Raw genomic sequence first — 71,312 nt, forward strand, 5'->3', positions numbered from 1 at the left:
CGTCCCTGACGACGCCGTCACTGAGGAAGCAGCGTCACGCTGCTCCTTCATGATGAACCCCAGAGCAACACCATGTTGCTCCGTCGGCGATAGCGTACGCAGCATTGTAGCTATCGCCGCCTCCCCAATGACTGTTGACAGTCGTTGGAGGGCCTCCCACTCTGGGTCAGACAGGTGGGGGCAGTCAGCGCGTGCAACATGCGTTGCAGGCGTGTTGGAGCTCTCCATGGGCACCTCCGTGCTCATGTGGTTCTCGGCTCCGCGTTCGTACACCGCGTACGAACGTCAAGCAGTCGGTCGTTGGACGGACTACTAAGTGCTACCAGGTGTAGTGGGTCTAACTTGACTCACTACTTTAGCTTACACGTTGCGCAACGTGTATGAGGAAGCGTAAGTACTTAGTAATTACTTAGGTTAATTATATTTGAATACACAAATATAAATTAACTTAGACAAGACTCCAAGTAGCTAGTTTAAGGTAAAATGAGAACCGTATTGCTTGTAAATTGATCTTCCTCTAAAATCTGCTAAAAACTGTTTATCATCTATGAAAGGGTTGACAGCGGCTGGCTGTCAGAGCCCCGCTAATATGCATGTCTCTGATTGGTAGAAAGATGCTGCTTTCTACCAATAGGATCTTTGGGTATGTGTGGACCACTCACTGTGGTGGTCCACTTCAATGTATCCATCGGTGTGTCTTACACCAATGTGAGGAAGTATCCAAAACGTTTAACAGATAACCTATCTGTTAAATTCACAAGTGGCTTGCAGCCACTTGTACGTGTAACCCCGTTACATGCCCCAAGGGTTGTCGAACGCGCCGGCGACATTCAACCGTCTAGTGACGCAGTTGTTCAGGCCCCATCGGGCGTACGCACAAACGTACTATGACGATATCTTCGTCCACAGTCGTACAGAACACGGGAAAACTGACGTGGAGAACCGCGTGGAGTACCTGCGAGTGGTGCTCGAGTGCATGTGCACGAATAATTGTACGCCAACAGTGACAAGTGCATATTTGGCGCGGAAGAGATACCCTTCTTGGGGTGCTTCATTGGGAAGCGAGGCCTGCGGGCCGACCCGGTCAAGGTCAAGGCCGTGACTGGCCGGTTCCCATTAACCAGAAGGACCTTCACAAGTGGCTTGGTCTCGCCAATTACTTGCACAAGTATAGCAAGAACTACGCTGAGATGGCTCGGCCATTGTCTAATCTCCCGAAGAAGGATACAGACTGGCGTTGGGACGCCGAGCATCAAGATGCGTTTGCGGCGATTAAGCTAGTTTGCTTCTTGCGCCTTTTCTGGCTTTGCCAGACCCCTCTCGTCCCTTTAGTGTCGTCTGTGATGTTTCGGACATCGCCATCGGCTGTGCCCTGCTACAAGCATACGCCAAGGGGCGCGAGCGCGTGGTCGCGCTTGAGTCTCGCCAGCTCAAGGCTGCTGAGAAGAACTACCCAATTCATGACAAAGAGCTACTTGCGAGGAAGTATGCGCTCGTCAAGTTCAGGGTCCACCTGTTGGGCTCTAAGTCGTTCGTGGTCTACACCGATCACGCATCGTTACGCACTGCGACTCAGTCGCCTCACCTCTCGCAGAGAATGACCAAGAGGCTTTCCTTCTTCACAGAATATAACTTCGAGGTGAAGTACAAGCCTAACAGGCAGAATGTCCTCATGGACGCGTTGTCGCGCAGGCCGGACTATGAGCTCACTCACGTCACGACACTGACTTCGTCACTTCCGGATCTAATCCGAGCGGCTTACACCAGGGATGACACTTGTGTCGCGCTATTGAAGACTCTAGGGAGCAAGAGTTTGACGACTCGGACATTGGGTTGTCAGCGCGGCCGCTGCGCGCGGTTACATCGTTACACACCCTGTTGATTTACAACACAGGCCGTGACGACACGCCCCGCGTGGACATCCCTCATGATGAGGATTTAAAGTATTGTATCCTCTATGAGGCGCATGGCACCCCGCTGAGTGGCCATCTTGGTCGGGAGAAGACCTGTAGCTCGGTGAGCACCCACTATTGGTGGCTGAAGCTGTACAAGTGGACAAACACTTACGTGTGCACGTGTGAGACGTGTCAACGGGTGAAATCATCACCTCATGCGGCAGCGCCGCTGGCAAGGTTGCCGGTACCTCTTGAGTGCTGACGTTCCGTGAGCATGGCCTTCGTGTTTGGCCTACCTGCCGACAAGGCGGGCAACACGGGCGTCGTGGTCTTCGTAGACCGGCTGAGTAAGATGGCTCATATCGCGGCTGTGCCGGATCCCATTGATGGTAAATGTACAGCAACACTGTTCTTGGATCGCGTGTTTCGGCTACACGGACTCCCGGAGTCGATTGTCTCGGACCGAGACCTCCGGTTTACGCGACACTTCTGGAGCGCGGTCTTTGCAGTACCTGGTACCAAGCTAGACTTGTCCACGGCGGACCATCCGCAGACTGATGGTCAAACGGACCGCGTGAATCGCGTCGTGGAGGACATTCTCCGCAGCATTTGTGCCGGAACGCCGAAGTGTTGGAGCGCTATGCTTCCGCTCGTCGAGTTTGCGTTGAACAACGCTGCACATGCCTCCACTGGCTACACACCGTTTTACGTTAACTGTCTGGCCCACCCCTGTATCCCTTTGACGCCGCCACGCTGTGGCTCCGGGCTTGGTGGGGAGAGATGGCCGACCTAGCCGATCGGCTTGCTGATGTCAGCCCGGCTACTGTTCGTAAACAGGTAGATGAGTTCCTGTCCACGCGTCTAAGTGTCTTACGACACGTGCGTGACCCAATGACTGGGAGCCAAGACAAACAAAAGGAAAATGCGGATGCTGGAGGCAGAGGCAATGTGGAAGAGTGCCCCGGGGAAAATGAATAAGTTGCCGCCGGCGAGGAAAGTGGGCGGCATGAACGATGGAGAGTGACGCGGGCGACTCCGACGAGAAGCTTAACGTAGCGGGAGTGCGACATGACGCCTGAGTCTGATCCCTCCGCGGGATCAGGGCTGATCCGACGCTAGACTCGGCGTCCGGCGATGCATAAAAAAACGTCATCTAGACCCCGTCACACGGGGACCGTAATTACGGGCCCCAAATCAAGTTGAAGGCCGACTGCGGGAAGCACGTCAGAGGTAGGGGTAGGTACGGAACCGGTGCCTTAGTAGCCAGTCACCAGTAGCCAGGACATAGGATAGGGTAACGCTCAGTCCCGAAATTGTCTGAACCACAAAGGCCTCCCACGGATCTTCCACGTTCAGGGGAACCACCAAGCGCCGGCAAGTTGAGCAACCAGGAACACGTGCCCCCCCCCAACCCCGTGCCTAACAGGAGGGCACGTTAAACTATACCGTCTACAGGCGCGCCCGATAACGCCACGCAAGCCTGAGGAAATGCCGGCCCGATAACGCCGCACGCCCAAGGGGTTCGACACGCCCGCGTCCGAACAGGGTTTCATCCAGACGCCTCCCCCCCCAACTCAGGTGGTTGCCGACACGATCTACGAGTGCCTCTCCGAAGATACGCTACCGGAAATACCCAGATTGAACGTGTAGGGATTGTGCGAGGACGAACTTACAGTTTTCTGTGAGGGCGCTACTCCACAATGGTACCGCGACCCGGGGGTATTACTTCGAATGACGGGGTAACGATCAAGCAGGCATCTGAAGCAGGTGCATCGGTTGGAAGGGCGCCGACAGCAAGTGAGCACGGAGAGAGATTTGACGCGTCGTGGAGCTCGGAGGGAACCGTCACGGCAGGCCAAGGGGCTAGTGACAACCGAGAGGGCTACGAAGAACAGTTTGCCGTTCCCGATGTGGCTCCCCATGCGGGAACCAGGAAGGGCCACGATGCAAGTCGTGGTCCTACCGGTCAGTACCCTGAAAAGGCGGACGACCAAAACCCACCCCCAACCAATGCCGCTGCCAAACGCAAGTCGCCCAAGAAGAAGATGAAAAAATTGCGCGCACCGGACTCGGAAGATGAATCGGTGTCCAAGCCGCGAGGCAAGGACATGGGACACCATTACACCGCTGCGGAGATGCGCCACATGCTAGCTCACACGGGACTGTTCCAGCCGCTGGAGAGTGACCCGATCCTGGGCTTTATCAAGCCCAAGCTGATGAGCGAGTTCACGGGCTCTTTCCTGGCGCCGTACTTCGACAGCCTTACGAGCGTCATACGTGCGGCGCCGACGCTCTTCGAGATGCTACGCGAATCCGGCTTCGTATTGGGCGCATTTGAGATGGAGAAGGTGTACGACTGGAATCTCGAGGCATGGACGCGCACGATCCGAGGGGTGCTGGAACCCCGGACGATCATAGCGCGAAGGCGCCCCGTCCGTGACGGACCCGGCTCCAACGTCGGCGACGACGCCGTCACCTCCGCCTCGATACCAGTCGAGCGTGGACTCTGACAGCAGCCTCGAATCGCCTAAACGTATGCTCATGAACCGACCGCCACGGGTCATGCAACTCGCGGCCGCGCCAGCACGTGCAGAAACTTCAACAACCTCGGGAGAGGCGATCCCCAAGACCCTGGAATGTGCTATCATCCGACTCGTGCGGTCGACGGCGATGCGCGCGTCAAGCCCCCAGACGCCCGTGGCTTCCTCGGAGCCACCGCCGCTAACGCGTTCCACACCAGCGGCGACGCAACAACCAGAGCCGGCAAACGTCGCCATGGAATCCGTCAGTTCACATTCCACGTCGGGATCGGAACCCCGACGAGATGTGGACGAAGACCCTGACAACTTGTTTGATTTAAATATCAGGGTGCCCGGACATACCGCCGCGGTCTCAACCGCGGCGGCTGGCGCAGGCCTCATCTCTCATCATCTTCAGATCTGAAGGGGTTTCTGGGACGAGATGCCCGCGAGGAGAAGGCCCGGGCATGGCTCAACCGCTTGAAATCTGCAGCTCGCTGCGACGGAACGGGAGAAGAAGTTTGCGGGCTATCCAGCGATCTGATGAACGATCCAGCACGCCAATGGCACCTCCAGCTTCAATAGAAGGTCAACAAATCATGCACGGAACTGATGGAAAAATTTCGTATCCAGTAGGGGCGTCGATGGCGAGTCGTTACTACCACGCGATGCAACGTCCCGACGCGACCCCGCTGGATTACTTGTACCGGCTCACGTCGCCGGTCTGCGAGCCAATATCCCAACGCTGATGGCACAGCGGAAGAAAAGCGAGAACACATCGATCATTACGTCAAGACGTTGAGCACTCAGGAACAGGAGCTCGCCTCACGGCTCACTATGATGGAGGTCCCGGATTCTGTCGCACTGGAGAAGTAGCTGCGCGCACGACAACGTGGGCTGGCCCACCATAAGAAGACGCTCTTCGGCTCGAGCAAGTTCCGTCAGAAGGCACCTGCGTCGTCACCCCAGCCGGCTCGAGCGGTCCATGCGATTCAAGTCACGCCGGACGAATACGACTCAGAACATGATAGTCACAACGGCGACGACCGCATGTACGACCAGGACGAAGAAGAAAAGGAGCGAGCCAAACTGTCACTGGGCAAGCGCCAACCGCCGAGGCAACGCGTCGCAACTTCAATTCGGAAGACTCGGGACGCGACCGTCCGCGATACCGTCACGTCGCCACGACGATGGAGACTGCTGACGCCTGTTGATGTGCCAGAAATGGGGAGGCCACCATCCGACGGACCGATGCTTGAAATTGTGCAATGCTTGTGGTGATGTGCATGACGCCGGACAATGCCCGTCCGAGGAATTCATCAACCAGCTCCCTCAGAGGTTTGACCCGCACAAACGCGCGGGGACGTTGCCCCTGACAGCCGAGAAGATGTTAAACTGGGTCGCTCGCTGGCCTGGAAACCAGTACGAGACGAGCGACCTGTTTCCGTCTATGCATATGTGGCCAAAACGTCGCAAGAGGTGGTTAGTGAGAGCCCGACTTCCCTGAATGATAATACATGTGAATCCAATCCGGAACGTACCACGCGAGAACGCGCACCCCAAGTTTCAGCTATCAGACTTACGACGGACGGCGAGTTCGCGCGGGACATCCCCCCCCCCCCCCCCCCTGGACGAGATAGACATGCAACTAGGAGGGCGACGCGGATACTGGAAACACTATGCGCCGCACAAGTGGTGCAAACATGCCAAGATTCACGGGAAGTTGGACAATCGCTGCGCGGTGTTGTTGCTTGATACAAGAGCCGAGGTGACCATTCTGGACACCACCTTTGCTCGTGCGGGAGGCTGCCGGATCGACACGGACATCACGCAAGAGTGTGTGGGAATGCGCGATGAGACATATTACACAGTGGGGAGAGCGAGGGTCAAGATTACCTTGGCCGGGAATCTGGTGTACTACATGCACCTTTGGGTTGGAGCCTTGGCTGGTCAGCACGCAATCTTGGGGGTGAACTTCATGGTGCCGTCTGGAGTGCGCATTGACACTGCGGACGATACGGCGTGCCTCCCCGACGAGGTGCACATTCAGATGATCGGAAGGAGACCGCTATACGGCGCACGAATGCACCCGGTGAACGTTAAGACGCCTGTGAGGCTGAATCCGGGAAGGTCCTGCTTCGACCAGATCGGAACACACCGCTCCTGTGGGTAACGCGAAGAGAGTCATGGGTCACCACGTTTATGAAGGGCACGGTTGGGCGAAGAACATACCTGTGCGTGATGAACGTCGGAGACTCTGGGATAACTGGATGCCCACAAGACCCTGGCGTGGTGGCGCCGACTGGCGTCCTTCCGCGAGCGCGAGGTTTTGTTCAATTGGAGTCCCGCCGTTACCAAGATTGGCAGAATCTGGCTTATGGCGCGAAGTGCAACGCAGACGAGAAGTGGGTTCCTGTCAAGATCGACGGGCCGATGGGCAAATGCCCTATTATCCCCGATTCTGCGTTCGAAATCGAAGCCGGAAGGCGAACAGCCCGATGGGCGACAACTACCGGCCTCACTGCTGACTGCCGTCGCCATAGCCCCGAATAACCAGCGCCAAGACCGCTGCTCGAGAGAGGCTTCAAGGAATCGGCCCGAGGGGAACCAGAAACGCAACCCGACACCTTGCTAGTCGTGACGGGATAAGCTGGGACAAGAAATGTCGAGAAGGAAGTAATGTCGGAGCCAGAACAGGCAACCGCGTCGGACACCGGTATTGATCCAGGAAGGATCCGACCACTTCTCTGAACATCTCGGAAATGGCCGTGCTGCCGGACCTCTCGTAGACTGCCGAGGTGAAGATCGAAGACCTGAAAGTCGGAACGCCCGACGGAGAGGCGTCCGGAGAAGCCGCACAGCAAGAAAATCGACTGCGTCAGACCATCTGGAAGAGACGGAAGTGGCTGATCGGAAAGGAAATGCCCTGCCGCCCGCGGCCGTAGGCATCGTTTGCGATATCGACGTGGGTGAAAACCACAGCTACACGCGTTCGGAAAATCCCGCCGCAATTCAGAGAGAATGTGTCGGAGTTGGTCAAGGGACTCCTCAACGCGGGCATGACCCAAACGAAGTCACCACCAATCCTCGTGAGTGTGAAGCAAAACGGCGTCGTCATCTGGCTCTGCATCGACTATGGACTAGTCAACGGACTCACGCAGCTGATGATCTATTTCATACCACTCGTCAATGACGTGTTGAAAACTCGGACAAGTACCTGTGGTACTGCTCCCTCGACATGGCCAGCAGGTTCTGGGTCGTCCCTATGACTGACCGAGCCCGGCTCATCTCGGCCTTCATCACACCGATGGGTTTGTACGAATGGCTGCGGGTGCCCTTCGGCCTCTGCAACGTGCCGCAAATATACCAGACTTCTGGACAATGCTCTCCGTGAGCTCTTGAAGCTGCCTTCGGACGGTATTACCCCGGACGTCTTCGAAGAGAAACCAGAAGCCCCAGGGATCCACTCCGTCTTGGGGTGGAGATCCTACATCGACGACATTCTGATTGGCGGTACGTCGTGGGACGACCTGTGCGAAAACGTCGAGCGACTGCTTGATGTCTGTGAGCGGTGGCACTTGTCCATCAGCGTTGAAAGAGTGAGTGGGGCATGTCCCCGGGCCGACTACCTGGGCCTCAAAGTGTCGGAGCATGGCCTCCGGGCGAAGCCCAAGAACCTCGAATCACTGACGACGTTGGAGTTTCCACGCACGTTCACGGGCCTGCAGTCGTTCCTTGGTAGTCTTAATTGTACCACCGGTTCATCGCCAACTTCGCGCGACCAACAGAAGTGGATCCATGCGATGCGTGCCTTTGACGCAATCAAAACAAAATTTGCCGAGACCCCGATGTTGAAGCACTTCGACGCGAGTCGAGGGCCCGTCGCCATCGTATATTCCAGCGCCTGGGCCATCTCAGGTGTACTCGTGTATGCCGGTGAAGTTCGTCAGCCCCACACCGAAGCCTAACGAGTTGAATAACAGCGTCATCGAGAAGAAAGCTTGGCCCTGTTGCGCGCCCTGAGTGAATGCTATACGATTTTGGCCGCCGGGTCTTGACCCGCCATACGACGCGCGCTTGGTTGATTCGATCCAAGGGACTCCAAGGCCGACTCTCACAGTGGGCCGCCGTCCTCTCGCCGTGGAGGCTCTAGATCAGTCGTTCCACGAAGGGATAAGATGAGATCTTGGTACTATGGCCGCAAGTATCACACCCCGAGCGTTCATCGATACCGCTCTGGAGGAAATCCAACCGCGAAGATGCGCGCCGAAGGTAGTCGTCATCCCGGTCCCAGTTGTGACACGCGACGAAGAGCTCCACGTCATGAGCATCGACGGCTCAGCCAAGGCTAAACGGGAAGGCGGTGCATTCAGCGCAGTTGTCAGGAAGTTGCCTGGGTGGGAGGTTGTGCAAGCGGCATCCGGCTACGCGACGGACCTCACCGTCAACGAGGCCGAGTATCGGGGATTGCTCCTCGGATGATCACTTCTGGAAGGAATGGATGAGATTGCCTGGCTGGTGGTATGCGGTGACTCCAACTTGGTTATCCGACAGATGCGGGATGAGATGGAGTGCAAGTCATCGGGGTTGAAACTTCTACGCCCCCGCACCTTGTTAAACAAAGTAACGAGACATCGCTTACATTTTGAACACTTTGCACAGTAGTACGTTAACCCCCCCCCTTCTCTTCTTTCCTTCGGGCCTGTAGATCGAGCATACCTTGTATTTTCTTTGTCTAAGGCGCTGGACGGCATTTATCAAGCGCGCGTCGGTTGTTTGCGTAAGTGTGTTCGATTCGCGTCGCAATAGGCCGTTCCGTCGCGCCGTGGTCGGTAGATGGTGCTCGTGCTTGGGTGAAGCTGTCTTCCATCTCCCCCAGCTCCTTGCGATGTTGTGCAAGACAATCGAAGTGACTTTTTCTCTCACGCATGGCGGTGAACAATGTCGGCATCGACCAAAGCCACGTCGAGAAGGCCGAGGAAGAGCCCTTTTAGTACTTGTTGAATCTATTGCACAAACAGCATAAAATTTAGATAGTATACACAGCATGTCAGTTTAGAGGTATCACCTGATAAACATTGGCATCGAGAATGCCTAAACGTGGCAACAGGAAGATCATCAAGTTCTCTCGTACCCCAGTGCTGATCCATCTACTTGCGCGGGCTCAACTCAAGTGCGAGCATCACACCAATCCGTTGTACAACGTCGTGTAGGAAAACCTCCTGAAATTTCTTTAGAATTCTTGGCAACTGTGCACTACTACGCTGACACCAATTCGCCACCAAGCGCTCCTTCTCTTCAGCCTTCGACGGTCGCGCCTCGAAATTATGTCTCCAGTACAGGTTCATGTGTGCTTCCACCTTTCTCTAAAACGTTTTGGGCAGGAAGTAGTAAAAGAGCTTGAGCGGCGACTTAGATGTTTCCATGATGGCTCTGGATGGTCCGCAGTAGCCGTCGTGCATCTTGTCGACGATTCTGTAATCGTAGTAACAATGTTGGCTCCCAACACCTCCCAGACCATGCGTTTCATTTCACCGAGTTGAGTGTCGTTGTAAATCGCGGATGGCTCTGTCAGGATTACACAGAAATCAGTTGGTGATCGTGTCAGCGTAAACGATAACAGCGATATATCATCACTTTGAAAGCTCATGTGCAAACCCTCCATCTCTTCATAGCTCAGCATCATCGTCACACCACTTACTTCTCGTTGTAAGCATTCGGTTTTGCAAGGATCGCTTGTGCTAACAAGCACCACGTCACTAACACCGCTCGAAGCCTCTGCGGTCCTGTCAGCTTATTACACAAAAACTAGTCATTATTAGGTCATTCGCGAGTAAAATCATAACTTCAAAACGCTATACCTTCCGGAGCGCCACCACAAGTGGAAGATGAAATCGGGGGTGCTGGAGTAATCGATGATGACTCTTCCGCTTTTCCATCGGATCGGTGTCTCTACAGCATTTATTAAAGACTACGTTGGAGGAGAAACCAAAAATCAAAAGAACAAGCGACAAACCGGTGCTGTTATGGCGATCCCAGATTTTATCAAAAGCGGTCAGCTCTCGGCGTCGCTGCATGGCTTTCTCTCTCAGTGGCTTCTTCGTCTTCTTATTCGGTGCCTTGGCAGCTGGGCTCTTAGGTCACCGCCGACTTCTTTGGTCGGTTAGCAGGGCGGGGATTGTTGGCGTTTTGCGCACAGGAGACTTAGGACGAGCAGGCGCTTCTACAGTTGCCGTACCACGAACTATGTCAGGACAAACAACACATAAATAAATAGTATGTGGTGCAATTCAATGAGGTATGAGTGCACGAACTTGCATAGTGATCCGAGCGCACCATGACGTTGGCGATGTTGAGCCTTGCACACAGCTCTTTGTCGGAGCGCCCATAGACCAACAACTCACCCTCGCAGTTGACGTAGTCCTCGCCTTGCTTACCCCCTCTCAGATTGCGCCCTGGTTTGTGTAGTTGCGGCTAATTGTGGGCACACACAAAGCAAATTCAATACACGCTAGTGCACTCCACAAACCACGAAGACCGTATTGGGTTTGGATCTCGGTCGCTGCCTTCCACGTCCACTTCTCCTTGCGAAATAGCAGCCAAATGGCCTTGAAATCCATTGCGTAGTCCATGTCTTGTCTCCAGACCGATGGAATCAAGGAATGATTGGTGTGGCAACAGAGCGGTTGAGGGGAACCGATATTTCTCAAAATTTCCAAAATAACCAGCCCGCTGCTGTTCCGTGGTACTTATCCCACCTGTTTTCTTATCCAATAGGAATGGCTGATTCGAAAACGTGGCCTAATCAAATTCGCTTGGTATGTGGGAAGGGACGATGATCCACTTTTGCGATTTTTGGCCTATAGAGAATCCAAGGTGTTGTTATGTTGTTCCGAACAGCATATCCTCTTTTTGAACCCATCCGCGTTCAAGGGGCTAAGCTGCTTGCTTGTGATCCGTGATGATTGATGCGAAAAAGAAACGTCAGATTGATACCTCGAGAGTGCGGGTGCCCATGCCGATATGTTCGCCACGGGGTTTGCAAGAAGGGCATTTATTTTTTTTGGGTGTGTGTGTGTGGGGGGGGGGAGGAAGTATCACAATGTTCTCGGTGCCCTCAGTTCCAAAGAAGAAGAATGTTGTTCTTACACCGCACTAGAGTTTTAGCTGACCGATGACAGCACGCTGATGCTTAAGTAATAGTGTCAAGTCTATGGAAGTTAAAGTTGAAAAGAGTGATAGCCACTTCAGTGCGAGTGATATGTCAACACAACTCGGCACCAGCAAAACTTGTTGGTTCAGCCTTTAGGGCTGAAAGCTAACGCTCTCTGGGCTATATTTTTCCAAAATTTGCGTGTTTAAAACATATTTCATAAAAGATGGCAACAGCGGCTTTTTTACGTGTTGGTGCATTTGCTAACTTGCTCTTTGTAAGGACGTCACATACGTAATCTTGCACGGGACGTGCGTCGTGTTTGTGGATGTGGTCGAAAAAACGTTTCGGTTACTCAGTTAATGCCCAGGCTGAACCCACTAGTTTTTTTTCAGCAAACCACGGCATTCCTCTCGGATAAGTTTATAGTAGTTTCGCGTTTGTAATGCGATCGTTTTAGAAATGTAGTTACACGCTAACAAACGGCGCCACGTTTTCAAGGATGTGCGCCAGGTTTGTGGGAAGGGTCGCGAAGTATCCACCGTGGGTCTACGTATGTTGCCAAACGACCTACTTTTGGACCAATGCGAAGGGACGCCTAAATACGGGTTCTTGCACCTTGAGGTTGCTAAGGAGCCACTTTGGCCTATCACTTCGGTTTAGTATGAGTGATTTTTTCAACTTATGTTGAGCGCCCAAGTGCAACCGAAACGCGTCTAAGCCATTTCTGTGGAAGTAAATGTTTTTATGGGCTGGAACACAGTTTATGTAGTTCACATGAGTATAGCGAGGTATTCTATTGGCTATTAATACAAATCGTGTCTTTCAGCTGCTGTGAAACCGGTGCTATAAGCATTTCGCCATGAAAGCATCTCGCTTTGAGCCCGTTGGTGATGCATGAGCCTCGTGTATTCACGCATATTTGCTTCGTAGCAACGTCCACATTGCGCGCGGTGCTCAGGTGCTCGAGGCCGCTTTCAATGACGGCCAGGCAGTCAGCGTGCCGTCACAGTACGCCAAAGTCATAGACCCCGTGGGCAGTGTATACTAGGCAGTATAGAAGAGAGCGTTTGTGTGATTGAAGCTGGATGCCGAGCGTGATGTTGGCATGTTCAGGGTGTTTAGAGTAATGTGCGGGCTCCCACTTCCTCTTCGCGATCACCATCTTCACGTGCAAGTATGTTCAAACAACCCGATGTATTCGTTGATAAATAGATCTCCCCAACTGATCAACTCGAGTCTTCCTAAACCAACACAGTCGCTAAGCGATGAAACCAGTTCACCATATCGACCAAGAATTGCTCCTACAACACGAAGCCTTGCAATCAACAGAATAAACCACGCCATTAGTGCAATGCCTAGAAGACGATGGAAGGAGGTAGGTTCGACAGTCCGCTGGGTGGTATGTAGACATACGTTTTCTCATCTCAAAACGAGTTTTGACCAATAGAGGACGCTTGTCATTCTATCTGCCGAATATCTACATCGCGTGAATTACTGTACACGGCGTATGTGATGTGACTACACTATTAACGTAATCGTACATGAGAAACCGTAGCTTTTCAAGCTCGGCATATTCCAGAGTGGGGCTCAGTGAGCGTAGTTCCACTCACGACAGCGATAATGCGTGATAACAACGTCTTCGACCACCGTTCACTCCAGAACAGGGGAACGTAAGAAAACGCGCGGCTATGGGTTCTCGTATGTATTTTCTCCGTACGAAAGACACGAATAATGGGGGGGGTCATAGTTGAGCTGAGCCTATAGACGTAAATCATATACCGATTTCAGCAAATCAGATCGCTTTCCCGTTTGCCGTCATGTCAGGATTTTTTTACGCCCAAATCGAGTCCAAATGACCTAAGCGTCTATTGACCTGGTATCTGACGGGCCATTTCAACACGTTTCCTTTGTTTTCTTCCGCCGGAAGTGCGCGTGCGAACGCGTTCGAGCAGCGAAGCATGACCTATTCAGTATGTTGAAACGATTTGGTCCTCTTCAGGTATTTTTCACAGTCTCCACTGACACCGCAGGGACGTGTAATATTGCCAAAAAAATGGGGCAGCCGCGGAGTGTACGCTACATGAAGCTAACCTGTTGCTGGTACCCAATCGAACAGAACTAAAGGCTATTGCAGCTGGCCGCCCTGTCGAATGCGCGAAGTATTTTTTTGAGAGTCATGGATACGGTTATAGAGGTGTCGTTAGCGCGGGATGTACAGGACCGCGCGTCAAAGCGTGGTGGTGGCATTTTTGGTGTTGCGCGGGAATTGGCGCCGCCGCCGAAACACAAGTTGCTGGGGACCTGCACGCACACTTCGCGGTGTGGCTACACAGTTTTCCATCTACAGCCACTGAATCAACACTACAGAATGATGCCACTTTTCAAAAGCGGATAATACACCTCGCTATCAGCGTATTAACTACGAAGCCTACGTGTATTTGCGATGACCGCCAGTGCCCGCCTTGCTCAGTACAGAATTTGCTAGAGCCAATAGTCCCGGGGATTGACGCATTCCGCCGACCTGCTTCGGGTTCAACCCCGCCGTTAACCGCTCGCTGTAATTCTTGTGGTGCAATGTTCCGAGACAGACATTATCGATCTTTCTTTACAAAATCTTGTCGACAAAGTCCATCTTCGCGTCGATTCGCAGTTGGGAGATTTTGGAAAATGTCGCCTTCCCTCGCCGACTAGAGGAGGTGATTTGGTGACGCCGTTGCTGGTCCGCGACGTCCAACTACATTATTGGAATCACTGCAAATCGTGTTTTAATGTATGTGTTAGTTTTTAAATACGTGTTTGCTTCGTATCACAGTTAATACGATGTCGATATGGTAGTGCGCACCCCGCAAGCAAGGGTTTGCAGATTTTTTAAGCTTGATGCGATCGAACGAATTTATGGCTCGGAGACTTCTGCTCCACCGTTCTTTCTGACGGAACCTGACGGATCCCTTCGTTGGTTAGTCGATTTCCGCCGACTGAACAAGTTCACGCGCAGGTCTCCCTACTATGTGCCCAAAATCCGCGAAATACTGCTCAGACTGGGGAACGCCAAGTGCATAAACACTTTGGATGCCGACATGGGTTACTTACTTTGTTAGACGCCTGGCGAGACAGAGCGGGCCCAGCGACGGCATTTTGTCTGACATTTGGAAAAATTAAAGTTCAAATGGGCATTTCAACGACCCCGGACGAATATCAAGCGTGCATGGAACGCATACTACCGAATTCCTCGAAGTGCTCTCCCCCCCAAAATCACCTCGAAACGCTGACCCCCCCCCTGTCGGGTTCGCCATATAAAGTGATGTGCAAGATTTGAAGGGTCTTCCTCGAAAAACTGTTCCCCCGTGCAGTATTTTTAGCCAATTATCTCCCATTTCATTTTGAGCTGAAAGGCGCCCATGGTACGTCCTGCTGTCTCGCTCACCGCTTTCTCTGCTGCGGCTCGAACTCTTACTTCAAAGCAGGACGACGGACCAGCCGTTGATTCGTGGTGTAGATGTTGTCGGCTGTAATGAGGGGGAGCTAGGGGGAGCTGTACGGCACATGAAGCCTGTGACAATCATATAAAATCGACGACACCATCGTATGCAGAGGGGAGGCGGTTGTCGCTGAAGACGAAGGGCTCGAGTACGTAGTCAAGGCGTACGTTATCCGCTTGGGATCTCAAACGTGTCATGTGGGCTTTTTGCCTCGCCTTAAAACAACGGGCAACGTACGATTAATGGCGCCCTCCCAGCAGCTCCTCAAAATATTTTCGATTTTATCTAATGAGCGGGTGGTAGGCTCTGGATGATTTCCTCGATGAGTTGTCCCCCTTCGGCAATGTACCACGGGGGAACCGCTCTTCGAGGAATTCGGTAGGTGACCTTCCTTTCGTTATCGTTTATCTGGACGTTTTTCTCATCTTTTTCGAGAATACAAAAGTTCACTTGGAGCATTTACGTGTCGTGTTTGACCGTCTTCGGCAGTACCATGTGACACTGGACGCAAGGAAGTGCCACATCCGTCGCGACCAAGTCGAGTATCTGGGCTTCACCCTGACCGCCAATGGCATTCAACCTCAAGTGAAGAAAGTGAACGCCACCCAGCAGATCGCAGAGCCCCGCAACAAAAAGGAGCTCCACCGCTCCATGGGAATGATCTCTTATTACCGAGAGATAGCCCTAATAAATCCGCGATGACAGCCAGACTCAACCGACTAACGTCGAAAAATGTTTTTTTTTCACGTGGACACCCGCGGATGCTGCGGCGCTCGGCGAGATAAAGTTTGCACGCGCTCGCACGGTTTGGTTAGCATTTCCTGATTACAACCGGCCCTTTCACGTATTCGCGGACGCGAGCAGTCGAGAGATCGGAGGTGTCATCCTCCAGGGCAAAAGAATTATCACCTGGTTCTCGCGATCAACTACGATCGCCCAACGGACGTACTCTACGATGGAGTGGGAGTTGCTATCAGTTGTTGAAATTTTGAAGGAATACCGGACCATGCTGCTTGGGTTTCCTGTGATCATGCACACAGATCACAATCATCTACTTTTCCCTCGCGGGAATTCGCAGCGCACCACGCATTGGAACCTACTACTTGAAGAATATCGTTTGCAAATGGAGTATGCTCATGGCCATCAAAATGTTGGAGCTGATGCATTTTTTCGCCTTCGCTATGATTTTGTCAAGCAGATCGCTGAAGAGGAACTTTTCGCAGTAGTAGAAGAAATTGCAATTGATGGTTCTGTCATGAAGAAGCACGAACTACAAGATACTACTTGCATGAACATTATTTCCAGGCTGGAGAAAATCAAGTGGATCCTGTTTCCGCTCAGCACTCGGAGTTGTATTGTTGCACTATCGGATACGTGTTGTGGTACCAGAGTCACTGCGCCACAGTCTCGTGGAGTTGTACCACGATTATTTGCTACACCCAGGTGCTGACAGGCAGTACCAGTCGATGAATACATTCTGGTGGCAGGGAATGCAAGCAGAGGTGGCAAAGTACGCTAATGCATGAGTGGAGGGCAAGAAAGTGACACTTCATCGTGGAAAACAGCAGTACAGTCATCTTCCCCAAACTCCTGCCTCAAACACAGTTCGCCCAGTGCTGTTGGTCACGCGGATTTGTTAGGGCCGTTTTGTAGTGGGCCTACTTTGGCTCACTAGTTTAGCTTACACGTCGCGCTACTTGTATGAAGAAGCGTAGCAGTTTATAAATAATTTGAATTAATTATACTTGAGTCCACAAGTATAATATAAATCAAATAAAAAAACCAAGTAGCTAGTTTAAGGGTAAATGAGAACTGTATTGTTTGTAAATGATCTTCCTCCTAAATATGCTAAAACTCTTTATCATCTATGAAAGGGGTTGACAGCGGCTGGCTGTCGGAGCCCCGCCAATATGCACATCTCTAATTGGTAGAAAGATGCTGCTTTCTACCAATAGGATCTTTTGGGTAGGTGTGGACCACTCATTGTGGTGGCCCACTTCAATGTATCCATTGGTGTGCCTTACACCAATGTGAGGAAGTATCTAAAACCTTTAACAGATATTTATCTGTTAAACCATAAGTGACAAATGTCATGCACCGGTGACTGTTGTCACTTGTGTGTGTAACCCCGTTACACCATCCCCCCGTTAAGCTTAGACGTGTCGGTCTCGACACGTCAATTAATATTGACTGCTTGTCAATTGTTTGTGTTGGGGATTTCCGTACTCATCCGCAATGAGTACGACCAAGCTGAAGACTGCCATTGCAACAGAGGGTAAGCTCTCTGTTGCTGAGTACCATGCGCGGTAGGGCGAGGTGCGCCGCTACCACGGGAACAGACTACAGTACGATTCTTCGATGTCGACCGCGTCTGTGCGTCGACATCTCTAAGCGAATTTCTGTTGCTTACCGTGATTGGGTAAGCAAGCGCCAAAGCACTTCGAGTCCTTCTCGAAGTGACGCAAGGATTAGCAACTCCACGCTGTTGCGGTGGAGGCTGGTGTCCGTGCGCCGTGCGCACTGTTCGTCCAGGTGTCGGTGCGTATTAGCAACCGCGACCACAACAGGTATACTATATGTATACCTGAAAGTATCATGGTCTCCGTGCTAATTATCTAGTACGCGAGTCGTCAGGCGTTGTAGATTACTACAGCGCTCGCACTACCTTCTTGCTGGTAGTGCGTGTTGGGTTTTGTACTCCTTCACCATGTCCGGAACGTCTTCCATAAGGACGTTCAGTGGTTCCCACGTGTCGGGTTGGGGAGGGAAACCACTCCAACGAATGCGAAAACAACCCGGACCTCGGATTGTTTTCCTATGATTAACAATTCGCTGGACGATCCAGCGAATTTCTCCGCGTGCGCCTCACAGCGGTGGAGGAGGTGGTGGAAACACGCCCCGATGGTCAACGCCGTGTTGACCTTCATCTCGTGTCGCTCCACGACCAGGTGACGGTCGTGGAGTACCTTCAGAGAGCGGAGGTTGCCGCTCTGTATTATCGTGTCCCGGCTGTGACGGTCTCCCAGACCGCCTTGAACGTGCCGGTCGGGCTGTAGGCCCGATTGTATTAACTGCTCCAGCGCGACTACGCGCTGGAGAGGAGGGTTTCCCCAGCCGAGTCTGTCTCTTCGGGTCAGACGAGCCATGTGGCTCGTGCTGGAGGTATGGCTTTAACCACCCGACATTTATGTCGGGTGGAGCCGCATGATGGACGGTATGTGTATGCGTTACCGTGGCGTGCCATCACCGGGAATGGCCCGATGAAGCGCGGAGCAAGCTTACTTGCTCCGAAATCCGAAACGGCCTATTTCGGCAGGTTTTGAGTAGATAACAAAACCAATGAATCCACTGTGAATTTATTTGTGTTCCCCCTGCCAATATTATCGGCGTTCAGCTTCTGTTGGTCAACAGAAGCTGCTATTGCGTCTTGGACAAACCGAAGTACGGCTTGTCTTTTATTGATGAAGTCAATCGCATCCGAGCTGAAGTTATTCAACTCGCTCTCCGCTAGAGGCCCGGCCTCTGCGTGGTTCTTTGTGGTGTCTGCGCCCTGCGCAGACCCGTGGTCGTTGGCCTTGTTGTTGGAGGAGTCTGCTCCCTGCGCAGACTCATGTGGTTTGTCCGTTGTTGCAGCTGACACTGTGCAAGTGTCAGCGGTTTTCTGCGGCTGCTGTATTGCAGTCGTAGATCCTCCCCCACTTAAAGTGGGAGCCATCACTCCGAGTAAAAGCGGTAGACGTGGATGCCGCATGGCATGCACGTAGAACGGTGTATGCCCGGTCGAGGCATGCACTGAGTTATTGATGGCAAACTCTGCCATCGATAAGCACTAGCTCCAGTATTGGAACGAGTGAGCGTAGCTCTTCAGCATATCGACGAGCACGCGATTCACGCGCTCGGTTTGACCGTCCGTCTACGGATGATCCGCAGTCGACATTGAAAGATGGCTCCCAAGAAGTGTAAACACTTCTTGCCACAGGTGCGCTGTGAAGCGCGGGTCTCTGTCCGACACGATGTCGGACGGCATGCCGTGGTGTTTAAACACCATGTCGACGAACAGACGGGCCGTCTGCTTCGCGGTCACTTCTGCCGGCACCGCAGCAAGATGTACCATCTTGCTGAAGCGGTCGACGAAGACCACAACACCGGTGTTCCCTCCGCTATCCGGGGGAAGACCAAAGATGAAGTCCAAAGACATGGACTTCCAACACTCCGACGGAGTCGGTAGTGATTGCAGTGGAGCCTGCGCGAATGGCGCAGGCTTTACGCGTTGGCATACCTCGCAAGCACGGATGTACTTGCGCACCCACTTACACTGGTGGTGCCAGTAGAAGTCGCGCGTGAGAAGGACGTAAGTCTTCTCACGTCCGAGATGTCCCGCAGTCGGGGCATCATGATATTCGTACATGATCCTGAGTCGCAGGGTCATGGTCATTCGGAACGACAACGCGATCCGCGTTGTCGTCGACTGCATTATAAAGAAGCAGTCCGTCGTGCACCCGATATCGGTGTGCACGCGCACGAAGGTGTTTGGGCAACTTCTGACGAGCCTTGTCAGAAGGTGTTGTGCCATAGGCCAACAAAAGTTTCGCGTCCGCGTCGTGCGCGTACGCGGCCTTCACATCATCCAATAGGGACGATGTGGGTTTGCTCGATCGCATGACGTCAATGGCATTGACGTCAGCAGCTTCTGCGTAGTCCGGGCGACGTGATAACGTGTCGGCCATTACATTCAATCTTCCGGGTTTGTATTCGACCCGGAAGTTATACTCCGCAAAGAATGAGAGCCATCTCGCCATTCTTTGTGATATGTGTGGTGACTTCACTGCGGTGCGCAGTGAAGCATGGTCGGTGTAGACCACGAATGGTCTACTCCCAAGCAAATACACTCGGAACTTTGCGAGTGCGTACTTCATGGCAAGGAGTTCCTTGTCATGCACCGGATAGTTGCGCTCAGCTGCTTTCAGCTGACGCGACTGGAAATAGACGACACGATCACGGCCCTCGTGATCGTGCTGCATCAACGCGCATCCGATCGCGAAGTCGGATGCGTCACATACGACGTGGAATGGACGACCTTGGTCAGCCACTGCCAAGCTCGGTGCCTCAGTCAAGCCCCGCTTGACTGCATCGAATGCCTTTTGACAATCGGGTGTCCAATTCCACACAGCTTCTTTCTTAAGAAGCTGTGACAGCGAGCGGATCTTGCCCGCATAGTCCTCCACGTACTTGCACAAGTACGTGGTCAAGCCAAGGAACTGCCTCAGTTCCTTGACACTTGAAGGCGTTGGCCATTCATTGATCACTCTGACCTTTTCCGGGTCAGGGCGAACACCATTCTTCCCTACGAGACACCCGAGGACGGGTATCTCGCTCGCCCCGAAGATACACTTCTTCAGGTTCGCGTAGAGCTTATGCTTTCGCATAAGCTCAAGTAGCTTCCGGAGATGCACCCTGTGCATCTCTACGTCGGTATTCTCGTCCACAGCCCGGCTGTGGATGAATACATCATCGAAGTAGCTCGGTGCGAAGTCGCGCACCGAGCGCAACAAGTGCGTCACGCACCTGTTGAAAGTCGCAGGGGCGTTCTTAAGCCCCTGTGGCATTACTAGCCATTCCCAGAGCATGCCGCTTGGCGTGCTCACTGCCGTGAGAGGGATATCGCTCTCACGCATTAGGATTTGATAGAATCCATCTCGCAAGTCGAGAGCACTGTAAATGGTGCTCCCGGCCATCGAATCGATGATAACATCGTTTCGCGGTATCGGCGTCTGCGCCGGTACCGTCGCATCGTTCAGCTTGTTGTACGCATGGACGATGCGCCATCCGCCCTGTGGCTTCTTGACACAGAACGTCGGAGCACTGTGCGGGGACTTTGATTCCCGCACTTGTCCTGCTTTACGACGACTTCCAAAGAAGTCGTCGATCGCTTTCACTTGCTCTCGCGGCAGTGGCCACAGCCGCGTGACACAGTACTTCGTGCCCGTCACGAGATCAATCTCGTGCTGAATGCCCTTATCCTGCGGAAGCTCCGCAGGAATCTCTTCCGGGAGTACGTCTTTGTACTCCCTCAACAATTCGTAATAGGGACTCGACTTCAGCGAGTCCCAGCTTTGTTCCTCGAAGCGCTCTCGCTTCGTCTTCGCACTGAGAGTGTCTTCACTCTCAGTCGTACTTCCCATGAAGAGCTGCCTCAGCTCTTCGCTCGCCGTTCTTTCTCTGTTCGAAAGAACGCAGACCTGCTCGATGCGCCCATCGTGCAAGTCGCGTGTGAAGCGCTTCCAGCTCATGGCTGGAAGCGAAGCCAACTCCGACGCCTTCGTCGGAGGATTAGCGAGTTCCATTTCGCGATACTGGAATCCAGTATCGGTGCGCGTCAAGACGCTTAGCGTCTCGACGTCCGGCATCACCGCCCCAGTCTGCCCAGCAGACTGTTCTTGTTGCGTCTCGGTCCCGGACCGAGACTTGTCCAGCGTTCTCCGCTTGCGCCATTTTCTTGTTGTGCGGAGCCGGGCTCCTCACAGTTGTTCGTCTGGTCCAGGCCCGGCCGTGGACTGTTGTTCGCCCGCGCGGGCGCGCGGTATCAAGCCCGGCTTGACCGCATTTTCCTTCGTGCAGCTCGGCTGCACGGCAGCATGCAAATTGCGTCAGTGCGGTACGTTTGCAACCGTCCGCACTGTTTGCAGCGTCAACTCCCGGAGTTGACACGCCTTCGTCACCTCGACGCCATTCATTGGCGGAGCCCCTCATGACCGAGGGTGCGTCGGCTCCCGGAGCCGACGCGTCGTTGTCGACCTGACCGCTTCGGGTCAGGGACTGTCCCTTGCACGCTTGAACGTGGGTGTTGGTTCCCGGAACCAACACATCTTTTTCTTCCGACGTCGGCAGCATTGCCGACGTTGGTCTCACTTGTGCGCGCCCTCGCGCACTTCTTGGGCACTCCGGGACAGCAGCGTTAAGCGCTGTCTCGACTGGTGAGCCGCGGTAACAGGGCCATCGCTCTCTGTTCCGCTGTCGCGTCCGAAGCGCACGAGCGTGCGCTTCTTCCAGTCTATCACCGGATCATGCCGTGCAAGCCACGGCATGCCCATTACTACGTCGAACTTATCGTCCAGGTCCAGGACGATAAAGTGTTCGACAAACACTCGTTGTTTGTACGAGAAGCACACGTTCACGACGCGCTTCTCGGTCTTCAAGATGGCACCTGTTGCCAATCGAACTTCCAGAAGACTTCGAGGTGTATCTACCTCCTCGAAGCCAAGACTCGGTAAGCTCCGCAGTCGAACAAAGTTGTTCGACGCGCCTGAATCTACCAAAGCTCGAAGAGAGTTACTCGCTCTCTTCGAGTAAACCTTCAAGATGACTAGGTTCGGCCTGTCATCTTGTTTCTTGCAGTGAGAGCTGGTCTCACTGGGGGCTGCAGTCCTCAGTGTTGCGTGCCCAATGTCGGCACCCGTGACTGCATTACCAGTAGGGCGCCCCGCGCCTACTGGATGTTCGCGTTTTTTGCTGGTCCGCGGCGATGCCCGGCATCTCACCATTGTAGTGCACGGGAGCCGTGCACTCTCTGGCAAAGTGACCGATCCTTCCGCAACGAAAGCATCGCACATTACTTCCGTGCTGCTGGTGACCAGCAGCCGTTGCATTCGAGAGGTCCATTGGTTCCGGACCTCCCGTGCTCACTACCGGGCGCGGTTGCGGCCTCGGCACGTTCACATGCAGTTTAGCCTGCCGCAGGCTAAACGCTTCTTGCATTGCGAGAGTTATCGCAGCTTCGAGAGTACTCGGGTACTCTCGGAAGAGATAGGTCTTCAGGGGCCCATCTCTAAGTCCCTTCATGAACGTGATGACTTTAGTCGCCTCGTTGATCGGGTTGGTCACGATATTTGATACCAAATATCGTGCGCGCTGCGCGTAAGCATGGACGTCATGCTCGCCCTGCTGAAGGTCGAGGAACTCCGCCCTCGCCCGGAACTCGTTTTGCGGGGGCTCAAACGCTTGCTTGAGCTCCTCTTTGAACACCTCGTACGTGCTGAAGCACGTAGGATCGGAGAGTCGGCGTCCATACGCCCAACACCTTGCGCGTCCGCCAAGGCAGGACATGGCGAACGCGACCTTCGACAGCGGGTCGACGATGCGTCGAGCCGCTATGGCTGTGTCGAGTTCGACAAGCCATCGGAGGAGAGGTTCGCCCTCTCTTCCTACGTAATTGCTCACGCTCAACTTGAATGGTTGAGCACGCGGTGTCGTCCCCGACGACGCCGTCGCTGAGGAAGCTGCATCGCGCTGCTCCTTCATGATGAACCCCAGAGCAACACCATGTTGCTCTGTCGGCGATAGCGTACGCAGCATCGTAGCTATCGCCGCCTCCCCAATGACTGTGTTGACAGTCGTCGGAGGGCCTCCCACTCTGGATCTGACAGGTGGGGGCAGTCCGCGCGTGCAACATGCGTTGCAGGCGTATTGGAGCTCTCCATGGTCACCTCCGTGCTCATGTGGTTCTCGGCTCCGCGTTCGTACACCTCGTACGAACGTCACGTAATCGGTCGTTGGACGGACTACAAAGTGCTACCAGGTGTAGTGGGTCTAACTTGACTCACTACTTTAGCTTACACGTTGCGCAACGTGTATGAGGAAGCGTAAGTACTTAGTAATTACTTAGGTTAATTATATTGAATACACAAATATAAGTTAAGTAAGATAGGATTCCAAGTGACTTAGATTAGGTAAAATGAGAACTGTATTGTTTGTAAATTGATCTTCCTTCTAAATCTGCTAAAAACTGTTTATCATCTATGAAAGGGGTTGGCAGCGGCTGGATGTCGGAGCCCCGCCAATATGCACGTCTCTAATTGGTAAAAAGATGCTGCTTTCTATCAATAGGATCTTTTGGGTAGGTGTGGACCACGCATTGTGGTCGCCCACTTCAATGTATCCATTGGTGTGCCTTACACCAATGTGAGGAAGTATCTAAAACCTTTAACAGATATTTATCTGTTAAACCACAAGTAACAAATGTCATGCACAAGTGACAGTTGTCACTTGTGACCGTTGTCATGCACCAGTGACTGTTGTCACTTGTGTGTGTAACCCCGGTACACGTTTGCTGGGGACTTGTACTGCCTGATAGTTATTGAACAGCAATTCCGATGGCTCGAAGTAATTATGCAGCGTGGTAAGACCTCTAGTACAACATTGATCAGATGTGTCGTTAGCCACGCCCAAAATTTGTCGTCCATGACCAAGGTCCCGAGTTCACTGGCGATGAGTTTCAGCAACTGTTGGCCTCGGTGGTGATTAAAGACAAGCATATTACGGCAACAAACCCGCAGGTGAACACTATCTGTGTGCGTGTGCACTTGGGAATATGAACATCCCCCGCGTACGTCCTGACTTAAATGACCAGCTCGAAGTCGCTCTTGACTACGCTACTTACGCAATTCGAGCCAGCTATCACTCTATTCTTCGAACCTCCCCAGCTCAATTAATGTTTGGTGAAGGCATGATCACGCGGGAGCTGCATTTTGCCAACTGGGAAGTCGTCGATAGTTTATATGCTCTCGCGGCAGTGGCCACTACCGCGTGACACAGTACTTCGTGCCCGGCACGAGACCAATCTCGTGCTGAATGCCTTTGTCCTGCGGAAGCTCCGCAGGAATCTCTTCCGGGAGTACGTCTTTCTACTCCCTCTGCAATTCGTAATAGGGACTCGACAAAGCAACGATTGATGGCGGTCCTGCAGGAAAACGACCGTGAAAATATGCGGCGACTACAACACTTCTATCGTATTGGTGACCATGACATGCTCCAATTCCTGCGCGAAAGCGAAAGAAAAATAACCCAGTCTCAAAGGACCATTCGTCCTAAAGCAAGTCTACGATAATGGTAATGCCCTCCTCGACACTGGTTCGAGTAAGTACCGAGTCAACATCAGACGCATGTTTCCGTGTTGATTTAATATTACTGACATCCTGGTATGAGGGAGAATGCCAACTCCTTCTGCACCCTATCGACACCAGCGCCTGTCTTCCCTGACGCAGGGGTTACCATCATCTAAGTTTCGTTCTGGGTTCAACAGAACCCACGCCGTGGGTACGTATCGTGCCTTCAAGGCGCTGCATGAGTAGTATAGCTGCTAGGTGATGCCAGGAGCAACTTCATTCAATCCATTAGTTGTCAATTCGACTCGTAGGAATCAAGCGGCTTGGCACGCTCTACTCGACCGAAGGTTTCCAAGGTGCCGGATCGAGAACGCGAGGACAAGACCAGAAACTACGAGCAAGGCGCAACGTTTCGGCTCTGCTGCTGCCCGCTGACTAGTGAATGGGCAAGCTGTGCGCGGAGAACGCAAAATATACTCGGAATCACGGGCATAGCCCCCGGGGTGGGCGGACAGCGGAACCTCGATCACCTGAGGTTGAGGATGGATTGGGAGGTCCTGAATGTAAATTATATTATTGTACTGTACAAGACCATGCAAGTTGAAATCAGCCCTCCGATTTCTGATGGAGCAAATATTCAGGCATATCTAGATTTCTATACTAGTGAATCTGCATTCGGGGAGGCATTCATAGAACCCAACACAACCGGCTGTATTCCTTTATTCCGCGTAAATCCACTACTCTCGAATCAAACTTGCTATCACCTTCGACCAGCACGAAGGGACCCAGAAAAAAAAACAACCGGAATCTGTCATATTTCACCCATAACAACGATTTGTAGTTTTTGTGCCGAAATCGCATGGCCAAATGCAATCGATCACAACACCGCATAACCGTCAAATCCTGCAGCACATGCAAACTTCAGTGACGTTGCCCCAGCAATAAAATCTTAAACTTTGGAACACTTTACCTTGGCCGCCGTACGATCGAGTGAGCCAATAGCTCCATTTGCGATGATGCCGAGGCTGATGACTTCTTTGTCTGCTAACTTACCAAGATTGCAAGTTTCCCCACGATACGAGCTAACTCCGTCTCATCCGGTCCCAGCGCGTCGAAGTCAATAGAAACCTCGGGCATCGTAGTCTCACTCTCGTAGTTCAGAGAAACGAACCACCACCGATAGTAGTCCGTAACGACCCCCGCAATGTTCCTCGACATGTACGTGTTTAGCATCTCCATTGCTACCAGTAGGTGCGCAAGACCAGTCTTCATCTTGCTCGGCTTGATTTTGTACTTGGAGGTCTTTTCTCTTTTTTTTTCTCCCTCGTCCGAGTCCTCGCCCTCCTCATCGTCGTCATCATCATCGACTTCATCTGTCGCCTCCATGACACACACGTATCTGTCGCCGTGGAATAGCATGAAATCGGCGTAACCCTCAACGTCCAAGACGTTCATGAAACTTTTCAAGGGATATCTGCTCTGGATTTCCATGCGTGAATCAGCAATTCTCAAGACGGTGCGAAGAGCCATGGATACCAACGAATTCACCTCGTAGTCCATTGCGCGGGTTTCCTCCTCTACCATCTCTTTCTGGAGCACTAAGAACGCGTCGTTTTCGATACGACGACACAGCTGCGTGGACGTAGTTGTGTAATAAAGGCCCAGAGGTCCCACCACGACACCTTTCTCAGACGAACGGGGCCGACATTGATATCGACATCACCCGATCGGTTCGCCTCGGACAGCGACTCATATAACTTGTCCCAGTTGTCGTGTAGGAATTCACGAATTTACAAATCCTCGTCTCCTCGGCCTCGACAAATGCGACGAGTCCTACTAACAACACACGCTTCCCTCGAAAGGTAGGGGAGTATCGTAAGGATTAAACCTGAACACCAGGTCCGATCCCTTAGACAGGGCAGGAAATATGCCTCGTGTCGAAGTCTCAGTCAGGTAGGTAGAGCCCACACAAAGGCACCGCCAGCCACGAGAAACGGCTGGGATACGTAATATAAACGCTTTCGCGTTTAATCAACTCGCTTTTGGCCTTACCAGGGCGAACTCTCGGTCAGTGTACCTTACGTTCACCGGCAGACATACCCCGCGTCGGCCGAGTGTATCCAGACTCCGCGTCATCGCTAGCTATGCTTACCGTGGACGGACTTGACCCTGTGTGGCTTGGAGGGAATATTCAGCTCTAATTTAATAGTTAGAAGCGGTGAAGCCTCGAACCCTAATGTCTATATAAATATCTAATGCTGACCGAGCTTTCGGTCAGATCCTACACCCGGACGAGCTTTCGTCTTAAGTACGGATTCCAGATAAGAGGCAAAATGTGTATCCACTATGACTACCTGGAGAGCTCGGTGGGGATTTACTAGGACCCGCCGAGCCCCGCAGTCACTAACTAGCATCCTGTCACTCTGGCGCGGTAAACGTGAGTAACCAATAAGAGACCTCGGTCACCTTTCTCCAAAACCTCGATGCCGTTAGACCTCGGTCTGGCTCTCTTGCTCCGCGGTCAAAACCCAATCTCACAACTACCCCAACCTCGACTCGAACCCTGCTCAAGTGATGAGTGTCGTGGCGTGCTTCATCCGTCTCCAGGATGTCGCGCCAATCGAGTCCTCGGCGGGGCAAGTCGGCAATAACCCTGGCGGACGTCGGCCGACGCCTCACATTAAGTTCTGTGAGGGTCTGCTGCATCTTCTTCTTCTTTGTGCTAGCATCTTCGTTGTCCTTGTTTGATGCAGTACGACCCATAAGCTCTCGCCGTTTCCTTAGCGCCCCGCGCGTCGTCATCAACCACCGTGTCTTCGCAACCGGCCAAGGCCTCGGTGGGGCAAACTCCAGTCTCTGATTCGAACAGGGGGGGGGGGGGGCACCTCGAGGCTTCGGACCGTTCTGAGACATTATGTCAATGCCCAGCATCAACCCCACACCCGGTTTCAGCGCCCAGGCTGATTCGGTGCCAACTCCCGCCTCTGATTCGGACAGCGGAGCACCACCGCGCTCTGAGGCTGCGGCTCCGGAAGATGCACGTCCATCGCCACCTGGATCTCCACGAAGTCCTCAGTCGGATGGGCCGGGTGGAAGGTCGCCGAACCCGTCGCGTTACTACGTTTTGAAAGAAGGCGAAGTCGCGCCCACCGACACTTCGGCTCGCCGAACCGTCGTCGGGACGTGCTTGAGGACGCGGCCGGGGACGCCAGCCCGTTACCTCCGAGACAACACCGAGCGACGTCTCGCTGACCTCGCTCACCTGATGGTTGGTCTGGTGCGTTTCCCTCCGTTGCGGGTCGACTCAGACCTCGACCGACGCTTGGCCGATAAGTATCGTGCCGTCCACGCCGAGTGAGACCCCCTGTCACGCGAAATGGGTATCGCTATTAATGCCCTCAGTCAAAGCGCCGTGATGCTCGACAATTTAAAAGCTCGGTGCGCGCGAAGTACGCGATCTCGATCAAGGAGGCTCGGGCGACCATCAAAAGAGACCGCGAGGAAATCAAGACGAGCCTGGTAGCTCACGTCAAGAAGGTGGGGAAGTGTGTACCTCCGTCAGCAGGACACTCAGGACACTCAACGTGCGAACTTATGCAGTTTTGACTTTGCTGAGGACTCCGGTCTGCCACCGGTCGTCACCTTAATGCACGGTGAGCTTGGCAAGTTGGGTCAGCAGTTGACCGAAGTCACGGTTGGATCCGAGCATCCCCGCGAGAGCTCGTCGGCGACTGATGCTATCCCAAGCTCATCCGGCAGTCTGATTGACGCTTCGAAGCAGCAATTGGTCGCTGGCAGTACTTCTACTGACACTTTGGTTGAAGAATTGGTCCACGAGGTGTCAGTTGACTCTTCGGCCAAGCGCCCGAAGAGGCCCACCAAGAGCTCGTCCAAGTCGCATACTAGTTCCACGCGTCCAGAGGTCAGCTACATGGGTCCCAGGTCAAGCACATATCATGCCTCGGCAGACCGCCGGTGGACCTCAAGGCTAACTCGGCTGCCCGAGCTGCCAAGTCTCGATCGGAAATGCAAGAAGGCTCTGGACCAGCTGTGGGGGTCCAGGTGTCGGTGGACCCAATCGCTGCAGGGCCTCCGGTTAATGCGGGCCAGACTGCTTTCGCTAAGGCTCGGCCAGTTGTTGCTGATGCGCCGACACCTGTGACTTCTCGTTCGGAGGTGGTGCCGCTTTCATCGAAGGCTCGGGAGACTGGTCCGCCGTCACCGCACTCCTCGGACTCGTCGACCGATTCGTTGCCTAGTTCCCCGGCTCGCTCCGAGATTTCTGAGGCCCGAGCATCTCCACCACGCGGGTCCGAGCTCTCGGGTGACGAGTGTGGTGTAGGAAACACCAGTTTTGTGGAGCACCCAAGTGGAACAGTGCACCAAATCCACCTAAAAGCGGAATCGACGGTACTACTCGGCTGGATGGGTACACTGTACCAGATAGCCGAGTTCACCAGGCTAGCGCAATCCAGAAGGCCCGCCAACTCGGCTACGTGGACGAGAGAGTGCCAAGAGCCAAGGTCTAACCGCGGCGACCGGAGGAAGTGCACGGAGTCCACAGCCGAGTCCAGGAGAGAGCTCAGCCGAGACCAAGGCAGGTTTCGGCTGCCGGACTCGGCTAGGGTGGTGTAGGAACACCAGATTTCGTGGTACAAGGTACCAAGACAGCCAAGAAAGCAGCACCGACGGTACTACTCGGCTGGATGGGTACACTGTGCCAGTCCGCCGAGCTCGCAGGCTTCACGGGCGCACTGCGGCCGACTGACTGGGAATCAAGAGCACCGGAGACTAAGGGCGGGTGGCGCTACGCAAGAGGAAGACGCACGCACGGCGGGCCGAGTGCGGGGTGCGCTAGGAGACGCTCAGTCGAGTTCAAGGTAGTTTCCAGGCCCTGAGCCCGGCTGAACAGAGCCGCCGGCCGCCCACACGACGCGGGGCATGGCCAGAAGGCGCACAAGAGGATCAAGCGTGAGCCCAGCGAGCCCAGCAGCGCTCAGCCGAGTCGGCGAGACCTCCCCGTCCAGCTCGCCGACTTATCCGGATAACTTATCCGGCTCCGCCGAGTTCGAAGCGGTGTAGCGATGGTGAAGGGTCGACCGAGATCCGAAACCACTCCATTTCACTTGATATTTGTATAGGACCTTAGGAATATTGGAGGCCCCTTTCAGGGCGCCCAAAAAACTAAGAACAAACAGAGCAGAATTTGCTAGGCCCACAACACGTGCACACGTTCCGGTAAGTCCCTGCACGGGGTCGAATTATGCCTGCCGTCGGTACCCGAGAGGCATAGTTTGTAGGGTACTCGACTGGCAGTGCCAAGAGATTAGGTCGGCCCGGGATTGTGCGTTGGGTGCTCGCCAAGTGCGAAGGAAAAGTCTCGCTAACTCAGCGAGCCGGTGCGCCGGACAGCCCGGGTGCCGTTACTCTTCAAGTCGGGTTGCTTCTGCACCGGCGGCCTGTAAAAGCGCTCGCGCGCCGCCGTCTATCCTTTGGTGGAGGGCACAGGAGTTTGTTATTGGAGTCCGCTAGCTCGGCGGATCTCCGGAAGAGTGGACCTTGGTTGGCAGGTGTCGGCGAGTGGCGAGACATCCGCTGTCCCGGTTGGGCCGAACCGCGAGGGGACAACCCTTGCGCAGGTCAACAAGCGCCGACATAACTCGGCGATTGTTGGGGTTTGTTCTGGAGATCCACATCTGACGATATTTGTGTGTTCTGCAACACCACACGGGTCAGATGGCGACCGAGTTCTCGAAGAGAAGGCCGCGGTGGTTGTCGACCGCGACTCACCTTTTAAGGACTCAGTGGTTATCAAGCCTCGCCGGGATGGTCGCCCGGTCCGCCCGGCTTCCACCGTGGCCTTGCTCCAGGCCAACTCCTCGGTCGAGCGCGAAAAAGCTCGTCCTGGGTCTCGACGGCGGTTTCGGTGTGGCTACCGAGGTTACGGGCCACACTGGTAAGGACGTCGGTGATGGCTTCGAGTTCGGGCCTCCCTCCAAGAACTTCTGGAGGGAGATCCTCCACCATTATTGGACGTTGTCCCCTCTAGCGTATACTCCTTTATTTGGCCAACCAGGCCTCTTGAAATTGCAGCCGTGGTCACGAAGAGTCTAATCCAGAGTGTAGTGTTTGTCCTCCAACCAGCTGAAGGCGGCTCTAGCGGGATACAATCGATGACGAGAGCTAATGTCAAAGCGGGGATTGGAGTCAGAACACAAACCGCGACCGCACGACTAATGGACGCGCGTCCGTAATACCCCTTCAAGGCGAGTAAGCTCTCCACGCAGTAGTAACTGCGGTCTTCAATTTGGTTGCGGTTCCGAAAATGCGTGGTCTGGTCTTTCATCTCCTTGACTATCGACTGGCGTAGCTTGAGTTGCGGGGCGTCAGTTGGGGCAGACTCGACACTGATTGTTCTGCGCAACGAAAAAGTAGAAATGAATAGATTGAGCGTTAGCTGTGGCCGGGGGGCCTACGGCGGCGATCCAAAACCGATGCCTCTCGCTAGTAGTTGTAGTTTCGCAACAGGTGCAACCCACACGGCGCGTCCATGGTGCCTTGGGCGACTGCAGCTACACGTATCGCATAACTCTTCCCCCTCCCGGCAATCTGTCAATTAATCGGTTGAAAGTCCGTAAGCGTCAGCTATCTTGAGCACGGTGCTTCCGCTGGCATGCTTTGCGATAAATGCCATAACCGTGGCGGGCACGTCCTCCAGCATTACTTGTTCTGGTTCCCACGAGTCCTCGTACTCGCTCACTCTCGAAACGCTTCCCACTGCCGAAGAAACAGCTCATGTCAAATTAGGTCTCGGTCACGTCGACGGTGGCAGCTACCAAGAGGCGCGCGCAACACCCGGCGCCTGCCGCACCGAGTCCTCGATGGGTCCGGACAAGTCTTCAAAGGGTCTCTCGTCAGGCTTCGCCCGCACAGCCGGCTCCTCGGTGTCATGCAAGAAGTCGTCGGGCGGTTCCCTGAAAGAGCCCTCGGACGACGAGATTTTGACTTCAACGAGTCGCCACTTACGGCCCCTGGAGCGCGCTTGTGCTGGCATCAGATTTTGGAGACCCTGGTGTCATGGCCAATTGGTGGAGAGGTGTACGTCAAGTGCTCGGTCGATGGTATTGCAGCTTTCGGCAAGTGAGAAGACCCAAGCCACCCGTATCAAACATTTCTGGCTAATCTACAGTATTCCACGGCAAATCTGGCACTGCGTCGTCTAATCTATCTTGCAGAGCTATTACATCCGCACAGTCGAGATTTGCGATTCCTGCATGATATGTAATGAATTTGGTGAAACGGAGAGGGAAAGTGTCTACTAGCGGGAAGCGACATGCAAGTGCAAGTTGCTAGTTTGCAGGGGTATATGAAAGGATCAGAGTCAACATTAGATATTGCAGTAGCAAGATGCGAGCATTGCGGCAGGCTTCATAAATCAAAAGCTGTCATGCGATCGCCTTCGAAACGAGAGTACACTCGACTCGCTGGGTCAGAAGATCACCATGTGCAAACTGTACAACAAGCACCCTTGTCATATTGACGATCTGATAGACTGGGTAATATGGGCGTTCGAGCTGCCTACTCGCCCGTCGCAGGCTGCCGTCTACGCGATGCTTCGCAACAACAAAAAAGCTCTTAAAGTTGCCGAAGGAAAACTATTCCTATAAGAAAATCGCCGACCCCGTCACGGATGCCTTCGACCGCGCGCTAATCGTCAACTTCGACATGATAGAAGATGATATCACTGTGACGGACGAGGCGCTAATGTTCCGCGCCGCTAACTGCTTCCTGCCGGTGCCGTTGGAAAATCGCCCGGGTTTCCCAAAGGATGGCTACACTGCTTCAAAAGCGTCATGGCATTTGCAGCCGCTTCAAACGAGGATACGCCGCGTCCGTCACGCCGAACAGCATTGAGGAAGGCCGCGACCACATGCCCAAGCTGGCCGCCTTCTACGACCTACCCGACATGTACAACACGTATAAAACAGCGCGCTTCTACCTCGCGGAGCGATCATGGACGTTGACACTGCGCAACAAGGTCTCCGGTCGCAAGGCGAACAAGGCTTGACTGACGCTGGCCGTGGCAACGAACGCGGACAGAAGCAACGAGCTTCCGTTGATGTTCATCGGCAAGTGTGAGAAACCGCGTGCCTTCCAGGGCCATGATATGTCTGCGGAACTTGGCGTGGAATACACAAACTGTAAGAAGGCCTGGATGAACAGCACGATTGTTCTATGCTGGTTGCACGCGCTAGACCTTTGCGTGCGCCGTGAGAATCGCCGTGATCTTCTCTTGGTCGCCAATGTCAGCTCGCACATCAGACCACTAGTTCCGCTAATAAATGTGCGGCTGGCGTTGCTCCCGAAGAACACTGCCAGCGTCCTACAGCCCCTCGACCATGGGATAACTCAAAGCGCCAAGGCCGGCTTTAACTAAACATCATGATCCAGCATAGTGTGCGAAGATTCATTCAACGTCTTCCTCAAGAGAAAAGTTCGATGTTCACTGTGTTGCGCAGGGCGAACCAAGCTTGGGACGGTGTTACTCCCGAGAGTATCAAGAATAGCTGGGTCCATTCGGGCATCATACCCCATCAAACTCGGCACTACCCATGCGTGTCATTCTTCGAGCAATTCAGTACATTTGCATCTTTGTCCGCTAGTGTGCAATCTTTGCTACCTCGCAGTCTCTATTGGTCCGACCATACCAGATTTGCCGGGGAATACTGTACCCACCGAGCCTTGTATATTTAGCACAGCCAATTACATACCGGACGTGCACAGCTCGATCCGTGCCGATGATATACAGTTCGTCGTCAAGTTCTGGCGACAGTTCAACTGTCGGGCTGTTGGCTCCGCCGAGCGGAACGACCATGGTTTCGCCCTGTACGAGCGCTCGCACTGGGCAGCGGTCGAACGATGGCTCGTGTTTCTCGCTGAAAGAATCGGCGAGGGCTCGTCCGATTACCAAGAAGTTCTTCACGCTTGGCTGAAGTATCCCGCAGACCGGAACAGCCGTGCAGATCGTCTCCGGCTCAATATTCCCTACAAGTTGTGGCCTCGATCTTACCCTGATGGGCAAGGGCGGATCCACAGCTCGGCCTAGGTTATGTTTGAACCCCCGGTCCCGCTATACTCGGTGGAAAACCTGCTCTGGGCTCCCTAGTCGGCCGACTGGTGCAAGGAGGTGATCGACCTGGATGGGCACGAGCCTTGGCGCGATTGATGGGTAGACGTACCGGCCCAGCCCCCGACAATACTACGTTCGCTCCATGCAACCCAGGCGTTCCAATGTTCGTTCCTCGCGGGATGACTCTGCAGCAGGTCGCGTCGGCTATTACTATCGAGTCATCGTTGGATCCCCAGCACGGCTCAGCCGGATGCGTTCGCGAGTTCCCTGACTTCCACGGTTCACAGACAGCGAGTGTTCGCGCTTCTGAAGGCGCCGTCGGTGTTGGAGAGCATCAGCCTGAAGACTCGGGCGAGGTGGAGATGGAGGTACTGCGTTGGTCGCTGAGTACTCGGCGGACGAAGAATTGGACAAGTGGAGCAAGTGGAGCAAGGGAAAGAACAATCGGCAAGCGAAGACGCTCGGAAGCAGTCCACCGCCGAGGGCTCGGAGGAGGAGGTCGAAGATGGCACCGGCAGCACCGACACTTCGGCCCCAGCCTTAACCTCCAAGGTTGTTGCCGGTCCATCAACCGAGCCTTCAAGCGAAGAAGACTTCGAGGACGACCGAATGTCGAAGACTCGACTAGGAACTCTCTGACCGAGTGTTCGGTGCTGTTCGAGAGAGGGACTCGATATCTACACTCCACGACAAGATAGATCGGCCGCCCACGTCGGTGTTCATATCTCAGTCAATTTGAGGAGTTGGAGCCTTCTATTTAGATATGATTTATAGTCAGTTCAGGATAAAACCGTGTGTGTGCTAACGAGCTGGATTTTGCAAGTGATCGGGTGGCTAGCATACAGATCAGCTCATTTAGCACGGTGACAGGTTAGATCGGCCACCCAGTATCATACACAAGTTAAATACATCGTATCAAAATTATTGCGTCAAATTTGTGAGTTCATTCGAGTGGTCCGCATGGCGCTCTCGTCGCTCGTTGTGTAAGATGCCAGGAATAAGGAAGCCCCGCCTCACTGAGCATGAGCGGGGACGGATTCAAGGACTGTATGAAGCGGGCGTGAGCGCTCGAGACATCGCGCGACTGACATCGCGGAGCCGAGACATCGTTGGCCGTGTTGTTGACCCACCTCCCCGAAAGACCCCCAGGCGATCAGAACCCCGACCCACTATGACGGACCGTGAAACGCGGCGCCTAGTGGGCGAGGCGGCCAAGGGCAATCTTTCGGCCGCCAAGCTCAAGTATGAGCTGGAACTCGCCGTCTCGGTGCGCACCATCCTTCGCACCCTTTCCAGGGTGGACTGGTTGGTGTACACCAAGATGGTAAACACGTTGCCCCTGAAAGCTGAGGACATGGCAGCTCGCAAGCGGTGGGCTGGGGCCATGCGAGTGCGTAAAGACGCTGGTGCCGTCTGGGATCGTATAATCTTCTCAGACGAGAAAAAGTGGAACCTGGAAGGCCCTGACGGCTTTCAGTACTACTTGCGCGATATCAGAAAGTCCCCACGCCAAACCAAGCGGCGCCGAGCAGGTGGGGGCTCTGTCATGGTTTGGGCGGCTTTTAGCAAGCTCGGGAAGTCGCAACCGGTTGGGTTGAAGGGGAGACAGAACTCGGAGGATTATATTTTCACTGTCTCTGAATTTCTCCTCCTCTTCGCGCATCTAAATTATGGCACGGACTACATTTACCAGCAGGACAACGCAAGTATCCACACCTCAAAGCGAACGATGGAGTTTTTTACGGAGCAAGAAGTAGAAGTTTCATATTGACCGTCCAAGTTGCCAGATCTGAACCCCATAGAAAACCTGTGGTCCATTATGTGTAGGATAGTCTATAATAATCGAAAACAGTTTGAAAGCGTAGCAGAATTGACTGCTGCGCTTTTTGAGGCATCGGAATCAATCCCAACTTGTAGTGGGCCTAACTTGACTCACTACTTTAGCTTACACGTTGCGCAACGTGTATGAGGAAGCGTAAGTACTTAGTAATTACTTAGGTTAATTATATTTGAATAAACAAATATAAGTTAAGTAATAAAGGATTCCAAGTGACTTAGATTAGGTAAAATGAGAACTGTATTGCTTGTAAATTGATCTTCCTTTAAAATCTGCTAAAAACTGTTTATCATCTATGAAAGGGTTGACAGCGGCTGGCTGTCAGAGCCCCGCTAATATGCATGACTCTGATTGGTAGAAAGATGCTGCTTTCTACCAATAGGATCTTTGGGTATGTGTGGACCACTCATTGTGGTGGTCCACTTCAATGTATCCATTGGTGTGTCTTACACCAAGGTGAGGAAGTATCTAAAACTTTTAACAGATATCCTATCTGTTAAATTCACAAGTGGTTTGTAGCCACTTGTACGTGTAACCCCGTTACACCATTCCCCCCTTAAGGTTAGACGCGCGGGGTCTCCGCACGTCAATCTTCGGAATTGACCATTCGTCAATTCTCCGCGTTTGGAGAAGAAATCCGCGCTCATTCACCGATGAGCGCGCCTCAGAAGAAGTCCACAAAGTCGGTGGGGAGTCATCTCTCCATCGACGACTACTTCGAACGCCAGAAGGCGAAGTACGGCGACGTCGTCGACTTCGGCGACGACGATGAGGACATGGAGGGCGAGGAGGACTCGCCCTCAAAGTGGAAAGACTCAGTGTCGAGCGAATCGCTCGACCCTCACGCCAAGAACGTTCGCCCGCGTGAAGGGGACGAATCGGACGCTTCGAGTTCAAAGCGTTCGCGTACTGAGAGCGATACCCCCACTCGCTTCCACTGGGGCTCTCAGTACTCCGCGCGCTGCTGCTGCAGCGCGTGATGTCAAAGCTCAAGGCTCTCCGAGCGCTGCACCTGCAGCGCGTGATCCATGGATGCCGTCCGCGTCCGAGATCGCGGACCGGTATGGGAACTCGGTACCTCCGAATGAGGTGCCGCTGTACGTATGCAGCGCCATCAAAGATGACGCTGTGGCTGCTGAGCTGCACTTTGATGCGGAAACGCATCAAAGGCGCGATTACTACATCGGACTCTTTCATGAGCTCCGATGGTTTCAAAGCAAGAAGACCTCTTCTCGCAGCAAAGTGCCCGAATGGCAGGCACTTTGTCAAAGCTGGAACGCCTTTGTTGAAAACTTCAACAAGAGGCTGAGTGTTTACCGTGATCGGATTAAGCAAGCGCGTGATCGCTTCGAGACGTACTCGATGCGTGGAAAGATGGAGCAGCTTCATGTTGCTGCTGAGGAGGCAAATGTGCCGTGCGCTGTGCCCGAGGGCTTTCAGTGCACGAAGTGCTTCCCAGGCGCGGTCCGCTTGAGCGACCGCGACCTGAACGGGTACACGTCGTTCCGTGTGCCCGAGAGTCTCAAATAGCTCCGGGCTAAGTTCTTAGCACGTGAGGGTTCGGGCGCTAGCGATGACCGCAGCGCTCGCACTACTTCCGCTGCGCCAGCGCGTACTGCTCTTCGTACGCCCTCACCATTTCCGGAACGACCTCCAGCAAGACGTTCCGCGGCTCCCATGTATCTCCATGGGGAGGAAATCCTCTCCAACGAATACGAAAACGAGCCCCTTGAGGGTTCGTTTTCGGGATACTATGGTCAACAATCCGCTCAAAAATCCAGCGGGCTGAGCCGCGGGCGTCACGGATCGGCGGTGGCGGGGGTGGGAACACGCCCCGGGTATGATCAGCCCCGGGCTGATCAGTATGCGCCTCTCCACGACCGGGTGACCGCCGTGGAGCGTCTGCAGGCGCCGCCCTGAAACAGGAGCTGGCGAACCAGAAGGCCCAAGTCGCGGCGGTCTCGCAGACCGCCTCGAATATCCAGGTAGAGCTGGGGACCCAGATGAAGGGGTTGCTCCAGCGCGTCCGCGCGCTGGAGGAGAGGCTGCTCGTCGCCGAGGCCAAGTCCTCTGCTTCTGCCTCGGCTCCTGCCGAGGCTTCGGGTCAGCCGAGCTAGATGGCTCGTACTGCAGGTATGGCTTCAGCCGTCCGACGTAAAAGGGCGCATGCTAGACGGTATGTCTAGCGTGTATGCGTTGCCGTGCCGTGCCAACACAGTGAACGGCCCGATGAAGCGCGGAGCAAGCTTGCTTGCTCCGAAATCCGAAACTGCATGTCTAGGCAGGTTTTGTGTTGCTAACAAATCTAATGAACCAACTTTAAATTCATTTGTGTTGCCTCTGCCCGCATTGTCTGCGTTCAGCTTCTGTTGATCAACAGAAGCTGCTATTGTGTCTTGGACAAACCGAATCACGGCTTGTCTTTTGGTGACGAAACTGATAGCATCCGAGCTGAAGTCATTCAACTCGCTCTCCGCTAGAGGCCCAGCCTCTGCGTGGTTCTTTGTGGTGACTGCGCCCTGCGCAGACCCGTGGTCGTTGGCCTTGTTGTTGGGGGAGTCTGCGCCCTGCGCAGACTCATGTGGTTTGTCCATTGTTGCAGCTGACACTGTGCAAGTGTCAGCGGTTTTCTGCGGCTGCTGTATTGCAGTCGTAGATCCTCCCCCACTTAAAGTGGGAGCCATCACTCCGAGTAAACTCGGTAGACGTGGATGCCGCATGGCATTCACGTAGAACGGTGTATGCCCGGTCGAGGCATGCACTGAGTTATTGATGGCAAACTCTGCCATCGATAAGCACTCGCTCCAGTATTGGAACGAGTGAGCGTAGCTCTTCAGAATGTCGGCGAGCCCGCGGTTCACGCGCTCGGTTTGGCCGTCCGTCTGCGGATGGTCCGCAGTCGACATGGAAAGCTGGCTCCCAAGAAGTGTAAACACTTCTTGCCACAGGTGCGCTGTGAAGCGTGGGTCTCGGTCCGACACAATGTCGGTCGGCATGCCATGGTGTTTGAACACCATATCAACGAACAGACGGGCCGTCTGCTTCGCGGTCACTTCTGCCGGCACCGCAGCAAGATGTACCATCTTGCTGAAGCGGTCGACGAAGACCACAACACCGGTATTCCCTCCGCTGTCCGGGGGAAGACCAAAGATGAAGTCCAAAGACATGGACTTCCAACACTCCGACGGAGTCGGTAGTGATTGTAACGGAGCCTGCGCGAATGGCGCAGGCTTTATGCGTTGGCATACCTCGCAAGCACGGATGTACTTGCGCACCCACTTATACTTGTGGTGCCAGTAGAAGTCGCGCGTGAGAAGGACGTATGTCTTCTCACGTCCGAGATGTCCCGCAGTCGGGGCATCATGATATTCGTACATGATCCTGAGTCGCAGGTCATGGTCATTTGGCACGACAACGCGATCCGCGTTGTCGTCGACTGCATTATAAAGAAGCAGTCCGTCGTGCACCCGATATCGGTGTGCACGCGCACGAAGGTGTTTGGGCAACTTCTGACGAGCCTTGTCAGAAGGTGTTGTGCCATAGGCCAACAAAAGTTTCGCGTCCGCGTCGTGCGCGTACGCGGCCTTCACATCATCCAACAGGGACGATGTGGGTTTGCTCGATCGCATGACGTCAATGGCATTGACGTCAGCAGCTTCTGCGTAGTCCGGGCGACGTGATAACGTGTCGGCCACTACATTCAATCTTCCGGGTTTGTATTCGACCCGGAAGTTATATCCTGCAAAGAATGAGAGCCATCTCGCCATTCTTTGTGAAATGTGTGGCGACTTCAGTGCGGTGCGCAGTGAAGCATGGTCGGTGTAGACCACGAATGGTCTACTCCCAAGCAAATACACTCGGAACTTTGCGAGTGCGTACTTCATGACAAGGAGTTCCTTGTCATGCACCGGATAGTTGCGCTCAGCTGCTTTCAGCTGACGCGACTGGAAATAGACGACACGATCACGGCCCTCGTGATCGTGCTGCATCAACGCACATCCGATCGCGAAGTCGGATGCGTCACATACGACGTGGAATGGGCGATCTTGGTTTGCCACTGCCAAGATCGGCGCCTCAGTCAAGCCCCGCTTGACTGCGTCGAATGCCTTTTGACAATCAGTTGTCCAATTCCACCCAGCTTCTTTCTTAAGTAGTTGTGATAGCGGGCGGATCTTGCCCGCATAATCCTCCACGTACTTGCACAAGTACGTGGCCAAGCCAAGGAACTGCCTCAGTTCCTTGACATTTGAAGGTGTTGGCCATTCATTAATCACTCTGACCTGTTTCTAGGTCAGGGCGAACACCATTCTTTCCTACGAGACACCCGAGGACGGGTATCTCGCTCGCCCCGAAGATACACTTCTTCAGGTTCGCGTAGAGCTTGTGTTTTCGCATAAGCTCAAGCAGCTTCCGGAGATGCACCCTGTGCATCTCTACGTCGGTCTTCCCGTCCACAGCCCGGCTGTGGATGAACACATCATCGAAGTAGCTCGGTGCGAAGTCGCGCACCGAGCGCAACAAGTGCGTCACGCACCTGTTGAAAGTCGCAGGGGCGTTCTTAAGCCCCTGTGGCATTACTAGCCATTCCCAGAGCATGCCGCTTGGCGTGCTCACTGCCGTGAGGGGATATCGCTCTCGCGCATTAGGATTTGATAGAATCCATCTCGCAAGTCGAGAGCACTGTAAACGGTGCTCCCGGTCATCGAATCGATGATAACATCTTTTCGCGGTATCGGCGTCTGCGCCGGTACCGTCGCATCGTTCAGCTTGTTGTAGGCATGAACGATGTGCCATCCACCCTGTGGCTTCTTGACACAGAACGTCGGAGCACTGTGCGGGGACTTTGATTCCCGCACTTGTCCTGCTTTACGACGACTTTCAAAGAAGTCGTCGATCGCTTTCACTTGCTCTCGCGGCAGTGGCCACTGCCGCGTGACACAGTACTTTGTGCCCGGCACGAGATCAATCTCGTGCTGAATACCCTTATCCTGCGGAAGCTCCGCAGGGATGTCTTCCGGGAGTACGTCTTTGTACTCCCTCAACAATTCGTAATAGGGACTCGACTTCAGCGAGTCCCAACCTTGTTCCTCGAAGCGCTCTCGCTTCGTCTTCGCACTGAGAGTGTCTTCACTCTCAGTGGTACTTCCCATGAAGAGCGGCCTCAGCTCTTCGCTCTCGCTCTCCGTTCTTTCGCTGTCCGAAAGAACGCAGACCTGCTCGATGCGTCCATCGTGCAAGTCGCGCGTGAAGCGCTTCCAGCTCATGGCTGGAAGCGAAGCCAACTCCGACCCCGTCGTCGGAGGACTAGCGAGTTTCATCTCACGATACTACAATCCAGTATCGGTGTGCGTCAAGACGCTTAGCGTCTGGACATCCGGCGTCACCGCCTCAGTCTGCCCAGCAGACAGTTCTTGTTGCGTCTCGGTCCCGGACCGAGACTTGCGCAGCGTTCTCCGCTTGCGCCGTCTTCTTGTTGTGCGGAGCCGGGCTCCGCACAGTTGTTCTTCTGGTCCAGGCCCGGCTGTGGACAGTTGTTCGCCGGCGGACCCTGTTCGCGGGCGCGCGGTATCAAGCCCGGCTTGACCGCATTTTCCTTCGTGCAGCCCGGCTGCACGGCAGCATGCAAATTGCGTCAGTGCGGTACGTTTGCAACCGTCCGCACTGTTTGCAGCGTCAACTCCCGGAGTTGACACGCCTTCGTCACCTCGACGCCATTCATTGGCGGAGCCCCTCATGACCGAGGGTGCGTCGGCCCCTGGAGCCGACGCGTCGTTGTCGACCTGACCTCTTCGGGCCAGGGACTGTCCCTTACACGCTTGAACGTGGGTATTGCTTCCCGGAACGAGTACATTTTATCTTCTGACGTCGGTAGCATTGCCGACGTTGGTCTCACCTGTGCGCGCCCTCGCGCACTTCTTGGGCACTCCGGTACAGCAGCATTAAGCGCTGTCTCGACTGGTGAGCCGTGCGCACCTGATGGTGCTGCGCTGCGGTAACAGGGCCATCGCTCTCTGTTCCGCTGTCGCGTCCGAAGCGCACGAGCGTGCGCTTCTTCCAGTCTATCACCGGATCATGCCGTGCAAGCCACGGCATGCCCATTACCACGTCGAACTTATCGTCCAGGTCCAGGACGATAAAGTGTTCGACAAACACTCGTTGTTTGTACGAGAAGCACACGTTCACGACGCGCTTCTCGGTCTTCAAGATGGCACCTGTTGCCAGTCGAACTTCCAGAAGACTTCGAGGTACATTTACTTCCTCGAAGTCAAGTCTCGACAGGCTCCGTAGCCGAACAAAGTTGTTCGACGCGCCTGAATCTACCAAAGCTCGAACAGAGTCACTCGCTCTCTTCGAGTAAACCTTCAAGATGACTAGGTTCGGCCTGTCATCTTGTTTCTTGCAGTGAGAGCTGGTCTCACTGGGGGCTGCAGTCCTCAGTGTCGCGTGCCCGATGTCGGCACGCGCGACCGCATTACCAGTAGGGCGCCCCGCGCCTACTGGATGTTCGCGTTTTTTGTTGGTCCGTGGCGATGCTAGGCATCGCCACGACGGCCACCTCTAGGGGGCATGGGAGCTGTACACTCCCGTGCAAAGTGACCGATCCTTCCGCAACGGAAGCATCGCACGTTACCTCCCTGCTGCTGATAGCCAGTCGTTGCGATCGAGAGGTCTATTGGTTACGGACCTCCCGTCCTCACTACCGGACGCGGTTGTGGCCTCGACACGTTTGCATGGAGTTCAACCTGCCGCAGTCTAAACGCTTCTTGCATGGAAAGGGTGATTGCAGCTCCAAGAGTACTCGGGTACTCTCGGAAGAGATAGGTCTTCACTGGTCCATCTCTGAGTCCCTTCATGAACGTGACGACCTTGGTCGCCTCGTCAATCGGGTTAGTCACGATATTTGATACCAAATATCGTGCGCGCTGCGCGTCAGCATGAACGTCATGCTCGCCCTGCTGAAGGTCGAGGAACTCCGCCCTCGCCCGGAACTCGTTTTGCGGGGGCTCAAACGCTTGCTTGAGCTCCTCTTTGAACACTTCGTACGTGCTGAAGCACGTAGGATCGGAGAGTCGGCGTCCATACGCCCAACTCCTTGCGCGTCCGCCAAGGCAGGACATGGCGAACGCGACCTTCGACAGCGGGTCGACGATGCGTCGAGCCGCTATGGATGTGTCGAGTTCGACAAGCCATCGGAGGAGAGGTTCGCCCTCTCTTCCCACGTAATTGCTTACGCTCAACTTGAATGGTTGAGCACGCGGTGTCGTCCCTGACGACGCCGTCACTGAGGAAGCAGCATCACGCTGCTCCTTCATGATGAACCCCAGAGCAACACCATGTTGCTCCGTCGGCGATAGCGTACGCAGCATCGTAGCTATCGCCGCCTCCCCAATGACTGTTGACAGTCGTTGGAGGGCCTCCCACTCTGGGTCAGACAGGTGGGGGCAGTCAGCGCGTGCAACATGCGTTGCACGCGTGTTGGAGCTCTCCATGGGCACCTCCGTGCTCATGTGGTTCTCGGCTCCACGTTCGTACACCGCGTACGAACGTCAAGAAGTCGGTCGTTGGGCGGACTACAAAGTGCTACCAGGTGTAGTGGGCCTAACTTGACTCACTACTTTAGCTTACACGTTGCGCAACGTGTATGAGGAAGCGTAAGTACTTAGTAATTACTTAGGTTAATTATATTTGAATAAACAAATATAAGTTAGGTAATAAAGGATTCCAAGTGACTTAGATTAGGTAAAATGAGAACTGTATTGCTTGTAAATTGATCTTCCTCTAAAATCTGCTAAAAACTGTTTATCATCTATGAAAGGGTTGACAGCGGCTGGCATTCAGAGCCCCGCTAATATGCATGACTCTGATTGGTAGAAAGATGCTGCTTTCTACCAATAGGATCTTTGGGTATGTGTGGACCACTCATTGTGGTGGCCCACTTCAATGTATCCATTGGTGTGTCTTACACCAAGGTGAGGAAGCATCCAAAACTTTTAACAGATAACCTATCTGTTAAATTCACAAGTGGCTTGCAGCCACTTGTGCGTGTAACCCCGTTACACAACTGCTCGACTAGAGTCTCCCATCGAGTCAATGCCACGTCGATGCGTAGAAGTAGTTGATAAGAAAGGAAACAAGACTCATTACTGAGACCCAATAATTTTGATACGATGTATTTAACTTGTGTATGATACTGGGTGGCCGATTTAACCTGTCACCGTGCTAAATGAGCTGATCTGTATGCTAGCCACCCGATCACTTGCAAAATCCAGCTCGTTAGCACACACACAGTTTTATCCTGAACTGACTATAAATCATATCTAAATAGAACGCTCCAACTCCTAAAATTGACTGAGATATGAACACCGACGTGGGTGGCCGATCTATCTTGTCGTGGAGTGTAGGATCGCTTCCACCTCGTCCTCGCCAGCGAGCAGGTCATGTTCCCAGCTATCTTCTGTCAACAGCTCCTCGTCAAAGTCAGGTCGCGACTCCTCGGTGACGTCTGAGGTCAACCGAGCTGTAACAGTTGTTACTGTATTTTAGGGTACGTTTTAGGGTAGGATTTACTACTATACAAACTTTAGTATAAAGGCAGAGTAGGGCAGTCCGTGGGAGCTTCGCTCCCAACTGCCTGAACTGCGTGGGGCGGCAACCTCATCACTTCTCGTTTTGGCCGCCCCTGCACAGATAGTCTTCACAGTATCTGCATCGCCAACGATAAACGAGCTCTCGGTCGATTACCGAATTCGCCCACAGCTTTTAATCGCGACACATGTACCACTGGGTAGAACGCGCATCGCTCACTCAATTCAGTAGCGTTTATTATGATGCTGCTCGTCGAGCAGCATCAGAGCAATGCTCGTGCCCGCATCGTTTGTGCAGCGTCTGTAATACGGAGTGGTGTTGAGTTTTGTGTATTACGGTACCAACAAGTTCGTGAGAACTCTCGATTGTCGCACAGAATAATAGTGGTTGTATCGAAAAGTCGCCAGGTGTAAAACAAATTACAGAGAACACCGGCTGTAGTGGAGGTGTTTGGTAACCAATTCCCTAAGCTCGCTCATAGCTGCTATAAGAGGAAACCTATCATTTAACATACAAACTACAATTTCACATGAAAAGGGAACCTATCATTTAACATACAAACTACTATTACGCATAGAAAAAAACTATAATTTAACGTACAGACTACTATTTCGCATGGAAGTACGAGATGAACAGAGGCGATTGCCATTCTCCTGGTGGTGTTGACAACGTTCTGTACGCTGGTGTCCACGGACAAGCATGTAGATCTGGAGATTTTGCGCCCCTTCTAGTGCCTCGCCGTGCGAAAACGGTTGTTCCTCGGCGCCAACACCGTCACTCTCGCTGTCACTTGAAGACTGCTCGCTTGTGTCGTCTCTCTCTCTTTGGGTTGTTCTCAACAGCGTCTCCAACAGAACGGATCGAATAAATCTAATCTATATATCAGCAGTTCTAGATCTCCAAGCTTCGTTTCTCTACATGGTAGTCGGTTCACTGTCGCGCTCCAGCCTAGCGCTCATGCTCGGTGACACAATCCAAGTATGAAGCAGTGTCAAATTGTCGCCTCCTCAACAGCGTTCCACGCGACGGAGTTTGTTATTTTCGTAGATAGTGAGGTGATGGCGCGACGATACCATTGTTGTACTCCTGATCGTGTTTAAAAGTGACCCACGTGTCCCCCACTCCCCTTACAATGTGTAGTTTTGGTCTGGCGGGGCAGCTCTCTTACACTTTTACAGCCTAATAGCCGGTTTTACAGGGTTTTTTTAAGATAGTCACGATTTAGGATCTCACGGTAGTGCTCTAATAGCCGATTTTCTCTTATAACCGGCGCCACTATAGCCGGTGGTCTCTGTAGTGTGCGCACAAACGCGTAAGAAACGCAAGCATTTTCATACAAAATGGAAGTCAGACGCCAACGCTTGCTTCAATCCAAAGCAATGCCGTAGTGGCCGATCTGCCTCGAGTCGGCGGAAACTACGACTTTGTCGAGCCGCTACCATGGCCTCGCCACCTGTGCTACATCTCCAACAACGTCTTCAATGCCTCCAAGCCCTTTTCGACCTCTGAAAAGACATGAACTTACCGCTACAACTGCAAATTCAAGAGCATCCAACGAGCCGAGCATTGTGCATGTACTGGGCCGAACGTACAATCTATAAATCGCGAGGGAAGCGAACAGCGGGGGCGCCGAAGGGGCGCCCAGCCAAGCGTAGCGCGGCTGGTCCGTTTATGAAGTACGTCGTCCCTCCCAGCCACCATAGTTCAGCCAAGTCAAAACGATTTGTAGGATTTGTTGTGTGATCCTACGGCATGTTTGTGTGTTTTTACGATTCTGCCGTGATTACAGAGTCGGCAGAAAATGCGTTCTTTCTCGTACAGCACCTTCAACGCAGTGGCATCTTGAGTACTAGTACTCTCGAGTGACAGCTTGCGGAGAAGGCCTTTTCGCGTTGTAGTATTGTGGCGTCTTGCCGCTGATGCAGCCTCGAAGGCATCTGACGATACATACCCAGTATCAATCGACATCTGCAAGCTCTCGGGCGTTTGCTCGGTGGAACAACTAAAAAAGCCTTACCGATTAACTCAGGGTCGTTGTACCCGATGTTGATCAGGTATTTGACCGTTTCCATGTTACCAATCCGAAGTAGCCTCTCTGGGCGATGGTGCTCTGTACCCTAATTCTCATGACCAGTTATCTTTGACCCTGTGAAAGCTGCTGCACTGGTATTTACTATGATATACGGGGAGCCATAGTATTAGGCTCACTCGGCCTCAATTTGTGAGACTCCTGCCCGAGTCCCTAGTCTTTAATGAAGCTCACTTCGTCTTTTGACGGCTCCCCCTCTTCAACTCGGCGTTTCCTACGTTCCTACGCTCTTACTATAATCTTCATAACTGCAGTATCTTCCCCGTGTCTTGGGCTGTATTACATGAATTTACTTCTTATAGAAAAGGCCCCGGCCCCGCCGTATTCTTCTGGGCAATAGCTGAAGAAAACTATAATCATCCCGATAAGCGATGAATGCAGCAAACTACAAACTGCCGCAAGGCTCGTTATGACCTAGCATTCAGTAGTGGGGTGCAACGTTCGTCTACCACGAGGGTGCAGCATTTGCTCACTAATGCAGGTACTACTGCTGCCTAACGTAGATCTCTCGGTCGTGCTGCGAACCGAGGATGTGAGGTACTATGGCTAAAAAAGATTGCTAGCTAGTGTTATTGAGGATGACTGTCTTTATTGGTTGGTGGCAGTGGCGCGTTATTTCCTCAGGCCATCCACGGTCCACCACCTCCGACTGAAAACATTGGCTGTACGTTTTCCGTAATCAAAAAGCTATATATTTCCCGCAATCAAAACCTAACGATTTCACGAATACAAATACTAATAATGTAAATAACGTAAATGTATACTGAGCCACCCATGCAAAGCGCCATTAAAGCGGCTGTCCTTGCGTGGCATCTCCTGGATTGACCGCAGTCGGTTACGGGACAGCATTCTGCAATTTGCTCCCCTCAAGTCAGACCAAGGCATCCTACTCGAACAAGCATGGGTCTGCTCCACCTTGTGCTGGCCATTCTGATCGCATTGCTTGTTCTCACCGACGGGATAACAAGCGCCACCAGCGAGATCTCCGCGACTGAGCCAAAAGGGTTGCGGCACAAGACGCGTACTACAGAGGATGCACGCCAAACGCGCGCGCTGCTTGGAGGTGACCCAACATTGGAGGAACGAGCGAATAGAGGCGGTGGGGGTGGAAGAGGTGGTCGACGAGGATTTACACGTACACGAGTGAGTGGAGTAGGATACCTTTATCCATCAGAGCTCGTGAAAAAGGGAAACCGAAAATTCATGGGGTTGCTGAGGCGCGTTTTCGGCGTCAACAATAACTGAGAGGGTCTGGTATATTCCTCTGGGGGCCGTTACACTCCAAGAAAATAGGCCAAGAGATTGCTTACTAAGAAATCCGGTTGTTGAATTCTAAAGTTTGAAAACTGTCGTCTCGCTTGGGCTTTTATTTTGACAGCGTACACAAACGCATCGCATCGTGATTCCCGCGACAAATGCTACGGGACAAATGGACAGCGTTTTCCATACGTCGAAGGTGCAGCCCTGAATAAGTGGCTGGGCCTTGACCGGTTTCTGTGGCGGTCCTAATGGGCAAGAGAGTTCTTGTGAAGCGGCTTTAGGATCGGTATGCCCGAGCTATTGAAGGTGGGTACTTGCCTGTAGAAATCGCGTGGATAAGTAACATGGAAACGGTCAAATACCTGATCAACATCGGGTACAACGACCCTGAGTTAATCGGTAAGCTTTTTTAGTTGTTCCACCGAGCAAACGCCCGAGAGCTTGCAGATGTCGATTGATACTGGGTATGTATCGTCAGATGCCTTCGAGGCTGCATCAGCGGCAAGACGCCACAATACTACAACGCGAAAAGGCCTTCTCCGCAAGCTGTCACTCGAGAGTACTAGTACTCAAGATGCCACTGCGTTGAAGGTGCTGTACGAGAAAGAACGCATTTTCTGCCGACTCTGTAATCACGGCAGAATCGTAAAAACACACAAACATGCCGTAGGATCACACAACAAATCCTACAAATCGTTTTGACTTGGCTGAACTATGGTGGCTGGGAGGGATGACGTACTTCATAAACGGACCAGCCGCGCTACGCTTGGCTGGGCGCCCCTTCGGCGCCCCCGCTGTTCGCTTCCCTCGCGATTTATAGATTGCAGGCCCAGTGCCTAGCATTCCGGCGAGCCGAGCATTGTACTGGGCCGAACGTACACTCTATAAATCGCGAGGGAAGCGAACAGCGGGCGCCGAAGGCGCCCAGCTGTTTATGAAGTACGTCATCCCTCCCAGCCACCATAGTTCAGCCAAGTCAAAATGATTTGTAGGATTTGTTGTGTGATCCTACGGCATGTTTGTGTGTTTTTACGATTCTGCCGTGATTACAGAGTCGGCAGAAAATGCGTTCTTTCTCGTACAGCACCTTCAACGCAGTGGCATCTTGAGTACTAGTACTCTCGAGTGACAGCTTGCGGAGAAGGCCTTTTCGCGTTGTAGTATTGTGGCGTCTTGCCGCTGATGCAGCCTCGAAGGCATCTGACGATACATACCCAGTATCAATCGACATCTGCAAGCTCTCGGGCGTTTGCTCGGTGGAACAACTAATAAAGCCTTACCGATTAACTCAGGGTCGTTGTACCCGATGTTGATCAGGTATTTGACCGTTTCCATGTTACCAATCCGAAGTAGCCTCTCTGGGCGATGGTGCTCTGTACCCTAATTCTCATGACCAGTTATCTTTGACCCTGTGAAAGCTGCTGCACTGGTATTTACTATGATATACGGGGAGCCATAGTATTAGGCTCACTTGGCCTCAATTTGCGAGACTCCTGCCCGAGTCCCTAGTCTTTAATAAAGCTCACTTCGTCTTTTGACGGCTCCCCCTCTTCAACTCGGCGTTTCCTACGTTCCTACGCTCTTACTCTAATCTTCATAACTGCAGTATCTTCCCCGTGTCTTGGGCTGTATTACATGAATTTACTTCTTATAGAAAAGGCCCCGGCCCCGCCGTATTCTTCTGGGCAATAGCTGAAGAAAACTATAATCATCCCGATAAGCGATGAATGCAGCAAACTACAAACTGCCGCAAGGCTCGTTATGACCTAGCATTCAGTAGTGGGGTGCAACGTTCGTCTACCACGAGGGTGCAGCATTTGCTCACTAATGCAGGTACTACTGCTGCCTAACGTAGATCTCTCGGTCGTGCTGCGAACCGAGGATGTGAGGTACTATGGCTAAAAAAGATTGCTAGCTAGTGTTATTGAGGATGACTGTCTTTATTGGTTGGTGGCAGTGGCGCGTTATTTCCTCAGGCCATCCACGGTCCACCACCTCCGACTGAAAACATTGGCTGTACGTTTTCCGTAATCAAAAAGCTATATATTTCCCGCAATCAAAACCTAACGATTTCACGAATACAAATACTAATAATGTAAATAACGTAAAGGTATATAGGCCAGTAGCGTCCCTGCGAGCTTGCTATCTGATGAAATTCTTGTCTGAGGAAGGCCAACTTGTTGGAGTTTTCTTCCACTATTCTTCGTATCGTGTGTTATTCACTACTCCCTTCGCCGTGGACTGGCAAAAGAGCACTCATGCAGCACTCGATGGACCTTGTGCTATTGGACCCGCCTTGCCCGCAGGTGGTGCGACTGGGGGGGGGGGCATATGCATTGCACATACGGCTCCATTGAAAATTGAAATCCTGTTCAAGTGTGTTCGCATCCTTCCTGTCATGACTCATGACAACGGTTGGCGTGGCATACATTAGTATATCAAGCAATATACTTCATGTATCCTTTATCCCACACGCGATTATCGTAACCACACACCCAAGATGGGCACTTTGGGGAAGTATGAACATGTTCTCGGTGCCCTCACTTCGAAAGAAGACGAATGTTGTTCTTACACCGCACCAGAGCTTTAGCGGACCGATGACAACGGGCTGATACTTGAGTAATCGTGTCAAATGGAAGTTGAAGCTGAAATGGTCGGTTTCCTGATGGTGACCAGAAGGAAGGATGTTTTCCGGGATCAGGAAGCATGTCGGAACGGACGACATGAGCGTCGTATGTTCCCAAGACCTCTCCCACGGGAGGTGCCGGAATTCGGTGCAGAGCAGTCAGTTTAGAATTTCCTCAGCAGCTAGCATCTTAAGCCTTTTCCAACGGAGTAGTCTACCGCACCATGTCCGCTCCAACGCTCCCTCGCGGCTCTTTCGTTCTGCTCTTTCCCGAAGACGTCAACGGCATCATCAATTTCCCAGCATACGCCAAGATTAAAAGTTCAAGAGGAACTTCGGCAACGGCAATCATCAAGATTGACAATGATGAAATCGACAAGACTGTCAAACTTCCGAGAGCTAAAGCGTTATCACAAAAGGTCTGCAACATTGACGCTGAAGGTCTCCGGCTTGGGTCGTGGTTAAGAAAAGCCGTTTGCGCGATGAGCGATGGATTCGTCCATTACGGACAAGTGACCGGTTATTCCGACACTTCACTAAAAATCACCACCCTGGCGGGGCCGATGGAAGCAAGTCTAGACAGTATCTGCAGTACATTGTACCCAGTCGTGGCAATGACAATGGGTTGCCACATACTTACTGAGGAAGACTGACCCAAGGAGCAACTTGATCCCGTTCATGATGCAATCATGAATAGGTTGCGAGCCCCGCGCATTTCTGACGAGTCGTGCGAGCCACTACCTCTTCCACGCCTCGTGCAAGGTACGTCTCTCCTGAATTTGACAGCGTGTGAAACTGGATTGACTCCAGAACGGGGAAATAGACTCGTTTGTCTGCGCAACACGTTGTTAATTATGTCTTCTACGTGGACAGTGGAAAACACTTTAAAAAATTGCTTCGGTTCATCTTTCAGCGCTCGGACAAGCACGGAGCACAATTCACCTGTTGCCAGCTCTCTGCCAGCTCTCTGCCAGCTCCCCCCAGTCGCCAACATACGCAGCGAGACAGTGCAACGAGCTTCTTTGACATCGTGCAGATGGACGATGACGGTGAAGCAGCTGATGATGGGCCGCTTTCGCGAGACCCGTCTTCTTGCAGGATACTAATGCGTCTCCGATTCAACGGGTTGCTCCCTGAAACAGGTTGGAATATCCACGACGCGATGAGTCCAGATCCGATACTAGCATACCAAGGACGACCGCCGCAATACCGAGTTCATTGACTCCAGCTCAACTTTATGAGTGTGCTGCGACGGAGGTTGAAATCCATGACCCAATCCACACACACCAACCTCATCTACTCATGTTTCACCTAGCGACACGGCGCGCACCAGACGTGAGCGCCAAACGACCAGCAACATCAACTGTGGACACTTCTGCAACCAAACGGAGCAAGAACATTTTTCAGCCGTCCGTCGAGCAGCGTATGGTACACGGCGTGATCACGTCTGGGACTCTTCGAGGTACCTCCGTTTGAATTCGTTGAATCGTTGGGGTCCTGCGGTGATTTTTGGGTGTATCATGGTGTGGCTACGCGAGCTTACGCCATCGAATTCGGAAGTCGAGGTCTCCTTCCTTCATTTCACTTCGGCAAACCCACCAGTCCCTCCCAGAAACTACGTGAATGCTTCATCAACATGAACGACGTTTTGGTGTCTGCAACATTCGTGCCGGCGTCTGACCCTACGACGTGGGAAGCGATTCTTGCGGCGGTCAACGGTTTTCAACAATATTGCGTCGGTCGATGTGATCCAGTGACGCAACAGCTTGCAACAAGCATCTACAATTTCGTTGTAGACCTCAAGGCTACCCAACTCTGGCAACAAGACATGCTGCCCACTCTGGTTCTCTGGATCAATGCACAGCTGGAAAATACCGAGGTGCTGTGGTCACATACTTTGAGACTGCGTTGACAATGAGGCATTTGATTTCGGCGAGTTTCACGACCGACCACATTGAGCTCCACGGTCTCGTCCTGGCCGAACAACGGAACCACATCGATGTCATTCGCCTGTCACCCGCTACCATAGAAGTGCAATCGACGAATCACCCTCGTCATCATCGCGCACAGCGTCAAGTCAGCTACAACAACAACAGTCGCAAAGAGCAAAACGACGCTCACCTGCCACTCCGGCATCAGGACGGGAAATAAGTCTTCCTCACGTTCTTGTCAAAGAAGGGATCTCCGTCAAGTGATACGAGTGCCTATGAGTTTGCGAGCAGAACGCACTCCTTTCCAGCAACGCTTTCAAACCAACTTCGTAGCTACCTTCGTCGTAAGCTTGGCGGAGTGAACAGCAGGTACAATTGAAGGGGTCCAGGGACTGGTTGTCATCCTCTCCTTGGACAAGCTAGCCCGGACCGACAAAGTGGACCGTCTCAATAAACTCTACTTCACGTTATGTGTTGACGAGACTTTATCAAGACGCTTTTCAAAGGACCACGTCTTTCAAGAATCAAAATACGAGATAAACGGTGTCCCGGATACGTTGTTACTCCGAAGGTGGTCGAGTCAACTCGCTTGGAGTCTGTGCAACCACTCTGACAGCATGACGCAGGTCACGCCAGTTCGGTAGACAAAACTCAGTTCGAGGCACTGCAGCCATTTCAGCAAGACGGCGCTGGTCGCACCAGTTCGGTCGGCGAGACTCAGTTCGAGTCACAGCAGCAAAGTCAGCACCAAGGTGCAAGTTGTATCAGGTCAGGTGAAGCAACGCCAGTTCCAAGAGTTGATTTGCCAACTAGCAGCAATGTAGTCCATCAGCGGCCGCACGATCATAAGTGCAACCAAGTCGGACCGCAGAGCAATCGGCAAGGCTGCGCGCGTCCACACTCAAGTTTATTCCAGAATCAACTAAACCACACCGTGATGGAAAATGCATCCAGCCGTGCGTTCGTATCTCAGAACTGGTGAAGTTAGCTGGGGATCGACCCGCCAAAAGGTCATCCGGCAAGCAATGGCAAACACCAATGGACACTTGATCCGGAAAAGCAACGCGTGGTAACAGCTTTGGCAGTGGAGCGTCGTTTGAACTTACAAGAAATTGCTGAACTGGTATGAGGTCAAACTTGCACATATTTTCGTTTCAACGAGGCAATCTTCCCCTCGCAGCCGTCTACTCGAAGGTTACGAGCATAAGGACCTTCTTGCAAAAATTGCACGCACCGGAATTGAGCCATCCTGGAAAGTAAACAAACTACAACGTACAAAGCCGTCCAAAAACCACAACTCCGCCTCTCGCCACATGAACGAAGTACTGAAATCGATAAGTAAGAGTCAAGACGGTGGTCATTATTTAGTGTTGGACATTGGCGTGCTTAATTACTGGGAGGACATCCAAACAAGTCCTCTAGGAGCTGTGCCGAAGAAAGATTGTAACCCGGAGGAAGACATTCGACTTATCCACGACCTTTCATTTCCTCGCGGTAGCTCCACAAATGGTATGTCCACAACCGACCAATCACCGGAAATTGCGTACCAACACGTTGCAACGCTTGCTCGACGAATCGTAGAGAGTCGATCTACGCACACCGGATCAGTCGTCAAAATCATGAAAGGCGACGTGAAAGGAGCCTTTCGACACCTCATGCTAGCTACCGGTCACGTGCGGTGGAGGGCGGCCATAATTCCCGAACTAGGATTTTTGATCATCGACACGTCAGCACCTTTCGGCTGGACGAGCTCTCCAGCCTTTTACGGTGCATTTGGAGGTGTCATTACCGGGTTGGGTCAACGCGAATCACCAGCATCCATGGACCCAGCCTCAGGTGATCATGAACCCCTTTTCGAGTACGAATGGGTTGGCGATCACGTCCTCATTAAACCTGACATCGGCAACAGATTGCATTTCGCTAGTGAATCGCTTCGTCGTGCCATGTCAGCTACCCTCGGCCCCAAATCGATTAACGAACAAAAGGGTTTAGCTGGAAGTGCTAGGATGTGAAATTGATATTGAAGCCTGTACAATGTCAATGCCTCACGGAAATGTCCTCAAAGCTCTCGGACGTGTCACTGCAATGAGGAACCAGAAATCTACGGCACGAACGCAACTACAGCAACTCTTGGGCAGTTTGCGACACGTGTGTTCATGTTTAAGAGCTGCAAAACCCTTTTATCAACGGGTCCATGTAGCTTGCATTCGCGCACCGCGATACAGCAAGGTACCGGCAGATGTCAAGATCCAGCAAGACTTGCCATGGTTCGATGCAATGTTACGACAGGGCAAACTCCAAAAATTACCACTGGCCATGTACTCTACCAACAGGCCGATGTTCACCTGGACATGGATGCCAGTAACAACGGTCTTGCAGTACTCGAACCAGCATCAAAGCAGTACATTCAATTGCAATTCGACGCAGTTGAGCAACGAATAATTCGCACCTCAACAGGGAAATCTTGTTTTAATATCAATCAACGTCAGGGAGCAGTTCTGCGTTGCGTTAGCTGCCTGGTTTTTGGCCCGACTTGGGCTACCAGCGGTCAAGTACCTATGGTGTTGATCAAAGCGTGGTCAGACAACACATCCGCATTCGCCCGGGCGAATAAACTATCGAGCACCAATTTCATGACATCATATTAAAGAACGTGGATATCCGGTCGGCCTCCATGCAGGCCACAAACTGGCCGTGCGCGGGATGCATCGGATGTCTTCACCTTCGCGACAAAAGCAACCAATCACGCTTGCAATCCTCCGCGAAATCCGTTCACGTTGCAACTTAAAAAACCACGATCGCGTGCTGTGGGGTGCTGCGGTCGTGGGCTTTTTCTTCCTGCTCAGACGTTCACAATACCTTGCCGAAGGCTAACGAAGCAAACGTACATAATCCGCGTCAACGATATCCGGTTTATAACAAGGTACAGAGTCACGACTCAGTGGTGTTGCTCCACCACTTCTCAAGGATAAGTGGTGGAGCAACAGCAATGTTTCGCTGCTGGCGCTGCCAGACTCACGATTAAAATCTTTGGAGGTGGTCTTCGGATACCTTCGACCTGTACAGAAAAATGAACGACACGGTGTCAAGATCACTATCCTACGACATGACGCAAGGGGCAATGTCTCGTGTTAGCCCGGCTGCGCCGAAGGGGGTTTGTCCAGCTCACCATTCTCAAGCTGGACTACACCTTTGCCCGGTGTTAGTTGTCAAGTCCGCAACCAAAGTTGGCGGTTTTTATTTTGGTCGGGAGCGAGGTACCCGAACTAAGGGATACCACTGTCCTTAGTGCAAGCAAAGTTGGCACTGACGCACATGCACTTAAACGAAGTAACCACTGATGTGCTTCTGCACCTGTACTTACTCGCCGTACACCATGTCCTCGAAGCGAGTCGCGGCGTTGACGAACTTGGCCGCGTGCAGCTCCGTCTTCTGCACAATGCCTTGCGTGATCTTGGCCATATTTACATGAGCGGCGCGCTCGAGAATGCGCGTGCGCGCCTCGGTCTTCATGATCGGCCGGCCGTCACTCCACTGACCAGAGCCCACGTGCTACCTCTATCTCAGTCGTTATCTTGCCAGCTCTTGCCCCTCCACGAGGGAGATTTTCGACGCGCCCATGGACCACGAGATACTCTGCCGTGGTGCGCGGGAAGCCGTTATGGCGGGTAACGGCACGCCAGTCCTCGCCGGCATTAAAAGTGTCGAGGACGCGACACCGTTTTCCTGGTGAGTGGCGCTTGAGCGTGGACTGGGAGGGCATCTGCACGAGGCTTGGTAGATTGAGAACTGAGATTCTCCTCGGCGCGCAACATCCGGACCCTTGGTCGGCTTCGCGTGCGCGGGAACTTCACGTCAGGCCCTAGTCAATTTTGCCAACTTTGATTGAGGACTAGATCGCTTTGCTTGCACTAAGGACAGTGGTATCCCTTAGTTCGGGTACCTCGCTCCCGACCAAAATAAAAGCCGCCAACTTTGGATGCGGATTTGACAACTAACGGAAATTACGGAATAATACCCCGGGCACTATTTAATAGTACCCCTCACAAAATCTCGAAAGGTTACTCTGTATTACCAAAAGGTTACATCGCTACCTTAGCTTACTCGTCGATCAGTGCAGCATCATCAAGAGCGTCGTGCAGCTCGTCCAGGTTAAAGTCGTCCATATCCTCGTGGTCCTCGTCAGCGGCTTCCCAGCTTGTACAGAATTGCTCACCATACACGTCGTGCTTCGCAACATGCCAGTCCAGGTAGCTGTCTGCAAACCCAGCAGCAGAGACTGCGTTAATGACAGTGTTGCTGTCAGTGAAGTGAGGTGTAACAAGATGACTGGTCATCAGAGCAGGGTTGGGTACGTGAGTTACTGTAGGGTTACTACCGGGTTACTCTGAGAGGGTACTATTTGGGTAGAGGGTATTAATCGGGAATTTCCGTTACTTGCGTCCGAACACCAAGACGAACTGCTGTGGAGCCGACTTCTGTTTCAATTGCAAGCGGCGAGGTCATCACGAAACCTGTGAAGAGGAATTCGACGAGGCGAATGACCTGGTTCGCTGTCGTACGTGCCGCGCTCTGTTGCTGAAGGTCGACGGCTGTGACTCGGTGAACTGCGTGTGCGGATTCAACATGAACTGGGCGGTGGAGCTGGGACTTCGGCAGCAGCGAAAGAAGGGCATCATACCTGTGGATATCTTCGACGTTCCGTTGACGGCTGGCTGGCTCACCTTCCGTTCCCATCACACGCAGATTTTGACGAAGGTGTGGCTGCAGAAGCACGTCATCGCAGTTCGGCCTGTGGTTCACCCGATTTTTGCTCGCTACGTGTGGCGGTTCCGACTCCGCAAAATCTTTGCTCGCTACGTGTGGCGGTTCCGACTCCGCAGAATTTTTGCTACCCAGTTGAATTCTGCGTGGGCAGCGAAGCGGGCTCAACGAGTCGACGAGCTCCTCATGACAGTCAAGGGTGTTCTGCGAGTGACTGTAGCTGCTTACATTTGGCGCAGACGTTTCAGCAAGATGTTGAGAGCTGCCGAGACCGATATGTACTGGGAGGCTTACCGCCGTTGGCACCCGGATGAACTCGAAAAGGAGGCCGAGGAGGTGGACACCTTTTTCAACATCGACGCATTCGACGATGAATGGGTGTTGATATCGATAACATAATCAATTTATGTTGTAGGTTTGGCGTTGTTTGCATTCGCTGCAGTTGGTTGCGAAGCACAAGTACATGTTGCAAAATGTAGAAGTAGGATGCAATGTTTTTTTACAGACAGCATATGTCTGTGCGATTATCATGCGTATAGAGTACACCAAGCCATGGAGAAAATTCAAGCACTTAAGCTTCGTCAGTTTTTTTTTGCGTAACCCCTCAATGTCCAAGATGTTCACGAGACATTTCAAGGCAAATATGCGCTGGATTTCCTTGCGCGAATCAACAAGTCTCAAGACGTTGTGAGGAACGAGGGAAACCAACCAGAACGATCTTGGTATCCACGCTCTGTCGCCGCAGACGAGTTTATAGAAGGGCTCATACTCGGCGATGATCCGCCTACAGCGTCATTAAATGGAGGACCCAGATTTTGCCACACTTTTGATCTTCTTGGAGCGCCTTGCGATGGAGTCATACACGCCCTCATGGAATATCTAGATGCAGAGCGAGTGAACCAAGCGGAGTAATGCGTGACCGATAGCTGCATTGGGACCGAGTTACACAAAGTTGCCGAAACGCAGCGGCTGCGGGGCGCTTGCTGGAGGCCTGCGACACATTGGGCACGGAAGAACGCAAGCCGGCCTTGAAAATTGCAGTGGAGAAGCTATTGACTTCGGAGGATAGTCGCTACTGATGCGCAGCGGGACCGCGTTTGCTGTCCGCGGGATGAAATCGACGGAAGTCAAGGGGACCGTTTTAACCATTTGGCGGGGTGTCAAGAGTTATGAGCTTGGCCCCGACGGTGTATCTGCTTGGTCGTTACCTTACAAAGGTTAAATGCACTCAATACAACCTCAACCTTGAAATGAAACATGCATTGGGATCGAGTTTCGAAGGCTGTAGGGTACGTGAAAGAAAACATACTGGTAAGGCAATTTTCAGACGAAAAGTGGCTTTCGGTCAAGCATGATTATCGAGTGCAATCGCGTGCACCGACTCTCGAATAGGGTTTCCATCTCGATTGATGTTGTGGCGACACCGAAAATCTGGAAGTCGATTCTTGGGTGCCTGAAATTTCACTGACCTTTCGAATGACGGTCATTGACTTTAGCGCGGGCATTTCTCCATTTGCAGCACATTAGCTCGGCACTTACTTCAGCAATGCGACAGGTCATACATTACACTCTTCTACAGACCCGAGTCAAAGATGTTCAATTAATGGAGCCGGATGAGAGCGCCGAAATGCTCAGAAAAAAGATTAAAAACGACCTGAAGCGCTTCGTTCGTAACAACGATGTCGCAGTGTTCCAGACCTGGAATGCGAGCAGAAACGAGTGGCTTCAAACGAACAGCGCGGAGTTCCTCGACATTCAGCAAGGCAAGATCCCAGACTGGGTCCGAGCCGTCGACCAGATGAAACCAAGCGCACTCGGTCGAGACTTGCGGTTTCCTTACGAAGACGAGACGAATCAGGACTTTGATCTCCATGTTCTTGCGGTAATCGTGAAGCCTGGAGCAGTAGTCGAGAGCACTGACGTACAGTCGGGAGGTAAACTGCATCGAAGCTTCACTAAACTGTCGCCCTCGGCTTGACCGCTAACTCGTGCGATTGTCTTGTGTTTAGCTGACCAACAGAATGCATGGACAAGACTTGACGCAATCATTTTGATACGATGTATTTAACTTGTGTATGATACTGGGTGGCCGATCTAACCTGTCACCGTGCTAAAAGAGCTGATCTGTATGCTAGCCACCCGATCACTTGCAAAATCCAGCTCGTTAGCACACACACACTGTTTTATCCTGAACTAACTATAAATCATATCTAAATAGAAGGCTCCAACTCCTAAAATTGACTGAGATATGAACACCGACGTGGGTGGCCGATCTATCTTGTCGTGGAGTGTAGGATCGCTTCCACCTCGTACTCGCCAGCGAGCAGGTCATGTTCCCAGCTATCTTCTGTCAACAGCTCCTCGTCAAAGTCAGGTCTCGACTCCTCGATGACGTCTGGGGTCAACAGAGCTCTCGGTCGATTACCGAATTCGCCCACAGCTTTTAATCGCGACACATGTAATACCGGGTAGAACGCGCAACGCTCACTCAATTCAGTAGCGTTTATTATGATGCTGCTCGACGAGCAGCATCAGAGCAATGCTCGTGCCCGCATCGTTTGTGCAGCGTCTGTAATACGGAGTGGTGTTGAGTTTTGTGTATTACGGTACCAACAAGTTCGTGAGAACTCTGGATTGTCGCACAGAATAACAGTGGTTGAATCGAAAAGTCGCCAGGGGTAAACAAATTACAGAGAACACCGGCTATAGTGGAGGTGTTTGGTAACCAACTCCCCAAGCTCTCTTATACATTTATAGCTGCTATAAGAGGAAACCTATCATTTAACATACAAACTACAATTTCACATGAAAAGGGAACCTATCATTTAACATACAAACTACTATTACGCATAGAAAAAACTATAATTTAACGTACAGACTACTATTTCGCATGGAAGTACGAGATGAACAGAGGCGATTGCCATTCTCCTGGTGGTGTTGACAACGTTCTGTACGCTGGTGTCCATGGACAAACATGTAGATCTGGAGATTTTGCGCCCCTTCTAGTGCCTCGCCGTGCGAAAACGGTTGTTCCTCGGCGCCAACACCGTCACTTGAAGACTGCTCGCTTGTGTCGCCTCTCCCTCTCTGGGTTGTTCTCAACAGCGTCTCCAACAGAACGGATCGAATAAATCTAATCTATATATCAGCAGTTCTAGATCTCCAAGCTTCGTTTCTCTACCTGGTAGTCGGTTCACTGTCGCGCTCCAGCCTAGCGCTTATCCTCGTTGACACAATCCACGTATGAAGCAGTGTCAAATTGTCGCCTCCTCAACAGCGTTCCACGCGACGGATTTTGTTATTTTCGTAGATAGTGAGGTGATGGCGCGACGATACCATTGTTGTACTCCTGATCGTGTTTAAAAGTGACCCACGTGTCCCCCACTCCCCTTACAATGTGTAGTTTTGGTCTGGCGGGGCAGCTCTCTTACACTTTTACAGCCTAATAGCCGGTTTTACAGGGGGTTTTTTAAGATAGTCACGATTTAGGATCTCACGGTAGTGCTCTAATAGTCGATTTTCTCTTATAACCGGCGCCACTATAGCCGGTGGTCTCTGTAGTGTGCGCACAAACGCATCAGAAACGCAAACGTTTTCATACAAAATGGAAGTCAGACGGCAACGCTTGCTTCAATCCAAATCAATGCCGTAGTGGCCGATCTGCCTCGAGTCGGCGGAAACTACGACTTTGTCGAGCCGCTACCATGGCCTCGCCACCTGTGCTACATCTCCAACAACGTCTTCAATGCCTCCAAGCCCTTTTCGACCTCTGAAAAGACATGAACTTACCGCTACAACTGCAAATTCAAGAGCATCCAACGAGCCGAGCATTGTGCATGTACTGGGCCGAACGTACAATCTATAAATCGCGAGGGAAGCGAACAGCGGGGGCGCCGAAGGGGCGCCCAGCCAAGCGTAGCGCGGCTGGTCCGTTTATGAAGTACGTCGTCCCTCCCAGCCACCATAGTTCAGCCAAGTCAAAATGATTTGTAGGATTTGTTGTGTGATCCTACGGCATGTTTGTGTGTTTTTAGGATTCTGCCGTGATTACAGAGTCGGCAGAAAATGCGTTCTTTCTCGTACAGCACCTTCAACGCAGTGGCATCTTGAGTACTAGTACTCTCGAGTGACAGCTTGCGGAGAAGGCCTTTTCGCGTTGTAGTATTGTGGCGTCTTGCCGCTGATGCAGCTCGAAGGCATCTGACGATACATACCCAGTATCAATCGACATCTGCAAGCTCTCGGGCGTTTGCTCGGTGGAACAACTAAAAAAGCCTTACCGATTAACTCAGGGTCGTTGTACCCGATGTTGATCAGGTATTTGACCGTTTCCATGTTACCAATCCGAAGTAGCCTCTCTGGGCGATGGTGCTCTGTACCCTAATTCTCATGACCAGTTATCTTTGACCCTGTGAAAGCTGCTGCACTGGTATTTACTATGATATACGGGGAGCCATAGTATTAGGCTCACTTGGCCTCAATTTGCGAGACTCCTGCCCGAGTCCCTAGTCTTTAATAAAGCTCACTTCGTCTTTTGACGGCTCCCCCTCTTCAACTCGGCGTTTCCTACGTTCCTACGCTCTTACTCTAATCTTCATAACTGCAGTATCTTCCCCGTGTCTTGGGCTGTATTACATGAATTTACTTCTTATAGAAAAGGCCCCGGCCCCGCCGTATTCTTCTGGGCAATAGCTGAAGAAAACTATAATCATCCCGATAAGCGATGAATGCAGCAAACTACAAACTGCCGCAAGGCTCGTTATGACCTAGCATTCAGTAGTGGGGTGCAACGTTCGTCTACCACGAGGGTGCAGCATTTGCTCACTAATGCAGGTACTACTGCTGCCTAACGTAGATCTCTCGGTCGTGCTGCGAACCGAGGATGTGAGGTACTATGGCTAAAAAAGATTGCTAGCTAGTGTTATTGAGGATGACTGTCTTTATTGGTTGGTGGCAGTGGCGCGTTATTTCCTCAGGCCATCCACGGTCCACCACCTCCGACTGAAAACATTGGCTGTACGTTTTCCGTAATCAAAAAGCTATATATTTCCCGCAATCAAAACCTAACGATTTCACGAATACAAATACTAATAATGTAAATAACGTAAATGTATACTGAGCCACCCATGCAAAGCGCCATTAAAGCGGCTGTCCTTGCGTGGCATCTCCTGGATTGACCGCAGTCGGTTACGGGACAGCATTCTGCAATTTGCTCCCCTCAAGTCAGACCAAGGCATCCTACTCGAACAAGCATGGGTCTGCTCCACCTTGTGCTGGCCATTCTGATCGCATTGCTTGTTCTCACCGACGGGATAACAAGCGCCACCAGCGAGATCTCCGCGACTGAGCCAAAAGGGTTGCGGCACAAGACGCGTACTACAGAGGATGCACGCCAAACGCGCGCGCTGCTTGGAGGTGACCCAACATTGGAGGAACGAGCGAATAGAGGCGGTGGGGGTGGAAGAGGTGGTCGACGAGGATTTACACGTACACGAGTGAGCGGAGTAGGATACCTTTATCCATCAGAGCTCGTGAAAAAGGGATACCGAAAATTCATCGGGTTGCTGAGGCGCTTTTTTCGGCGTCAAAAATAACTGAGAGGGTCTGGTATATTCCTCTGGGGGCCGTTACACTCCAAGAAAATAGGCCAAGAGATTGCTTACTAAGAAATCCGGTTGTTGAATTCTAAAGTTTGTAAACTGTCGTCTCGCTTGGGCTTTTATTTTTACGGCGTACACAAACGCATCGCATCGTGATTCCCGCGACAAATGCTACGAGACAAATGGACAGCGTTTTCCATACGTCGAAGGTGCAGCCCTGAATAAGTGGCTGGGCCTTGACCGGTTTCTGTGGCGGTCCTAATGGGCAAGAGAGTTCTTGTGAAGCGGCTTTAGGATCGGTATGCCCGAGCTATTGAAGGTGGGTACTTGCCTGTAGAAATCGCGTGGATAAGTAACATCGAAACGGTCAAATACCTGATCAACATCGGGTACAACGACTCTGAGTTAATCGGTAAGGCTTTTTTAGTTGTTCCACCGAGCAAACGCCCGAGAGCTTGCAGATGTCGATTGATACTGGGTATGCATCTTCAGATGCCTTCGAGGCTGCATCAGCGGCAAGACGCCACAATACTACAACGCGAAAAGGCCTTCTCCGCAAGCTGTCACTCGAGAGTACTAGTACTCAAGATGCCACTGCGTTGAAGGTGCTGTACGAGAAAGAACGCATTTTCTGCCGACTCTGTAATCACGGCAGAATCGTAAAAACACACAAACATGCCGTAGGATCACACAACAAATCCTACAAATCGTTTTGACTTGGCTGAACTATGGTGGCTGGGAGGGATGACGTACTTCATAAACGGACCAGCCGCGCTACGCTTGGCTGGGCGCCCCTTCGGCGCCCCCGCTGTTCGCTTCCCTCGCGATTTATAGATTGTACGTTCGGCCCAGTACAATGCTCGGCTCGCCGGAATGCTAGGCACTGGGCCCGCCTCCACAAATACCGCGCGGGTTTGCTGCGGTTACGCGACCTCGCAACCGCTCGCCTTAGTTGGTCGGAGGCGCTAGCGCGCCTCGTCTCTTTGTGATGTCGCCCCCCCCCCCCCCCCTCTGTGTGATTTCACTGGAATGGGTTTGTGTTGCTACTATACTGCACGTTGACGAAGTAAACATTGCATCGAAGATTTGAAATGTGACCTAACATGTTTAGCTTGGCAGCTGTCATGGTGTGCAAATCCGCTTCTCATCTCTGCGTGCGCCACGCCACGGTTGGGGAAATCTGGCAGTGTTTAGTTTAAAGGCGGGACGCCGCCCTCAGGCCGGCCCGACGGGCAGGGCTGAAGCCCCTCGAAAAAAAAATGGGGCGGCGAACCGCGTCTTCACTGAAGCACCAACGGGGACTTCGACCCGCTAACGATCTTGCTGGCGACTCCGGCCACGGCTTCGGAGCATAGCCTCGTGTAAAGCTTGAACGGGTCTGAGGCCCACCGGCCGTGAAGCTGGATTGTCAAGGCATCGATCCCAGCTCGGTACATATTAGTGGCGCCGCCTGCTCTCAGCGAATGGGTGCCGTAGCGCTTGGGGTCCTCGCCGATGGCCGCTGCGGCGCTCTGGATCGCCCGCGTGACCCGAGCGGCCGTGATGCAGTTGGGTCGGCCATTTCGATCCACGAATTCCGCCGCTGGAGCCGTGTCAGGAAGCCCTTTCCTCGCGCGGAGGAGGAGCAAAGCTCCTAGTACGGGGCATAACACGGGGTGCCCTGAGCGCGCGAGTAATCTTGCCACGGGTTTGCCGCTCTGGTTGCATTTTGAGCCGTGTAGCTTGATGAACACCGACTCGGCCTCGCCCAGGTTCGCGGTCGTTGTGCCAGTGGTGACCACCACTACGACATCTATGACCTTGAGCGCAACCCACTGGAACGTTGTGCCGGAGGTCGCGACGATTTTGGAACGTCGCAATAGAAAGAAGAAAGCCAGACACAGAACCCCCCAAAGAGCCTGGTCCGCAGGATCGCGGAGATCCAACGCTCGGAACGCTTCTTCGAGGAGGGATACCGATGCCAGTGCTTTCTGGGAGCTTGGAGCGTCGTGGCGAGCGATGCCATTGAGGAGCATGCGAATCTGTGGCTGATCAATGGGGAAGGCGTGACCCGCCGCGAGGAAGAAGCGGCGAATGCCGAGCAGATTCGCCTCGACGGTGGGACCTCGAACCGCGTGGCCGGACCCGAAGCCGATCAGCGCTGTGTCAATGATGAACTCGGAGATGGCGTGCACTGGGTCTATGCTGGGGTCGCCGAGCCACCGATCGAAATCGCGCTTAGCCGACCATGCACACCAGAACGCGAAAGCGCGGGCGTAGCGCTTGTGGGAGGAGGCCGCAACCGAGTGTTCTCGGAGATGCTGCGCCAGGCGCGCTCGAGCTCCTCGACGCTCGTTGGAGGTGTCGCGTGTGTCCACTCGTGGGTTGCCTGGTGGAATCGCGTAGCTAAAGCCGAATCCTCCCAGCGCCGCGAGCCAGCGTCTGCGGTCGTGTTGTCTGTCCCGGGGATATAGGAGGCAGAGATGCGTAGGCCGAGCTGCAGTTCCCATAGCCCGAGAAGCCGGATTAATGTCTGCGCTCTGGGGTTGCGAGACGCCATCTTGGACTGCCACGAGACCGCCGACGTGTTGTCGACGCGGAAATGGACGTGCAGAGGCTGGGTCAGGATGGCCTGCTCCCGCCACGCTGGCCCCCACACCTGGATCGCAAACACGCATGCTAGTAGCTCGCGGTAGTTGATATCAAACGCGTTGGCGGCGCCTTGGTTGAAAGCGTCGACTGCGGCGCGCTCGGACACTGAGAAGCGGTAGGTGAGCGCAAGCCGGAGTGATGGAACGACGGCACACAGCCATTGGTCTGACGTGTCAGTGAACACAACGAAGTCGGGATCGGGTAGGGCGTCGAAAAATTCGAGCCGGACGCCGTTGAGCGACGGGTCGCGAAGGATGTGCCACCACCAAATTAGGACCTGGCGCATATCTGGCGTGACAGAGACGAAGGCATGTCGGTGCAGGATCGCCTCGCCCCCCCCCCCCCCCCCCCCCCCCCCGAAGACGCTGGAGGAAGGCCTGGGCTGGGCGTACGCACGTCGTCACTTGGCGAAGGGAGCCGAGGAGGGACCGCAGGGCGTTGCGGGACAGCCGGGTCGCCCTGTAGGCGTTGGCCACAAGGTGCTGGGCCTTGGCGATTTTGTCGGGTGGTATGGCGACCGTCTCGCGCACAGTGTCGAAATCGAGGCCTAGTACCTTTTGGCGTGTCCGCCTGCCTGTGAACTTGTCTTCATTGACGGCGCCGGGGCCCAAGACAGCAGTCATGGCGTACCGGAGCGAGCGGTCAGCGTCGGCACAGCGGGTACCGGTGTTGGTCTCAATGTTCACGTGGTCGTCGACCCAGTGGTAGCTGTAGAATCCGGTGGGGTGGGCGGCGTCGACGTTGTTGCCGTGGACGAACGCAACCGCCCCTCCCAAAACGCTGTATGAGCCGGCAGAGCCTGTCCAGCCAAAAGCTGCGGAGAGATCAATGACGATAGTGTTGTCCTCCGGAATGTATCCGGCGAATAGGTGCACGCACTCGCTGTGCGTGCACGCGTTGCGATACGCCGCCGCCACATCTCCCGCCATCACCTGGACCTCGTGGCTGGGATCGGTGCGTTTGCACCGCAGTATCTCGCGGGCTAAGCTGGAGCAGTGATCGTACGACGGTGTTGGCACGTCGGATGGATCCGTATGGCTGTCGACGGAGGCTCCTTCAGGAAATGAGAGGTCGTGGATCACGCGGCCGGTGACGTGGGGGTCGCCCGACCCTTTGTCGACCTCGCCAAAGGGACTAAAGAACAACTCAGGCCACATGGCGGCGACGTCCGCGTCGACGACGATACACCTGAAGAGGTCTTGCTCATTCCTAATGTTCTTGCGGAGCACCTTTATTCGCTCTGACGCGGAGGGATGGTTTCTGAGGAAACAGCTCTGGCGCGACAGCGGTTCGCGTAACTGTACCCGGACACCCTCAGCCGCAATGCGCAGCAGCCTATCCAAGTCAATGTAACCCCTGCACTGGTGCCGCAGGACCGCAGGAACGAGAGCCTTGTTGGGCCGGTAGTCGTCAGTGGTCTGTCCGCGAACGCTGGCAGCGACGGTCGGGCTCGCCGTACGTACTCGGACATCGCGGTCTGGAGCGCTGTGTTCAGCCCGAGCGCGTCCGGCGGTTGCCTCCGGGACCGGATCCGGGAACGTGACGCCAACGCGGCCGAACGCGGCTGCGATGGTTGCACGGCGGACGCGCTCCCATGAGCGCAACCTTTTGACGCCTGATGTCGAAGGTGGCAGGGCACGGGGCCCTGCGGTAAAAATTGTCATGGTCGGTGCCGCTGGGGGCGGTGACCAACATGGGGAGTGTGGTGGCGGCAGCTGGGGCCAGCGCTGTCTCGACACTGGACAGGGAAGCACACGCCTCGGTGGCATGGACCGCGCCCTGGGCGAACGGCCCCTCACCGGCAGGTGTGGAAGGGGAGTTCTCGGTGGCAAGGCCCGCGAACGTGGCGCGGGGCCTCTCACCGGCGGAACTCGCGTCGTGAACCTGGGGCTGTGCCCGTACAGTGTGGCGCGGGTGGTGCTCCACGGTGGCATACCTCGGCGACAACAGGCTCTCACCGGCAGGCACGCGAAGGGGTGCCCCCGAGTCGGGCTGACGCACGTCGCTGAAGAAACTGTGACGAGGCGCCTGGCTGTATCCGTCGGGAGACGGGGCTGGAACGCCATCGCGCTGAAATGCGACTCACAATGGCCCGAAGCATGCAATCTATTTGAATTACAGCTGGGGTCTGGGTAACGAAGCGCTGGTGAGTCAGCGGCACCTCGTCCGCCTCAGCGGCGGCGGGGGCGGTGCGTGGCCCCACCTCCGGTGCCGCCAAAGCGCTCCGTAATGTAGGTTGTCAGCTCGGAGCGGAGCGGGTCACCCCACTCATGTGTCCTGTCTCTGGAGACGCACTGGGCGCGGGTGCCCCCTGAGCACATTCACCCCGCAAAGAACTTCAAGCATGGCTCGACGCTGGCGGTGGTGCGCGGGATCAACGCCCGGATGTGCGCAGGGATGCTGCTTGGGCGGCTGCGCTGATTACTCGTCGGTGGAGTGCGGGAAGCGGTGCCAGACGGTGGCCGGCCGGGCCGCGCTCGGCTGCTGTGGCTGCTGCCGCCGGGGCGGTTGGCCAGCTCCCGCAGTGTCAGCGCGTGTAAGGCCATAGACCATGCAGTGGAGTTGAAGTCAATCCGGCCGACCGCCGCCGAGAAGTCGCGCCACCAATATGGCGAGTCGCTGGAGAGATGGAGAAAGGCGGCACCGAGAAGTTGGTTGACCTCATGGAGGGTGCGTTGCACACGGCTCGGCGAGTGGCCTGGGTCTGCGTCCATGTTGGCGACGACAAACTCGCGCACGCGGTACAGAGCGTGGGCCATAGGCTTGTACCACTGCACGTTCGCAAACGTAGACAGGCCTTGGACGGCACCGAGCAGGTCGTAGTACGACGTGCAGGGCGGGGCCGCGTGAAAGTCAAGAGCAAATTGCGCATCGGAAGACCCCGCCGCGAGCAGCGCCTCCTGGTCAGCGCGGTGAAAGTGCATGACGGAGATCCCGTATCGCCCAAAGCGGGCACCGTGTAAGGCTGCTAACACCGGGGCAGCGTCTAGAAACGTTAGGCAGGCTAGTCTCCGCCAGCGCAGCACGCATGAGGTGGGTGTCTCGTTCTGTCCCTCGGGCGACAGCAGGTGGGGGTAGAGCCGATACGCGGCCAGAATGTAAACGGACGCCGGACGGAAGTACCCGCGTGACTTGCCGGCGTCGTGAAGTGTGCAGCACAGAGCTCGCGGACGGCGGGTGGAGGTAGCGCGCCGCGGTGGTTAGGCTGCGACCTCGACGCGAACGCGGTGCTCAGTGATGGTTGACCGCCGCCCGGCGGCCCCTCCGTTTGGGCCGGATTCGAGTCCCCGCCCAGGAGATGGGCAAGTTCGCGAAGTAACGCTGCCACCCTCCCGCTGGGTGCCGAGGAGCAGTCGCGCACGTCGGTGAATGATGCTTGGCGGGCGGTCGTCTGGGCGGTAACCGGGAGGCCACTAGCGGCCGCTACTTCCCGGGCCGCGGCGGGTTCAGCGCGCAGCTCACCGCGGAAGCGTCTTAAGAAAGCGGAAGGGTCGAAGGGTTCGCTTGCACATGACATCCGGACTCCAGGAGAGTCAGAGACGGGCGCAAGACCCCGCGGCTCGGGTCGCGCGAAGGTCGCATTTCCCATTACACTTGGCCGGGAGGACTCGGGTGTCGTAGCGTCCGACTCGCTGTCGCTGTCAGAGTACACCGTCAGGACGGGCGGCGCCATCGGCGGTGCCGTTGAGGCGGTAGGCGCGTCAAGGACAGCAGAGGACGCGCCGGTCGCTGTTCGGCGAATGGACTCCGTGGATGCCGTAGGCTTAGCTACAGTGGGAGGTTTGGCTGCGGGCCGCGTCGGTCGGCGGCGCGCTGGCGATTTGGCGGAGGCTCGCGACTTGGACCTGCGGACGGGCTGGGCAGACCCGCGAGCTGCCGCGGCGGCCGCTTCGGTTGGATCGGTGGTGAGCGCCGCGGCTGCGTCCGCGAAGGTGCTGGGGTCCGGTGCGGAGGTGCCGGCAGGAGCGGGTGACTCCGCGGGCTCTGGGCGTGCTGGAGAACCGGGTTCCTCCGTCGTCGTCGGCGCTGGTGTTACGTCGACGACGCTGCGCAAACGCCCCCCTCATCACTGCCCGCGCTTCCGCCGCGCGCTTCCTTGTCACAATGCGCGTGCTGACGCGAGCGAGAGCCGCCGGTGCAGGCGACGGCGACGGTGGAGTGGGCTGTGTCGCCGCGGGCGCGGAGGAGGCCAACGTTACTGATACGCCAGCAGAAATGGGGCCCGCGCGATCCAGACTCGGGGGCGTCGGTGCCACGGGCGGCAAAGCGGACGGCTCCGGTGGCGCCGAGGAAGCGATGGGTGAAGTCGATGAAGCCGACATGAGGAGAGCTAGTGACTTGGGGGGGGGCAAGTCGAGCGCTTGGTCGCGAGGAAAACCGGAAATGTGGTGGCGCCGCGTGCATCGGGCCATGCAGCGCCTCTGCCAGGCGGCCATGTGTTACTAGCCCTTGTCCTGGTCGCTGGCTCCCGCGCGAGGAAACCTCGCCTTCGAGGACCAGAAGACACGAATACATGTACATCAATCATATTGGTCAAGGTGACCTATTAATAATACGAGAAAACCTTATATCTAAACCAGCCCACTGCAATTCTGAACCAACCGCATGAAAGCTAACCGAAGATATTGGGATGCATTACCCCCCTGCTGTTCGTAGACGTTTTAGACGTAGCAGTTGCATATGCATTCCATGACTAAAAATGGGAACAAAACCAAACAAAGCAACAATCCTGTAGCGTGTACAGCACACGTACATCAGTACTGCACTCCAAAGCTAGACAGCATCTTCCCCGAGTCTTGGGCTGTATTACATGAATTTACTTCTTATAGAAAAGGCCCCGGCCCCGCCGTATTCTTCTGGGCAATAGCTGAAGAAAACTATAATCATCCCGATAAGCGATGAATGCAGCAAACTACAAACTGCCGCAAGGCTCGTTATGACCTAGCATTCAGTAGTGGGGTGCAACGTTCGTCTACCACAAGGGTGCAGCATTTGCTCACTAATACAGGTACTACTGCTGCCGAACTTAGATCTCTCGGTCGTGCTGCGAACCGAGGATGTGAGGTACTGTGGCTAAAAAAGATTGCTAGCTAGTGTTATTGAGGATGACTGTCTTTATTGGTTGGTGGCAGTGGCGCGTTATTTCCTCAGGCCATCCACGGTCCACCACCTCCGACTGAAAACATTGGCTGTACGTTTTCCGTAATCAAAAAGCTATATATTTCCCGCAATCAAAACCTAACGATTTCACGAATACAAATACTAATAATGTAAATAACGTAAAGGTATATAGGCCAGTAGCGTCCCTGCGAGCTTGCTATCTGATGAAATTCTTGTCTGAGGAAGGCCAACTTGTTGGAGTTTTCTTCCACTATTCTTCGTATCGTGTGTTATTCACTACTCCCTTCGCCGTGGACTGGCAAAAGAGCACTCATGCAGCACTCGATGGACCTTGTGCTATTGGACCCGCCTTGCCCGCAGGTGGTGCGACTGGGGGGGGGGATATGCATTTCACATACGGTTCCATTGAATATTGAAATCCTGTTCAAGTGTGTTCGAATTATTCCTGTCATGACTCATGACAACGGTTGGCGTGGCATACATTAGTATATCAAGCAATATACTTCATGTATCCTTTATCCCACACGCGATTATCGTAACCACACACCCAAGATGGGCACTTTGGGGAAGTATGAACATGTTCTCGGTGCCCTCACTTCGAAAGAAGACGAATGTTGTTCTTACACCGCACCAGAGCTTTAGCGGACCGATGACAACGGGCTGATACTTAAGTAATCGTGTCAAATGGAAGTTGAAGCTGAAATGGTCGGTTTCCTGATGGTGACCAGAAGGAAGGATGTTTTCCGGGATCAGGAAGCATGTCGGAACGGACGACATGAGCGTCGTATGTTCCCAAGACCTCTCCCA

The 71,312-nt window shown here is 53.5% G+C and overlaps 4 protein-coding genes across 6 annotated transcripts; 3 read left to right on the plus strand and 1 right to left on the minus strand.

Moving 5' to 3' along the window:
* Nucleotides 1-3,595: 3,595 nt before the first annotated feature.
* Nucleotides 3,596-4,405, plus strand: IUM83_11801 (Eukaryotic/viral aspartic protease, active site; the record flags this gene model as incomplete). The annotated part of the gene is made up of 1 exon (XM_067936382.1): nucleotides 3,596-4,405. The coding sequence occupies one exon, from the start codon at nucleotides 3,596-3,598 to the stop codon at nucleotides 4,403-4,405; it is 810 nt and encodes a 269-aa protein (XP_067792061.1).
* A 5,535-nt stretch (nucleotides 4,406-9,940) lies between these two features.
* Nucleotides 9,941-11,046, minus strand: IUM83_11802 (uncharacterized protein; the record flags this gene model as incomplete). Of its 3 annotated transcripts, XM_067936383.1 has the most annotated exons (7): nucleotides 9,941-9,982; nucleotides 10,116-10,200; nucleotides 10,276-10,366; nucleotides 10,431-10,548; nucleotides 10,612-10,637; nucleotides 10,729-10,869; nucleotides 10,944-11,046. In XM_067936383.1, the coding sequence occupies 7 exons, from the start codon at nucleotides 11,044-11,046 to the stop codon at nucleotides 9,941-9,943; spliced, it is 606 nt and encodes a 201-aa protein (XP_067792064.1). The 3 variants fall into 3 exon arrangements, with proteins under 3 accessions (XP_067792064.1, XP_067792062.1, XP_067792063.1); XM_067936385.1 differs by lacking the exons at nucleotides 9,941-9,982; nucleotides 10,116-10,200 and adding an exon at nucleotides 10,204-10,207; XM_067936384.1 differs by lacking the exons at nucleotides 9,941-9,982; nucleotides 10,116-10,200 and adding an exon at nucleotides 10,204-10,207 and having other exon boundaries at nucleotides 10,612-10,658.
* A 21,712-nt stretch (nucleotides 11,047-32,758) lies between these two features.
* Nucleotides 32,759-32,998, plus strand: IUM83_11803 (DNA binding protein; the record flags this gene model as incomplete). Its single annotated transcript, XM_067936386.1, has 1 exon — nucleotides 32,759-32,998. One exon carries the CDS (start codon nucleotides 32,759-32,761, stop codon nucleotides 32,996-32,998), a length of 240 nt encoding a protein of 79 aa, XP_067792065.1.
* A 2,233-nt stretch (nucleotides 32,999-35,231) lies between these two features.
* Nucleotides 35,232-35,831, plus strand: IUM83_11804 (putative retroelement; the record flags this gene model as incomplete). The annotated part of the gene is made up of 1 exon (XM_067936387.1): nucleotides 35,232-35,831. The coding sequence occupies one exon, from the start codon at nucleotides 35,232-35,234 to the stop codon at nucleotides 35,829-35,831; it is 600 nt and encodes a 199-aa protein (XP_067792066.1).
* Nucleotides 35,832-71,312: the final 35,481 nt, after the last annotated feature.

This window comes from Phytophthora cinnamomi, assembly GCF_018691715.1.
Source record: "Phytophthora cinnamomi strain GKB4 chromosome Unknown Contig37, whole genome shotgun sequence".
NCBI lineage: Eukaryota > Oomycota > Peronosporomycetes > Peronosporales > Peronosporaceae > Phytophthora > Phytophthora cinnamomi.